The 72,089-nt window shown below is 45.7% G+C and overlaps 2 long non-coding RNA genes across 3 annotated transcripts; both read left to right on the forward strand.

Annotated features, from left to right (window-relative positions):
- Window positions 1-7,300: 7,300 nt before the first annotated feature.
- LOC125552297 lies at window positions 7,301-12,635 on the forward strand. 2 transcript variants are annotated; one of them, XR_007303503.1, is made up of 5 exons: window positions 7,301-7,859; window positions 8,723-9,193; window positions 9,500-9,603; window positions 10,362-11,943; window positions 12,009-12,635. It is a non-coding gene; the product is annotated as an uncharacterized LOC125552297 (long non-coding RNA). The 2 variants fall into 2 exon arrangements; XR_007303502.1 differs by having other exon boundaries at window positions 10,362-12,635.
- Window positions 12,636-21,597: 8,962 nt separating this feature from the next.
- On the forward strand, window positions 21,598-22,883 carry LOC125554001. The gene is made up of 3 exons (XR_007304291.1): window positions 21,598-21,635; window positions 21,726-21,805; window positions 22,845-22,883. It is a non-coding gene; the product is annotated as an uncharacterized LOC125554001 (long non-coding RNA).
- The last annotated feature ends 49,206 nt before the right edge of the window (window positions 22,884-72,089 follow it).

Here is a 72,089-nt window from a genome sequence, read left to right on the forward strand (position 1 = left end):
TCGTGTAAAATGTATTCCCATTTATCTCGTATCCTTTGTAAGTCAATACAGTCAAAGATGGTCCCCTGGACAACAAGTACAACTCATCACAAACAGTGTTGTCACCTCTGAGACGTGTTTCCAACCAACTGCTGAATGTCTTGATGTGTTCACATGTAATCCAGTCGTCGCACTGCTCCGGGTGTTTGGAGCGCAGACTGTTCTTGTGTTCATCGACATACGGGGTCACCAAGGTAGAGTTCTGTAGAACTGTGTAGTGTGCTTGAGACCAAGAATATTCGTCCCTGCATATTATTGAGTCTCTTCCGAGAGTGCCTTTTCCAGTCAGTCTCCCCTCATACCGCGATTTAGGGAGACCTATCTTCTTAAGGCCAGGAATGAAGTCAACACAAAACCCGATAACATCCTCTGTTTGATGGCCCATGGATATGCTTCCTTCTGGCCTAGCGCGGTTACGGACATATTTCTTTAGGACTCCCATGAACCTCTCAAAGGAGAACATATTGTGTAGAAATACGGGCGCCGGGATGACAATCTCGTCGACTAGATGAACTAGGACGTGCGTCATGATATTGAAGAAGGATGGTGGGAACACCAGCTTGAAACTGACAAGACATTGCGCCACATCACTCCTTTGCCTTGGTACAATTTCTGGATCGATCACCTTCTGAGAGATTGCATTGAGGAAAGCACATAGCTTCATAATGGCTAATCGGACGTTTTTCGGTAGAAGCCCCCTCAATGCAACCGGAAGCAGTTGCATCATAATCACGTGGCAGTCATGAGACTTTAGGTTCGGAAACTTTTTCTTTGGCATATTTATTATTCCCTTTATATTCGACGAGAAGCCAGTCGTGACCTTCATACTGAGCAGGCATTCAAAGAAGATTTCTTTCTCTTCTTTCGTAAGAGCGTAGCTGGCAGGACCTTTATACTGCTTCGGAGGCTTGCCGTCTTTTTCATGCAAACGTTGCAGGTCCTTCCATGCCTCAGGTGTATCTTTTGTCTTCCCATACACGCCCAAGAAGCCTAGCAGGTTCACGCAAAAGTTCTTCGTCATGTGCATCACGTGGATTGAGGAGTGGACCTCTAGGTCTTTCCAGTAGGGTAGGTCCCAAAATATAGATTTCTTCTTCCACATGGGTGCGTGTCCCTCAGCGTCATTTGGAAAAGCTAGTCCACCGGACCCTTTCCAAAGATTACGTAGTGTAAATCATTGACCATAGCAAGTACGTGATCACCGGTACGCATGGCGGGCTTCTTCCGGTGATCTGCCTCGCCTTTGAAATGCCGGGACCAATGGCCCACGTGGCCCGGCCGGCCCCCTGGGCTCACGAACCGGGACCAATGCCCACATTGGTCTCGGTTCTGGACTGAACCGGGACTAATGGGCTGACCCGACCTGGACCAAAGCCCTGTTTTCTACTAGTGACCGTACATAGAGATTGCAGATGGAGGATGTCGGCCGCCGCCGTAGAATAGGTTTAGGGTCGGGTTGCTTTTATTTTCCTGTCCTATAAAAGTTCGAAATGTAATGAAAATCGACCATGTTTGCATTAATATCGGCCGGTGTACATGAACTTTCACAATAATATATTATATTGTAGGAGTACTAGCAAGATGCCCGTGCGTTGCACGGAAGATCAGGATCTTGTGGGAGAAAAGGATGAATGAGGGAACGCCTTATCTACAAATGTGGAGAGGAGTGGGGGTAAATTGTCATAGTTTCCTTCATATCCATTAGATATAGATCGGACGACCTATATTGCAGGACGACAGGCACACCATCATCACCAACTCTGCTTTTTATTGAACTGAGACAAAGCTAACATGCGAAGTAAAATAAACACATAGGGTCTATACATACACAATTTATCTTAGGCACTCCAATAGTACGTCCACTACACATTCACGTATTTCACATCTTTCTACATGTACGGGAACCTAAGAAAGGGTTAACATAAATTGCCAACCCCTCCCTCCCCCCAATATAGAATCAACAGCTCACACGTTTCACATTACATTAATTACGTAACTGGGATTACATTGGTGCAGCATTACTCGTCCTAAAAAACCCAACTAAGCCAACCTCCCAGCATATCATGCGGGAAAAGACCCGGCCACACCGTTTTAGTCGGGATTACTGGATTACTGGTAGTAGTATCAATGGATCGCGCAAAGCAACAGGTTTTCTTTTAGGGGGGCAAGCACCTAGTTTAAAAGGAAAAAAGGGGGTACACTCACAGCACCCCTGTCATGGTCGCATTGCACCCCACACACGTTCGGTCCTGCACACGGCTCACGCAAAAGGAACGTGCTTCGTCTTGCCTCTTCACTGACACGTGGGACTGCACTTGGAGAAACCGACCATGCACCAAACTCCCCCCGCCCACCACGTGAAAATCCTCCCACCACCCAAAAATTCCCCCCAAATCATAGATTCAACCACCCTTCGGTCAACTAGCCAATAATATTCCCCAAACCCCCGGCCCCTATCCTCCTCCACTCCATTCGCTCCGCCAAAGCCGCCCTCCCCGCCACGCCGATACGTCGGCGCCATGTTACGTCGAGGGGGACGCACGGCGATCCTCTCACTCCCACAGTACGCTCTCGTAGACTGCCGTCTCTAGCTGCGCTGCCACCGCTGGCGACGTTCTTGTGGAGGCGCACGGCAGTCAGCGCCGCCACCGCTGGCGAAGTTTGTGTGGAGACGCACGGTGGTCAGCTTCTCCCACGGTACGCGCATTCTAGACTGAGGCCCCATGCATGCTGGTGTAGCGCTGAATGTTAGCTGATAGACGCTGTTAATCTCACTGTTTGCTGAAGTAGTTTAGAGTAAATATGCTCTACTTAAGAAGTTTCCTTGCCCTGTTCTGCACTCAATCTGCTTAGCTAAGATGGCATGCCAAGGCCGATTAGTTGCTAAAATATCCTAGCATATATTTATTGTGATGTAGATTGCCATGGTCTAGTAGCCAATCTGTTAGGTGAAATAGCTCTACACCGTTTTATACTAGATCTTTGTTGCTGCGATGGCCTTCGATAGTTCGATGGCTATGTGCTCGGCCTCATTGACTACTGCAACAGCCTGCCATAATTTAGCACTCAAATTTGTTTGTTGAATTAGCTTTACATATATTTCGTTACTTATATCTGCTCCTCCAAATATCTTGCCATAGCTTTAGACATCGACCTAGGTATTTTTTTCTAGACTTCATAAAAAAATATATATGTTTTTCCTATAATATCTATTAGAAGAACTATTTTGTATGTCTAGCAGATAGACAGGACTTGGATAACTTCTGCTCAAAGATTCTCTGTTGCATATGTCGAGGGGGTTGAAAACTTCATGATCTTTATCAGAGCTGAGTACAGTGGTCCGAAATCAGATGTGCTCTGCCCATGTAGCAGTTGTATGAATTCAGTTACAAGACCCCAGTCAACAGTGCAAAATCATCTACATTTGTATGGGATGTCAGTCACATATACTAGGTGGGTTCATAATGGTGAAGTTGTGAACGTCAATGTTATTGACTACGTGTGGAAGCAGCAGATCACCACCTTGATCTGCCTGATGCTCAGGTGGAAGAGGAGGAGGAGGAGGAGGAGGTGGTGGTGGAGCCAGTGAGTTTGACCAACCTTGAAACAATGCTACGAAATGCTCGTGCATTCCGTGAACTTTCATCTACAGAAGAAAAACGGTGGGCCCGCATGTTGGAACAATGCAACGTGGCTGTCACCCCAGGAAATAAGCTGTCAGTATTCTCAGCTATGGTCACCTTTCTTCAGGTGAAGACATCTGAGTGGATGACCAACAAATCATTCGACGCGATGTAGGATGCTTTCTGCAAAGCTTTCCCAAATGCGTCTGAGCTGCCACACACCTACAGTAAAATGAAGAATTTCCTTCGTGCAGTTGGAATTGGATATGATATGATCCATGTTTGTAAGAATAATTGTGTTCTGTTCCAGAAGGATTATGCCAACTTAAGTGAATGCCCGTAATGCAAATCATCAAGATGGAAAGATAGTCATGCTGTGAAGAGGATTCCTCATAATGTTCTGAGACATTTTCCAATTACACCAAGATTGCAGAGGTTGTTTCATGATGCTGAAACAATAGAGGATGTACTGTGGCATTCTAGGAACTAGGAGTATAGAGATAAGAATGTAATGAGCCATCCATCACATGGTAGTGAGTGGAAAAGCTTCAATCAGAAACACGGAAAGTTTGTTGCTGACCTGAGAAACATTAGACTTGGCTTAGCTTCAGATGGATTTAACCCATTTGGGCACCAGAGCGCCACATATAGCATGTGGCCAGTTCCTATTATCCCTTACAACATGCCTCCAAATGTCTGCACCAAAGAATCAAACTACATGATGGCCTTGCTCATCCCAGGTCCAAAAAGTCCTGGAAAGGATTTTTGATTTGTTCATGGAGCCTCTTGTGGAGGAACTTCAACAACTATGGAGGGTTGTTCTCACTCGAGACCTATATAGCAGCCCACTAGCTGATTTCTTTCTGCGTGCTATTATAATTTGGTGCATCCATGATTATATGGCTTTGGGCACTATGTCAAGGCGAATGACACATGGTTACAATGCATGTGTTCGCTGTGACAGGAATCCGCTATCATACGCAATACTTAGCAAGATCTGTTACCAAGGACAAGCCGCATCCTAGAAAATACCAAAGACATGTGTTCAATGCAAAGCATGACAACCGTGATCCGCCAAAGAGGCTCACCACCGATGAGTTGCAAGTGGAATTAGAGAAGGTCAAGCATATTACACTAGGAAACCATCCTAGTAATGGTAGCGGGAAAAGGAAGCGTGGCAGGGCAGAAGAGATATTATTGTTTACCCGCAGGTCCACTTTGTGGGACTTGGAGAATTGGAAATATTTGGATCTGCGACATAATCTTGATGTGATGCACATCGAGAAAAATATATATGACAGCATTATTGACACACTTCTTAATATTGAAGGCAAAATGAAAGGTACCTTAATATCTTGGATTGATTTGACACACCTGGGTATAAGACAAGATTTGTAGGTGCAAGATGAAGGTAAACCATAGGATATGGCACCGGCTGTGTACGTCTTGGACAAGGTAAAAAGAAAAGAATTCTGCGAGGTCCTGTCACGTGTGAGAGATTCCCACATGGATTTGCTTCCAACCCTGAAAGGAGAGTCAGTGCAGATGGAAACAAGGTACAAGGGTTGAAAACTCATGGCTGCCACTTCCCACTTCAAAGGGTTTTACCTGTTATCCTTAGAGGATTGGGCCGCCCTGACTTATACATAGCAGTTGCTGAGTTGGGACAATTCTGCAGGGAACTCTGCAGTAGAAATATCAGGATGGATGCTTTGGAGCATCTTAGATACAAGATACCAACTATCCTATGCGACCTTGAGAAGATATATCCTCCAGCCTTCCTTCATGTGATGGTGCATTTGGCTGTTCATCTACCTGATGAGGCACTACCTAGTGGTCCAGTACAGTATGGCTGGATGTACCCTATGGAAAGGCGGCTAAGCACTTTCAAGGGCTATGTTAGGAACAGAGCTAGACCTGAGGGATCCATTGCAGAGGCCTACATAGCTATAGGAGCGTTGACATTCTGCTCAAAATACATTGAAACAGCTCAGCTTAGCAAAGAGGTGGATGAAGACAATCCCGGGCTCAATGTTTTCGATTATTCTATTCGAGTTACAAGGAAGAGTCGACAAGAGGACAAACCTAAAGATTTGGACAAAATGGTTTGGTTTGTGTTGAATAACTATCCTGAGATACTACCTTATATCATGTAAGTGCTAAGTAGTGCAGCTTGTACATCGTAATCTACTGAACTTGCAGCACATTCTTATATATTTAGATGTTTGACACGATCACTATGTTGTGCAGCATCTACAAAAAGGAGTTATAGTCGCAAAATCCAAAAAACATTGTCAAACTGGTTATGGCAGGATTTGCGAAATGGTTCAAGAGCCATGTAAGCTTTTGAATTGCATTGTCCGTTTTTTTAATATATTGAGTACATAAGATGATCGTCTTGTCTATTTTCTAACCATAGGTTAAGAATATGCGGGGGGATGGGCAGGCAGTTGATGATGCCCTTTACTCACTAGCAATGGGTCCTGATACTCGTGTAAGACATTATGAATCTTGCATTGTTGGAGATGTGCGCTACAACACCCTTGCACAAGATGAAGGCAGGAAGACACAAAACAGTGCCATCATGAGCATGGATATATATGACAAAGAGACAACTGAAATGTATGCTAACATAACACACATTCTTCAGTTGTAGGATATCTCCAGTTTCGAGGATCATTGGTGTGTGGTTCTGTTGTGCTGTCGTTGGTATAACCTGTTTTCTAGGATCGCAAAACCCAAAGCTGATGATTATTTTAAATCCATCAATGTCAAGGTGGCGTACCGGACCAACGAGCCTTTTATTTTGGCAAATCAAGAAACATAGATATTTTTCTTGGAAGACACATTTGCTCGCAGCGATGACTAGATAGTATTGCAAATATTTGAGCAGAGGAATTCGTTTAATAAAGTTGCACAACAAGATGATGCTTACACTGCTCCTGATGTACAAGATAATACGGATGTTCCTAATATCTTTGAGAACCATCATGTCAATGACGCCGGCGAAAAGATTGCCTGTCGTGCTGTGGACATACAAGAGTTAACCAAGAAGAAGCCAACGTTCGAGGACGTTGAGGATAAAGAAGAAGATGAGACCATGGGAAATTATGATTCAGATTGATACACATGGCGAAGATGTTGACGCTGCTGCTGCGGATGATGATTACATTGCTTTTGTCATATTTTCCTATCAGAAGACGTTTTTTTATCTACTATGTAAAATTGTGTTTGCTATGACAACTGAAACCGGATGAACATGTTGTTTAGTATTTTCCTGTGAGAACATCACTTGTTATGTATACTGATTTGTGTTTGGTGATTGTATGACGACTAAAACATGATGACATTGTTGTTTAGTTGTTCACATATTTGGCTGTGAAACATCAATTTGATGACATAGTTGGTTGTTGGACAGCAATTTGCTCGACTTCTTCGAATGAGAACAAAGCTGACCCGACAGGGCCTTTGCTAATTTATTTATCTTTCCCTAATAATAAAGCACAGATTGAGTCTCCGGGTTCACCGTCGTGGTAGTTTTGCAATGAAGTCCCTATTGTTTTTTCTATTGAACCCGAAGTCTTTTTCTAATGTGAGAAAATGTTTCGTCCAGGTTTTGTAAACAAAAAACAGGAACATGCACGACCACGGGCTCTCCTCTCTCCCTCTCCTCCCGATCCCAGCCGCCAGGAGGCGCACGACCTGCGCGACGCTCGATCTGGTGCCGTGCCGGCCGATGGCCGACGCCGGTGATCAGAGCACACTACACCACCGGTCTTCCTCAGCTCCTCCTTTCCTTCGCGCGCCCTACCTCCTCGCTGCACGCCACGCGGGAGGGCTCGCGCCCGCCGCTCGACCAGAGCCACCGCTAGCTAGTCCGGTTCCGCGCCGGCTGCCGGCCGATGGCCGACGGAGGTGTTCGAAGCATCCTACACCACCAGTCTTCTTCGTCTCCTCCTTTCGTTTGCATTCCCGAGCTCCTCGCTGTACGCCGCCCGGGAGGGCTCGTGCTCGCCGCTCGACCAGAGCCACCGCCAGTTGGTCGTTGCTGCACTTGCCCGCGACCCCTCCGCCCCCTCTACACCGCCCTCCACCTCAAGTTCTGATGCACATGTGTTTGTGGATGTTCTCAGTTATTTTTTGCACACAAGGTGTTTGTGTGTTTGTCCCAGCCAGTTTCAGTCACAGATCCTTGAGGTATACTCCGACATATGAGACTAACTCTCCTTTCATATGATTCAAAAAATGGTATGATGGTGGGAGTTAATTGGGTTACTAGAATAATGGGTTGCTAATTAATTTACATCATGTGGAGTCTCAAGACACATGGGTACGCCGGCTCCTATTGTTTGACAAATGTATTATCAAATTTTATTTAATCGTATAAAGAAGTTGCAGTTAGGTGTTTCCCTTTTTTATGCCTAGACATAGCAGCTCCAATAAGATCTGGACGCTCATGGTGGATATATTAATTATTCTTATAATGGTCATCTGAATTTGCAGAGACAATTAGATTTTGGAAGCAGAATCCTTGCCTCATAAGATGGATGAGCTGTAGGATTTGGTTCTGTTCATCTTGAATTAGTTTTTCATCATCATTTTCTTTGTATTAGGAATTCAGGCCTTCCAACTCTATTTTTTTTGCATTGTTGGTGTATGCTGGGAGTCACATGGTTATGCATGCTAGCAAACAGTAGGATTGAAAGTCTTACCCTGTAGGTTATTAATATCTTTTCCACTATATTGATGTTCAGCAATTTAATTCGTATAAGGTCACACAAGCAGTTTGGTTTTCAGATTTGTCTTGACAAACATATTTGGTTCAGCAATTTAATTCGTATTAAAGTCACACAAGCAGTTTGGGTTTTAGATTTGTCTTGACAAACATATTTTGCAGACTATCCTTGCATAAACAATTGATTTCTGCAAGTTCCTTTCACTTATTAATTTCTTCCCTTGGTTATGATGTACTGCTATTCGATTTCATGATGATTCATGAGTTTTGTAGTTTTCACTCACAGAATCTTCTTTCTAAACAAGATTGGTTCCCATTGTTACAGTGAAGTAGCCACCGAGCAGTAAGGCCATCGAGTGACACAAGACCACGGGACAGCGTGAGAAGAAGCAGAGGGGTGTCTGGCGGGATGGGGAAGACCACGAGGATGTGTGGCGATGGAGTGCAATCCCAAAGAAGAAGAACATTGCAAAGAAAGACCCTAGCCAAGTGCCACCCAATTCTCTCTCACCGACCCATCTAATGGCCATCAATTCAATTGGTCCAAGTTGTTGCGTTGACCTTCCCATTGATCCACTACATCCACGCTCAGCTGCTTCTGCTATGCTTCTTCTCCATGGCATTGCCGACTGCCAGCGTGCCTGACAACGCGCCTTATGTGACCTGATATGATGCTCCTCTACGTGTTCTTATCACCCCGGTTTCCATGAGGAGAGATGTTCTGCAGTTCTGTGGCTCTACTCCATAGTAATGATGGAGTCTCCTCCAGATGGATAGCAATTATCTCGGGATCATGGTGAGGTTACTGACTCGACCCTTCATTTGGCTCTGTTCGTGTGGATATATTCATGTGCATCTGTAAACTTTATTTAGGTACAACTATTTGTTCTAGCGCTTGTGTTTATTATTTTTGTAACAAGAAGATTTCTTGATCTCATTAAATTGGGGTTTTATGTTGACATGAAATTCTAACTGAATTTGCTATTCAGCTGACAATTCCAACAATTTTTTGTATTGTATTTGCATGTACAGAGTTGTCTAAGCAACGGCTAGGGGGCATATGCTTATCCTATCACTAACATCTTCATCCTATTTGAGCCAGAATAGCTTTGGTGCCCTCTCTCACTCATGGTGAGGCCATGCGTGTTTGCCATGGTTGTGGCTACGAAATCTCAGACTGAGTCGCTTTGGTCGGGCACTATTCAGGTACAACTCACTTTGCTCCACCATTGTTGGTTGCTGTGCATCACATGGTTGACGAAATTCAGAGATTATGTTGATCTTGCTCTTGTAAGACCATTCTTGTTATAAATCATTATTGGGTTGTAGCTAGGGTCTTAGGAATTGATAATTTCCGGATTGTATCCCTAAAAATGTAGTTCTTACAAGATTCTCATTGTCAAATTGTTATTGCAGCATGAGTGAAAAGATGTTCCTTTTAAATGCTTAGATTCTATAGAAACCTCTGATCTATATCCTAAATTATTGTATTGTGTGCTTTTGTAAAATAAACTATATTGATTCAATTTATATATGTAGTACAATGGTTTTTCTCACATCACTAATATCTAACAACAAGGGTGGTACCGAGTTCACTTGCAACCAAAACATTTAAATTCCAGTTCAACATTTGCATATTCCTATCTAATAAACGGTCAGATGTTTCAGATTAACGTGGGAATTTCTAGCATATTCCTATTTTACGGTGACGCCATATTCGAATTTGAAGGTGTACTTGCATGGCAGAATTCTGATGTGATTCACATGGTCTTCAGTTGAGATGAAACAAAAGCTCTCCAAAGAGAGGAAACAAGCACAAATAAAGCCTGAAGAGATATGCAATTTGGAGTTATAGGAACTGCCACTTCATTATTATATTGGAGTTACACGCAATTTTTTATTATTATAGTGGAGTTACATTATTAAGTGAACTGTCACTTATAAGTTTACTGATTATTATATAGGAAATATGACAGCGAAGACGGCCTACATGCCTCTCGATCGAGTAAATCTCTCCTGGCCTTCAAGAGGCTGCTGGAAATCAACCACCGCGAGGTCCTCAAGGAGCTCTACCACAGGAAAATCAACAACGTTCGATACGTATTCTGTTCCAAAGCTATCTACTTCATGGTGTACGAGAAGTACCGCAGCTGGCTCCTAGGCACTATTCCCTCGCTTGGCGGCAGCCTGGTCAGGACTTGCTTGTCGGGTCGGCCGTGACGGCACATCCCCAATAGATACGTATCCCCTCAACTCGCCTTCTGTCATAGTTTGCTTGGTACCCTCACTAATACATGTTCGCTCCGATATATGTTATGACAATCTGAAGCGCGTCGGGCCGTGGACAATGTTCGATAAAGCGGCCATTACTAGCGACGTGATTGAGTACATCCGCTCCCCATGTATGACATATTGTAGGCATTGGCCACAATCCTTTAATTGACTAGAAACACAGGAGACCTGTAGTTTAAGATGGTGCTCGTCTATGCCTTTTTGGTCTAACTCTGAAATCCATCAGTACCTCTAGTTAGCCAAGGACGAGGTTGAATTTTCGTTGCCTCAGATTTGATGTAGCGTGTTGGCATTGCTAACTTACCCATAACACATGGTCAATCGAGTTTCATTTTAGTATTGTGAGTCTAGGAGCGCACATGCACTCTGTTTACTGGCCATCGAAGAGGGGCTGCCTTTGCACGTCATGGGGTTCAGATTGAAGGAAAATTGGGCTGGACTGTTCTGCTCATGTTAATTGATGGAGCTAAATGTATTGCCTGGCGGAAGATTAGTATAATAGAAAAATGGGGTAGGGTTGCTCGTCCGTTCCGTATAGGTAAGGTTTGTAATTTGGAATACCGAGCAAGTTCTCAAGTAGTGACACCCTGAAGTTTCATTCTAATTTCATCAGGTGTTTGGTGCATGAGGAGATTTTTCATAGTAATCATAACACTTCCTTTCCAGATAGCAAGATGAAACTAAATATTTTGTTCATAGTAATCATACCTATTCCTTTCAAGCTGAAACTAGACACATCCTCATCAGATAAATTGATTCATGTTCTTACTTCATGTCCAGACAGCAAGACGAAACTAAATACTTTTGCTAGCGTATTTGCTGGATCTTGATTTTCGTATATGTTTAGATTTGTCTTACACATGTTGAAGAACCAGATTCAGAGTATTGCCAAGGGATAGCCCAACGTCTTCTTGTGAAACTAGATTAATTGTACAAGATTGAATGTGACAAAACATTATACATGATAATCGTTTCTTTGAAGTTTGAAGGTGGCACATGACATCTTTTCAATTATATATTCATTTAATTCAGTTGGAGAGGAATAAATTATGTTAAAAATCAGTACCATGATATTTTAGTATGATTGGTCCTTTTGGAGTACATTTATAACACAAAAGAATTGTTTGGTGGCCTCATACATTTTTCTCGTGCCTACCTTTGCAGCACATCAGTGACAACATGCTTGGCCATATGTCTCAATTTCGGTGTCTGAAAGCACAAGATTAGATGACTTTTCAGATGATCGGAGACATGGTAAGGTCTCTATATTAAAGTTATTATGAGTCAACCTAATATTTTATTCTGTTTATTGCAAATAGAACCAGAAGCCAAGATACGAGTACGCAATTCAGAACCTTTATGTGGTGTGAACAAGATGAACAACAGGAGAGAATGGTGAGGGAATCGGAATTAAATGGAAAACAGGGTTAGCGGCTCAGATCAGCGACATGAACTCCTCAATTTTCCCTATTGTATTAGCCCAAGTACGGAGTATCTTTATCCTGCTCTCGCAGTGGGATACGAAACGCACTCTTCCATCCAGTTCCTCCTCCCGGTCAACCCAAGTACATTGCAAACGATGTTTGCTTGTAGGGAAGCATCATTGAATTAGATGTATTTACGAGTTATAAATGTTAAGTACGTGGATACTTTTTCCCCGTTGCAACGCACGGGCATTTTGTATCGGGTTGTCCTGGTGTTGCAACCTAGGAAGTATAAACAGGGTCCATCGTCACCATGGATGAAAACCTTGTCAAGCCTTACTTTTTGCAGGTTGCCTTATTTCTGTTTCTTTTAGAGAAAAGATAGCAATTTCGTTCATTACAATCCTGTTGCACGGACCCTGCTAGATCGCGGTGCGTCGAGATCATAATTGCTACACTCAAAGGTTACATTGACCATATTGCTGACATTTGGAAAAATTATATTAAAAATGTTGCATAATAGCATGTGGAGCGATTTATACATAATATTTCGCCTGGTGCAACGCACAGGCATTTTTTCTAGTTTATTACCAAAAGGGCCTCTACTATTTATTTATGAGCAAAATGGGATACCCCCTGTTTCCATTAATACAAATCATTAGATGTTCACAACACTACGCCCAGCATCAGCAACTTCCCAGAAATGCAAATCACATGAATCTTCCCTTTTCTGCACGAATAAAATTGGAGGATCATCAACCAAACTATTAAAAATTTCAACAACCGAAAGCAGCAGAACAACATTTAAATATATTATTACCCCATGATTCGGGCATTTGTAGAAGACTAGGCCATGGTTGAGGATTGTGGTTGAGACGCGACAGATGACTCTGTGTGATTTGCAGCAGTGACACCACACCAATGGCAGTGGGTTGCGATGAGCAACCGGCTGCGGTTTGCGTGCCGGCGGGGTTGTGATGAGACCCAGAGGGGATCACTACTGGAATCAGCTCATTTGCCATCTGCCAGCTCTTTGCCGTCAGCTAGCGGACGGCAAAGAAGCTCTTTGCCATCAGCTACCCAAAAGCAGACGGCAAAGAGAGGTGGCCCCCACCCCCACCCATTTGGAAAAAAACTTAACGGCCCACCTCTTTGCCGTCTGCCAGCAGACGGCAAAGAGGCAAAAGGGCGGACGGCAAAGAGAGGCGGACCGCAAAGAGGACACTACCTAACGGCATGTACCCCCCGCCCGTTACTCTGTTCTCTCCTCGCCCCGACGCGCCCCGCCACATCCCACCCCCGCCCCGCCGCCGCCCCCCGGCCCCACCGCCCCGTCGCCCCCCCCGCCCCGGCCCCACGCCGCCCGCCCGCCCCCCGCCGCCCCGGCGCCCCGCCCCCGCGCCGCCCGCCCCGGGCCCGGCCCCCCGCCCCGGCCCCACCCGCCCCGGCCCCGGCCAGCTCCTCCACCGGCCTCCTCCACCGCCCCGCCCCCCTCCTCCACCGGCCCTGCCCCAGGTGAGCCCCCTTCCTTTTTTTCTGTTTTTTTTCTGTTTTTTTCCTTTTTAGTTTTAGTTTAGATTTAGATTTAGTTTTAGGTTTAGTTTTAGTTTAGTTTTAGGTTTAGATTTAGTTTTTCCTTTTTTCTGTTTTATAGTTTAGGTTATGTTTAGGTTAGATTTTTTTAGTTTTTAGTTTTAGGTTTAGTTTTAGGTTTAGTTTAGTTTGAGGAAAGAAGAAGAAGAAGAAGAGAAAAAGAGGAGAGGAGGAGAAGAAGAAGAGGAAAAAGGAAAGGAAGAAGAAGAAGAGGAGGAGGAGAAGAAAAAAGAAGAAGAGGAAGAAGAAGAAGAAGAAAAAAGAGGAGAGGAGGAGAAGAAGAAGAGGAAAAAGGAAAGGAGGAAGAAGAAGAAGAAGAATAAGGAAGAAAAGGAAGAATAGGAAGAAGAAGAAAAGGAAAAAAGAGGAAAAAACCCCGACCCGACACGGCACCCCGACCCCGACCCGGCACCCCGACACGACACCCCGACCCCTAGACCCCGACCCCGACACCCCAACCCCGACCCCGACCCCGACCCCGACACCCTGACCCCGAGCCTGACCGCCGACCCCCGGCCAACACACCGACCCCGACACCTACACGCCGACCCCGACCACCAAGCACCCCGACACCGACCCACGACCCGAGACCCCGACCCCGACACTGACACGACACCCCGACACGACACCCTCACCACACCCACCCTTACCCCGACACCGAATGGCACCCCGACCCGCACCCCGACCAGACACCCCGACCCCGAGACCCACCCCGAGCCTGACCCGACACCCCGACCCCGACCCGGCACCACCCGACACCCGCCCGGACCCCGACCCCGCCGACCCGACACCCGACCCCGACACCGACCGGCACCCCGACCCACCCACCCCGACCCCGACACCCACCCCGACACCCCGACCCCGACACCCGACCCCCCGGAGCCTGACCCGACACCCCGACCCCGAGCCTGACCCGACACCCTGACCCCGACACCACACCCCGACCTCGAAAGAACACCCCGACACCGACACGGCACTACCCTGACATCGACACGACACCCCGACCCCCCGACCCCGAAACAGAACCCCGACCCCGACACGGCACCCCGACACCGACAGGACACCCCGACCACCGACACCTCCCGAAAAGGTGTTCTTTGGCCTTCCAGAGGCCGACGGGGTCATATATTTGTAAATTATTAGTTAGGTCATATATTTTTCGATTTTGTTATGAAAAACATCATATATAATTGTGTTGATCGTGTAGTTTTAAATGTGCAGTTGTTTCATCGCTGCGAGGTTTGGTGTTCGATGACCTCGCCGTGCGTTTGACGAGCTCTGCCCCTTCGTTCGTGGGTGAGCACAAATGACAAGTCCTCCCCAATTAATTATTTGATCTATTCCGATGAAACTGGATAGCTAGCTATATATGTGTCTTGAATCATCAGTATGCGTAACCAATATGTGTCTCCCATTCGAAAGCGTCATAGTTATAAATATGCATGCATTTGCATATTTATAACCTTGATTCTTTCGAATTGTCCAACGCTATCCATGGACAGCCCGAGTATGTGTAGATTGGGTTCGTTTTCCCATATGCTTTGCTCCGGATCCGACGCATATATTTCGTCAGTGCCTCCCCTGTTGTTCTCCGGGTACACATCCTCTCTGTTTATTGCAGAGATGTGTATCAGGAGAACAGCGGGGAGGTGCTGCCGAAATTTTGCGTCAGATCCGGAGCATAGCATGGGAAAATGAACCCAATCTACACATACACGGGTGGGATTAGGACCTATCATTACCTATTAGAGTGTAGGTTGCATGGACGTAATAAAATTGACAAAGTAGATCAACTGATGAATATATACATGGTGAATTACATATATATTTGTTGTGTGTCCAGTAGCTCTGAAAGTCAAGATGAGTGATCGTGCTTGGATGTATACCGGTCACACTGGTCAGAACAAATGGAGCGCTGAATGGTTCACAAAAACTAAGGGGTTTGTGCAAGCCGCATTTGCAAATGGCCAAAAGAAAACCTGGTGCCCCTGTTTCCGGTGCGGCAATTGGGAAAAGAAGACAGAGGCTGAAATGGGCAAACACCTGCAGAAGAGTGGTTTTACGCTCGATTATACGGTGTGGACATTTCATGGTGAGTCTGCCCAACGTGACCGAGCTGAGGTGGATCGTCGTCGCACCGACGAGCATGGTACCGGGATGGAAAACATGGTGCAAGGCTATGATGATGCTCGGGATTCGGACGAGGAGATGGAGGAATCTGCAAAGGCCTTCAATGAAATGTTGGAGTCTTCGAAACATCCGCTCCACGAGCACACTGAGCTTTGTCAGTTGGATGCCATCTCACAAGTAATGGCTCTGAAGGCTCAGTTCAACTTGGGCAGAGAATGCTATGACGCAATTATGACAGTATTTGGACGCTTTCTACCCAAAGGCCATGTAATGCCTGCAAACCTGTACCAGTCGGACAAAATCCTCCGTGCACTGAAGATGCCCTATGAGAAGATACATGCCTGTGAGAAAGGATGTGCCTTATTTAGGCTTGACTATGCGGACTTGAACTATTGTCCCATTTGCAAGTCTTCCAGGTATATTGTGGTAGACAACGGTATCGGTGAGAAGACACAGACCAAAATCCCCGTTAGTGTTCTTCGGTATATGCCAATCGTAACAAGACTTCAACGTCTTTTCATGGTCGAAGAGACGGCCAGACAGATGACATGGCACAAAACAGGCAAAAGAACCGAACTAGATGCAGATGGGAATCTGATGATGGTACACACATCGGATGGTGTTGCGTGCAAAAAGTTTGATGAATTACATGCTGACAAAGCGGCAGATCCGAGGCATCCTTGAGTCGGCATCAGCACGGATGGGTTCAGTGTGTTTGGTATGACGGCAGCCCAATACAGTTGTTGGCCCGTATTTGTCTTTCCACTCAATCTCCCCCCCCGGACAGATTATGCAAAGAAAGAACATTTTCCTGACGTTGATAATTCCAGGACCCAACTATCCGGGCAAAAATATGAATGTGTACATGCAGCCGCTTAAGGACGAATTGCAAGAAGCCTGGGATAATGGGTTCAAGACATACGACGCCTTTAGCAAACGGAACTTCATAATGCGTGTCTGGTACATGTACTCGACGCATGACTTGCCGGCGTATGCGCTATTCGTTGGCTGGTGTGTGCATGGAAGGTTCCCATGCCCCACATGCAAGGGAGCTCTTGAGTTTCGTTGGCTTCAGGCCGGTCGCAAGTTTTCTTGCTTCGACATGCATAGACAGTTCCTAGATCCTCGCCATAAGTTCAGGAAAGACAAGAAGAACTTCATCAGGGGTAGAGTTGTCAAAAACTCTGCACCACCTGCATTGACAGGCCAACAGACCCTGGATCAGTTAAACGCTCTCGAGCCAGATCCACAACGTCCAGGGTACTTCAAGGGGTATAATACTAAGCACGCGTGGACTCACAAAACATGCTTATGGGATCTGCCTTACTTCAAAGACCTCCTTTGCACACACAACATCGACGTGATGCACACTGAGAAGAATATCGCCAAGGCACTTTTTGGTACATTGTTCGGCATAGATGGGAAGTCAAAGGATAATACTAAGGCTAGAGTCGATCTGGAGGCGCTATGTGATAGGCCGTTACAAAACATGTAAGAACCGAAAGGAAAGCAGAACTGGACTAAGCCAAAGGCATGGTTCAATCTTGGAAGGCCAGCTATGAGGGAAATTCTCTTGTGGGTGCAACAGCAGTTGATGTTACCCGATGGGTATGCAGCGAATCTAAAGAGGGGAGAGAATCTTGATAAACTGAAGATATTTGGTCTCAAGAGTCATGATTGGCACATATGGATTGAGCGGGTAATGCCGGTGATGTTGCGTGGCTTCATCCCTGAGGATGAATGGCTAGTACTGGCAGAACTCAGCTATTTCTTCCGTGTTCTTTGTGCGAAAGAACTATTGCCTGGCGTGCTAGAAGAAATGGAAGAGTTGGTGCCGGAGTTGATCTGCAAGTTAGAGAAGATCTTTCCACCGGGCTTCTTTAATCCAATGCAGCATTTGATTTTGCATCTCCCGACCGAGGCAAGATTGGGGGGGCCCCTGCAAAATCGTTGGTGCTACCCAACTGAGAGGATGCAGAAGACGCTTCGAGAAAAATGAAAAATAAACGTAGAATTGAAGCATCGATGGCTGAGACATTCATCACAGAGGAGGCGGCAAACTTCGTAACAGCGCACTACGAAGCCAAAAATCGTCATTTGCATAATCCGAAGCCTCGGTACAATGCTGACGAGCCTAAAAAGGGTGGATCCAACCTCAGCCTATTCAAAGGGAATCTCGCACCAGCTAGTGTTTCACATCCAGTATCTTTGGATAACGAAGAATGGCGGACCATTTCGTTGTATATCTTCAACAACCTGATAGAAATGCGGCCGTACATCGAGTAAGTTCTCGGTACATTGTTTCGCAACTTCTATTTCCTTTGAACTACTCTTATTCCTGGATATGTCATACAGTCGATACGTCGCCATATTCTCGTATGGAGCGGAGATCCAAAAGGATTCCGTCGAAGAGTATGAGCTTCTCGCAAAGCAAGGAGGTGGCTATCCCGGTTTCATCTGTTGGTTCAAACAAACGGTAATTTCTATTAGACAATTTCATTTCATTCGCTAATTTGTGCATAATGCAACAATCCTTTCATATTAAACTTGTAGGCTAATTCAGAGTCTATGGACGCCGAATTGAGACAAGTCGCTAATGGTTTTGACTATAAGGTCCGTTCATTTGACAAGTACGACATCAACGGGTATCGCTTTCGTACCTATGGCAAAGAGCTATCTATGGCCGACCGTAAGTCTACAAATTGTTGTGTATCTGCTATCGGCGAAGGAGGTACCGAGTATTATGGGAGAGTTGAAGCAATTTATGAACTTCTGTTCTATGGTGAAAACCCACCGAATGTCGTAGTCTTCAAATGTTATTGGTTTCAGCCGAAGGAGACTAGAAGGACTCATGAACATATAGGGCTAGTTGAAATCAACCAAAGCACTCATTTAGATGTTCCTGATGTCTATATTATGGCTCAACAGGCGACCCAAGTATTCTATCTACCGTGGGCCTGCCAAACTAATCCAAATCTGAAAGGTTGGGATGTCGTTTATGAAGTGCCGCCACGTGCTAGACTTTCTCCCCCAAAGGAAGAGGATTATGATCCTCACATTAACCCAGACACATATGAAGGAGAATTCTTCCAAGAGACACGTCTTTCCGAAAAGCGTTTCAAGAACCGCTATACTTCACCCCAAAACATTGAAGTAGACAGCGACAATGAATTCGACATCACCCCAGAGGAGGAACAAGAAGAGCCGGAACAAGAAGAGGTTACTGCTGCGGATGACCTGTCAATGCTTGACCGATTACGTCAAGGTGGCCTTGCACATGTTGATGCCAATGAACCCTATGAGCCCATCATTGATTATAGTGATGATGATGATTATGCATTTATTGATGATACTGATCGAGATTATTAGTAGTGTCAGGTATTCAATTTTTTTATGTTGTACTTGATGATGATACACTTAAGTGATATACATATTATTATTCATGTAGGTACTTTTTTTATGTTGTACTAAATTTCGTTTATTCTTTGTCATGGCAGGTGTTGAAAGATGGTGGGCGCTGGTCGGGAGCGCGCCGAGGCCCCTTCTTCGTCGGCGCGTGGTGCGAGGTCTTCCATTCCACACGCACCTCTCCGCCGAGCGTTGCTGGACAGTATGGCGACACCGCCGGGCCCTTCTTCGTCGACCGCGGTGCCCAGCAGGGGACGAGGTAAGAAGAAGAGAGGAGGTGGAGCACGTGGTCGCGGGAGAGGAGGTAGGGTGACTCTTACGGCGCCTTCCTCGCCACCGCCCCCAGCTGTTTCACCCGAGCACGTGACTGCTAGGGTGGACTCGTCTGAGGAGGAGGCTGCACGGACTCCGGTCCACGAGCCTCCGGTCCACGAGTCTTCGGCCCACGAGCCTCGGGTCGACGGGCCTTCGGCCCACGAGACTTGGGCCCACGAGACCCCGGAGGAGCACACGTCTGGATGGGGTACCTGGTCGGGTCAGCCTGAGCATGGCGGGGAGCCGAGTGGCCATGCTGATGATGGCGGGGAGCCGACTGATGAGGAGGGGGAGGAGGGGGGCAACGTCTACCAGCGTGGTGCTACACGGCTCCCGTCCGTGCCGGTGACCCGCGAGCAGAGGTACGTAAGTGCATTTAATATTTTTGTACCTTCTGCATTCACGTTTCTTCAAATAACTAATGCGTTGGCCTTGTCATGCTGCAGGGGTTGGGACCACCATCATAGTGTCCGCCGGCCCAACTCCGTCCTTGGAGTTCTTTGCCGGCAAAACTTCCCGGGGTTTGTCACGTTGCCTGGTGAGGGTCGGCTTCCAGAGCTTGGATTGAGCTGGGAGCACTACGTGGCTGCCCCGGCCCCGCCGGATGAGATTATCGACGGTGTCGTGTGCGACACGAGGGCAGACATGGTGATCAGAAAGTTCTGGGTAATTTCTCCTTTACACATTTAAAAATCTTCAACTAGCTAGTTATTAATTGTACTAATCAATATTGTCTCATTTGATTGCAGACATTCTACAGGTGTGAGGAGGGATACGAGGAGGACGCGGCACATGTTATCGAGAACGTCTGCAAGCGCCTACTCCAGAACTTACGGCACGAGGCTCGGGTGCAGGCTGTTCGAGACTACTACGCCTTGCGTGGTATCAAGAAGACCAAGCCGGCGTGCCGCGATAAGTTCCTGAGTAAGGAGCAGTACATGAAGGTAATTCTTAAGGCCTTCTCTACTTAAGTTCCTTCATTTAGTAATTCTTAGCCGTAGCGCTCAAGTTTCTATTTGCTAACTTAGGCGCCTCCGAGATGGTGTGCGGATCGGATGGATTGTTGGGAGGTGTTGGTCGATGAGTGGTGCTCACAATGGCTAGCCCTCCACAACGAGGCCAAGGACAAACGTGCCCAAATGGAAGGTGTGCCACACCATCAAGGCAGCTCCAACTTATATCAGTTCGGGCGCAACTGGGTATGTGGTTTGCTTCATGATTCATGCAATTCATTCATCATGCTAGCTTGAGCCCTTTAATTACTAATTTTCATTGTTTCTCTCTTTCAGGCACGCTACAATAAGGCGGATAAGGTGCCAGAGGTGTACGACCTGTATGCCATGGCCCACACTGCCTCTTTCAAGAAAGTCAAGGCTTTCTCTCAGTCTGACCTCGATGATGCAAACAACTTCACCAACATCTCCTCCCACAACAAGCTCGTGAGATATAGAGATGAGGGGAAAAGGCGAGGAAAGGGGAGGACTTTAACCCGAGCCAGGGTCCCATTGATCCAGAGCTGGTGATGATATCTGGTGGCGGGAGGTCCCATGGCTCCATAGCCATTGGAGATGGACTTATCTGTTGTCCTAGCACTCTCCCGGAGATCAAGGCGCGCCAGTCGAGCTCCGCTCCTGAGATAAGGCCTCGTGAACGGCCAGTGCAACTCGCCATCAAGGTTAGTGATACGTACTCAGTTATCTTTCTCCATTAATTACATTGTGTGCGCTTCCATCAATGATTACAAATGGTCATGTGAGTGGTGTTGCAGGCTGCTATACAGAGTGAGAGATATAGAACGGAGAAACTTCTGGCGGAGGCGGCGGAGAGGTAGCGGGAGTTGGAGGAGAGGACAACAAAGATGATGGAGGAGGAGAGGGCACGGAATGACATGCAGGCAAGGGCCATGTACGAGCTCCTTGTGGTAAGTTTCTTCTGCAGATTAGCCAAAACATTCATGTAGTGTTTGTCTCATTACTAACTAGTATGACTGAGTCGTCAAAACCAAATGTGCAGTCTGTGTGCGAGAAGACAGGTCAAACCGCTCCGCCGATGCCAGTGATTGCTCCTGGGACCACGGTGAGTTTTATTTGAATGGACATTACTTGCTAGTCTTAACATTTGAGTGTCATCATGCTAACAAGACATTGGAAATGATCTTTGGTGCAGCGTAACTCCAGACAAGCATCGCATGATCCTTCTCCATCTACCGACATGAGCCACCCCGCTCCTACACCTCCTGGATCTTGGTAAGTTTATCTAGTGTTTTGCTTAACACATGCATAAAGACCTAGACTTAGCTTTATTTCCTCCAATGCTTACCATAATGACCTAGACTTAGCTTCTTCTCCTCCAAAATGACTTAATAAGCTTACTAACCTCCAAAACCATCCATTTTACCTAAGTTAGCTCCAAAACGATCTGTACTTAGCTTACTTATGTCAAAAATTGCATAATTAGCTTAGTTATCTCATAGACGATCCATTTTACCTAAGTTAGCTCTAAAATGACCCATTTTACCTAGGTTAGCTTATAAATGATCCAGTTCATCCAAGTTAGCTCAAAAATGACCCATTTTACCTGGATTAGCTCCTAAATGATCCATTTTACCTATGTTAGCTCTAAAATGACCCATTTCACCTAGGTTAACTCCAAAATGACCCATCTTACCTAGGTTATCTCATAAACGATGCATTTCAACTAATTTAGCTCATAAATGATCCATTTCACCAAGTTAGCTAAAAATGATCCATTTCACCTAAATTAGCTCTTAAATGATCCATTTCACCTAAGTTAGCTCAAAAAGATCCATTTCAACTAAATTAGCTCATAAATGATCCATTTCACCTAAGTTAGCTAAAAAACGACCCATTTCAACTAAGTTAGCTCATAAATGATCCATTTCACCTAAGTTAGCTAAAAAACGATCCATTTCACCTTAGTTACCTCAAAAACGATCCATTTGACCTTAGTTAGCTCATAAACGACCCATTTCAACTAAGTTAGCTCATAAAAGATCCATTTCACCTTAGCTAGCTCATAAACGACCCATTTCAACTTAGTCAGCTCATAAATGATCCATTTCACCTTAGCTAGCTCATAAACGACCCATTTCAACTTAGTTAGCTCATATATGATCCATTTCACGTAAGTTAGCTCATAAATGACATACTCTTCTTGTTCTAGTCTTCTTCTTGTTCTACTCTTCTTGTTCTAGTCTTCTTCTTGTTCTACTCTTCTTCTTGTTCTACTCTTCTTGTTCTAACTTTCTTATTTTTCATTTTGCAGATTTCATTCACTTGATGAAAGCTTGCATAGATGGAGTGCTCCTTATTATCCCTTTCTCTGTTTCTTTTGTATCGTTGAACTATGCATGTATCGTTGGATGAAACTATTGTAATATATATGGTTGGATGCCTCTATGTTGAACTTGTTATGTATGATGGAACTATGCATGTAATATATATGGTTGGATGATGAAGTTATGTGTTGGATATCTTATATGTTTGCTCTGTAATGGCCTTTTGAAATATATCTATATATGTCATATATATTTGTGATGAAAATTGTTGGATTTAATAAAAAACAGATAAAAGAGCCAATAAGCAGGCTCTTTGCCGGCTGCCACCGACGGCAACGGGATCTTTGCCGTCCGCCGCGGACGGCAAATAAGACACGTGGCATCCAGCTGTGCTTCCTGGGAGCTGACCCATTTGGTCAGTTTGCCTACAGTGGCAGACGGCAAAGACTTTGCCATCAGTGGCAGACGGCAAAGAACCTGCCATGTAGTGACGTGTAGATGACATCATACGGCGGATGGCAAAGACACTAGAAATTTTGCTGTCAGCGGCGGACGGCAAAGGCCTGCTGTTAGCCACTTAACGGACTGACAGCGCAATTATTGCCGTCCGCTCTCTTTGCGGTCCGCCGCAGACGGCAAAGGGACTTTGCCGTCAGCCGCCAGAAAGCAGACGTCAAAGTAGCTGTTTACCGTAGCCTACTTTGCCGGAGCCTTTTGCCGTCCGCGGCTGATGGCAAAGGCCTTTGCCGTCCGCCGTTCATGCCTTTGCCGTCCGCCGTGGCAGACGGCAAAATAGCTGATTCCTGTAGTGTACGGGTGGCAACTTGGCACATATATGGTTGCTGCGGCCAGAGCTTCTGATGCTAGGCAGAGTAAGTAGAGAAGGGGAGAAGTGAATGTTGGATATGTCACTTTCATTACTTGCAGAGTAGCATAGCACAATATATAGTCATAGTCTAGGATTGGATCCCAAGCAGCTACAGGAGCACGTCTCTCTTTTTTCTAAAACTCAGCAACGTCTCTTTACTGGTACACTAGCTTGTTCTGCACGCCTTCTCAAGTCTTTGATTCCTCCACCTGACATCTGGAACCCACCGGAAGGGCCTCTGTATTTCGCGAAAAAAATGTGCCCCCGCTGATAGGTCGGACCCACCACCTATCTTCGCACGCAAGGAAGTGCCTCCTTATTATGCACAAAAAAAATGAATACTCCCCTTGCCAGCTGGAACCCAGCATAGTGGGAGGCTGACTTGTGGGCCTACCAAGTTGATGGGGGCGCAGGGCTTTGTCAACTTAGTCAATATGAACGATTCCAGTTACCATACGATGTTCATCCAACGGCCATAGTGCTTCTTCAACCTCTAGTATTCTTGCTCCAGCCGCCCAAACCAGTGCCGGTCGTGCCGCCAGCTCCTGCCTCCCATGGCCGGCTGTGATGCTGCGGAGGCCTCACCGCCCCCTACTACTCCCACAGCTGGCTAGGGCATCCCTCTACTCACCCACACACATTGTTATTCTGCGGCGACGGCAGCCTCACACCGCAGCCGAACCAGTGAACCCTCGTACTCCTCTCCGCGTGGGCATCCATTCCCGCGTCTTCCCCGGCTCCGCGTCGTCCCCTTCCTAGGCCACGCCGTCGTCCACTGCCTTGGTGCTCTCACCGTGGCATGGTCAATGTGGTCAACGACCGACTTCCACCGAAAGAGTATTGTACGTGGAGAGGCTGACAGTTGGGTCCATGGCCATAGCCCAGTTTTTTGTGATTTGCCAAGTAAGTCGCTTTGTCAGGCCTGTTGGGCTGCAAATCTTTCAAGACGAGGAGAGCTTCATTCGGCTGGCCGAGAAAATGGCCTATCAGTAATGAGAAATGGGCTGTACATTTTTAAAACACATCAAACCGGCAATTACTTTCAAATTTATTTTTTTTCATTTCGAGATTTTAAATTGCATTGATTTTTATGCATGGACAATTTGTTGGATTTTATATTGATATACATTTATTTTTAAAATGAGTTTGAATGTGACTCGTAATTTTGGGATTAAAAACAGTTCGGACCGTACCGAAATATGCAAAATTTCATACAATTTTTTAACCGTGGCCACAATATGGGCTGTATGCAAAAAAAAGAATATGGGCTCCAAAAAAACCTTAAGAATTAGCAAATGGGTTGTAAATTATCAGAAATAATGGCAGATGGGTTGTATGCTGTTTTCCACAGATTTAAGGCTTTCCTAAAAATAGGTTGACGCACAAGCAGTGACTGTTGGATGTCCATTCAACGGCCGTTGTGCTTCTTCAATCTCTGCTCTTCCTGCTCCAGCCGCTCAAACAAGCGCCGGCGGGACTGCCTGCTCCCTCCTCCCCGCGGCCAACTGTGTTGCCGCGTAGGCCTCACCGCCCCACCGTACTCCCATCGCTGGCCTAGCCATCCCTCTACTCACCCATACCTGTTGTTATTCTCCGGCAACGGCAGACGAACCAGTAAACACTTGTACAGTTGTACTCCCCTCCGCGTGGGAAACAACTGCCGAGTCTTCCCTACCTCTATGTCGTTCCCTTCCTAGGCCTCGCCGTCGTCCACTGCCCTGGTGCTCTCCGCACGGCCTGGTCAACGTGGTCAACGACCAACATGCATATGAAGTGGACTGTACGTGGAGAGGCTGACAGCTGGGTCCATGGCCGCATCCAAGGAAATGCCTCCTTATTATGCGCAAAATAATGATTCCTCCACCTGACATCTGGGACCCACCGAAAGGGCCTCTGTATTTCGTGAAAACAATGTTACCACCGCTGACAGCTCGGACCCACCAGCTATATCTTCGCACGCATGGAAGTGCCACCTTATTATGCACAAAAAATGAATACTCCCCCTGCTAGCTGGGACCCACAATAGTGGGAGGCTAACTTGTGGGCCAACTAAGTTGACGGAGTCAGAGGGCTTTGTCAACTTAGTCAATATGAATGATTCTAGCTCTAGTGACTGTACGACGTCCATCCAACGGCCATAGTCCTTCTTCAACCTCTCGTTTTCTTGCTCCAGCCGCCCAATCCAGCGCCGGTCGTGCCTCATGCTCCTGCCTCCCGAGGCCGACTGCGATGCCGCGGCGGCCTCACCGCCCCTACTACTCCCACTGCTGGCCAGGCCATCCCTCTACTCACCCACACCCCATGTTATTCTGCGGCGACGGCAGCCTCACACCGCAGCGAACCAGTAAACCCTCATACTCCTTTATGCGTGGGCATCCACTGCCGCATCTTCCCCGGCTCTGCGCCATCCCCTTTCTAGGCCTTGCCATCGTCCATCGCCCTGGTGCTCTCGGCGTGGCGTGGTCAACGTGGTCAAGGAATGGCTTCCATCGGACGTGGACTGTACGTGGAGAGGCTGACAGCTGGGTCCACGGCCGCAACAAGGAAGTGTCTCCTTATTACGTGCAAAATAACTATTCCTCCACCTGACAGCGAGGACCCACCGGACAGGCCACCATATTTCATGAAAAAAACGTTGCCCCCTGACTACTGGGACCCACCAGCTACATCTTCACGCGCAAGGAAGTGCGTCTAGGCAAAAAAAAATGATTCGCCTCCCTGACTGCTGAGACCCACCAGCTACATCTTTGCACGCAAGGAAGTGCCTGACAGTCGGGACCCACCTGGTCGAAGCGTACGTAGCATTGTCATTCTGGTCGCGAACGTGTACGTACATACTGGTCGATGTAGAGCTGCGCACTTGTCGTAGTAGAGGCGCGCACGCAGCATGTACACGTACGTACAGCGGCCATTGTGCAAGATAGAAAATACGGCCACGTATGTACATACAGGCGGGGTCTCGAACGACTACTCGCGCATACGTACGGCCAGGGCTCGTGTACATGGCTGGGTCGGAACAGAGAAACTGCATTGTCTCGTGTTCATGGGGAGCCAACTGGCTGGGTCGGAACGGAATGCGTCGTCGTGTTCATCGGGAGGGCTTGGACGGAACAGATATGGACATTAATGGCGCACAATGTATGTGGTGCACCACTACTATATAGCAGTGGCGCACCAGATACTGGTACGCCATTAATGTTCTCATTACTAATGGTGCACCAGGTGGGCGGTGGGCCATTACTAGTTTTGAAAAAAAAGGTAACAAAAATTTGTTACTAGTTTTAACTAATAATGGCGCATTGTCCACTGGTGCGCCACTACTAACATGTTTTTTTTCAAAACTAGTAATGGCGCACAACTCACCAGGTGCGCCATTAGTAACCAGGGTTACTAATGGCGCACTCTTAGGTGATGCGCCATTGGTAACCTAGTGTAACGCCCTCGATGCGGCTATAGCTCCCACGTGTCGACGCACGACTTAGAGACATAACCGCATTGAAAGCAATGTCGCAAGTCAGGCAATCATTACAACAACCCATGTAATATATAATAAAAGGGGGAAGAACATAGTTGGCTTACAATCGCCACGTCACATCAAAGTACATAAATAACATCCATCAGACAAACACTCAAGGCCCGACTACGGCGCCAAAATGGAAAAGAACCCAACATGCGACAAGGCCCTGAATCAAACCCCAACTAGGCACCGCTACTGATCATCGGGAAAGGAAACATAATAACGCTGAGAGTCCTCGTCGAACTCCCACTTGAGCTCGTACTCGTCACCTGGAGCGAAATCACCTGGACCTGCATCTGGAATTATAGTATCTGTGAGCCATAGGGACTCAGCAATCTCGCACCCTCGCGATCAAGACTATTTAAGCTTATAGGAATGGATAAGGCAAATATATGTGGAGCTGCAGCAAGCGACTAGCATATATGGTGGCTAACTTATTCGCAAAGGAGAGCGAGAAGAGGAGGCAAAGCGCGAGCGAGAAGCTAGAAGGAACAACCTGCGCAAACATAACTCCAACACCGTGTCCACTTCCCGGACTCCGCCGAGAAGAGACCATCACGGCAACACACACGGTTGATTCATTTTAATTAATTAAGGTTCAAGTTTTCTACAACCGGACATTAACAAATTCCCATCTGCCCATAACCGTGGGCACGGCTTTCGAAAGTTCAATCCCTGCAGGGGGGTCCCAACTTAGCCCATGACAAGCTCTCACGGTCAACGAAGGAATAGACCTCCTCCCAAGACGTTCCGATCAGACTCAGTATCTCGGTAACTCAAGACACTTCGACAGGTTAAAACACGACTAGCAACACCGCCCGAATGTGCCGACAAATCCCGATAGGAGCTGCACATATCTCTTTCTCAGGGCACACTCAGATTGTCTAAACTTCCGGTAGGCCATCCCAGAGTTGCCCCTGGTAGCCACCGGCGGCTGACGGTTTGGACCAACACTCAGAGGAGCACTGGCCCGGGGGGGGGGGTTAAAATAAGATGACCCTTGAGCCTGCAGAACCCAAGGGAAAGAAAAGGCTAGGTGGCAAATGGTAAAACCAAGGTTGGGCATTGCTGGAAAAGCTTTAATCAAGGCGAACTATCAAGGGGTTCCCATTATAACCCAACCGCGTGAGGAACGCAAAATCCGGGAACATAACACCGATATGACGGAAACTAGGGTGGCAAGAGCGGAACAAAACACTAGGCGAGAGGCCGAGCCTTCCACCCTTTACCAAGTATATAGATGCATTAAGATAACATAGCAATATAATGATATCCCAACAAGTAAATAAATGATGTTCCAACAAGGAACGGCCTCCAAACTTCACCTGCAACTAGCAACGCTATAAGAGGGGCTGAGCAAAGCGGTAACATAGCCAATCAACGGTTTGCTAGGACATGGTGGGTTAGAGGTTGACATGGCAATTGGGAGGCTGACAAGCAAATGGTAGGCATCGTAGCATTGGCATAGCAAGAGCGAGCAAACTAGCATAGCAAAGATAGTAGTGATTTCGAGGGTATGATCATCTTGCCTGCACAGTTGTCAGAGTTGACTGGATCCTCACAAGCAAACTCAACGGGCTCCTCAGTAGCGAACTCGTCTCCCGGCTCTACCCAACAAGACAAACAAGCAACAAGGATACAATCAACCACGTGCAAGACCAAGCAATATGATGAAATGATGATATGCTATGCGGGATGCGATGCGGGATGCAAAATGCAAGATATGACAGGAAATGCATGAACCTGGCCTCAACTTGGAATTCCAAGGGTGCCACTGGATAGAGGGAGTGAAATCGCTTGAAAACGATATAAAGATCATTGGAATCGGAGTTACGGTTTGGAAATGGCAAGCGTTTTAAGATATGACACCGGTGTGCGATTTACAGCAAGTAGGCATCTAAATGCAACGAAATGAACATGCTACAGCCATCAAACATGACAACAAAATACATGGCAGGGATGCACAAAAGATGCTTAACAAAAGACTAGCACTGAGCCATGGTCAATTCATCCATTAAGAGGTTCAAACAAGCATGGCAAAAACGCAAATGCAAAACAGATTCCAGACTTAGTGAAATTAACACTAGTCTGAAATTTCAGATCACGAAGCCCTCTTCGGAGCAGCAAAACAACATGATAAATGACCTGAAAATGAGAAGTAAGAACATGGAATGGAGCTACTCAACAATCTTAACAAAAGTCCCAAAGTGACCTGGGGCCATAAGGGATGACAAAATATATTAACGGGCACACGAACATAGCTAAAACACAATCAGTTTTCAGACTTAGTGAAAACTGAGACATGCTGAAATATAACTCACGAAGGCATGTAAACGAGCTCGATGCACTCACCACGGTGCAAGTAATGTCAAGGCCAGCATACAGCAATTAAGAAGGCACAAAATACAAGCTAGACATGGCAAGAACAATGGCATAGCATGCACGGATCAACTACAACCACGCCGGCAAAATCGCAAACGAGTTGACGATCTGCCCAGATTCACCACGAAGCAAAAGTAGAGCTCGTTTGACTCAAGCTATGTTGCTCTATAATTGCAAACAAAGACATGGATGGATAGAGCATAACATGAATAACAAAAGTCCCTTACTGATCATCCTCAAAAGAGGCACGGATCACTAGGAAACAAGCTGAACATATGGCATCATGAACTAAAATATCCCAGACTTAGTGAAAACAACTAAGTCCCTGAAAACAGATTTCCAGGGTGCCTCACTTGCAAGCTTGCACAAGTCACCACACACATCCTAAAAATGCATGGGTTGCACCTCTGGAAAGAAGACAAAATGCTTAACAAAACATATGAAGGACTCACAGGCATAGCATGCACACAATAATCATGGCAAAAATGACAAAAGTCTAAGATGAACTAGCAGATCTGACAATTAACTCACGAAGCCTCCTTCTAACAGCATTTTGGGCAACAAGATGAGCTCAAATGAAAATTATTCAATGGAATGAAATGATGTAATCGTCACGATGAAAATTTTTATATATTATATGCCCAAATCAGAGCTACGGATGCAAAGTTACGGGGCCTCGAACAGGAGCATATGAGCTAAAATTCTAGGGACTTAGTGAAAAAAAACTACCACAGATCTAGGGTTTGATCGGTGGGCACGCGAACCGAGGTGAGATCCGAGCTCGCCGGAGCCTTGCCGGACTTGACACGGCGCGCCGGCCGGAGGAGGAGGAGATGGCCGGGGAGGTGAGGGGCGCGGCCGGCCGGCAGGGCGGGCGGCGCGGCCGGAGGAGGAGGCGGCACCGGCGAGTGCGGCGGTGGCCGGGGCGGGCTCGCCCTCCGGAGTCGGAGCGGGGCGGCGGTGATGCGCGTCGGCGGCGGGCGGCGATGGAGGCATCGGGCGCCGGAGTTGGGCGAGGCGGCGGCGGTAGGAGGCGCGGGCGGCGGCGCAACCGGGCGGCGGCGCGGGCCTCGGGGGCCGGCCTTGGGCTCCCGGGCCGGCGGGGATGTGGGGCGGCGGCGCGGCCAACGGGAGGCGGACACGTGGCGGCGGCGGGGTAAGTCGGACGTTGTCCGGTGCGGCCGGACACGTCCGTCGGCGGCAGATCTGGCGGGGATGATTTTTTTTAGGGTTTCGGGGAGAGGGAGAGATCCGAAAATGGAGGGGTGTATATATAGGCATAAGTGGAGCTAGGAGAGTCCAAATGAGGTGCGGTTTTCGGCCACGCGATCGTGATCGAACGCTCTAGGACATGGAGCAGAGTTTGGTGGGTTTTGGGCCAAATTTGAGGGGTGTTGGGCTGCAACACACACGAGGCCTTTTCGGTCCCTCGGTTAACCGTTGGAGTATCAAACGAAGTCCAAATGGTACGAAACTTGACAGGCAGTCTACCGGTGGTAAACCAAGGCCGCATGGCAAGTCTCGGTCCAATCCGGAAATGTTTAATCCCCACACACGAAAGAAAGCTAGAAATGACCACCGGAGGAGAACGAAGCGCCGGAATGCAAAACGGACAACGGGGAAAAAGCTCGAATGCATGAGACGAACACGTATGCAAATGCAATGCACATGATGACATGATATGAGATGCAAGAAAACAAAAACAACACACGGAGACAAAGACCCGAACCCGATAAATAAATATAACTTAACGCCGGAAACGGCAAGAGTTGGAGTACAAATTGGGAAAGTCGTATCTGGGGCGTTACACCTAGGAGCAGCTAGATATTTTGGACAGCCACCTACCACACTCACTTTCCCCACTTCATTCTCTCCACCTCTACCAAGCTTGGCCTTGGCTGCCTCCTCCTCCTCACCTCATTTGCACCATAGATTCACCCAAATTAAGTGGTAAAATTTCCTTTTTTTAATAGGTAAGTAAGGGGAAAGCTTTTTTATGTTCAACATCTAATTTTTTCTCTGTCCAACAACGTACACACTTTTTATGGCCTAGATCTACGTATGTTTGTGGTGTTGCATATGTTTGTGGTGTTGCATATGTTTGTGTTTGCAGGTACCGGTATTTGAAATGCGATAGTTGCCAATATTTTGCCGGAATGTTGATTCATTTCCGTTTCGGCGAGAATTTGGCACTATGCATTCTTTTTGGTCCTATTTTTAGGCAAAGTCATGCCAATTTTTTTTGGTTCTAAAATATCGTTTTGCTCTATCCCGCAAGCGACCATGGTCCGCATGATGACCGAAGGCATCGTGAATAGGTTTTTGAGCTCCGCAAAGGCCGAGATGCTTCAAAAGAACAAGACGGAGATAAGATGTCCGTGTCGAAGATGCAAGCTAAAGAGATTTATGGACAGGGATTCCGTACAGCTGCGGGACCACCTGCTCTTGCGTGGTTTCATGGATGGCTATCGGTGGCAAGGTGATGAAGATAATTATGAAGTCGTCCATGGGGGCCGGGCCAGAAATGAGGAAGGGTAGCAAGATAACCACGGCGAGGGCGGGCGAGAAGATGAAGAATCTCCAGGACATGATCTCGAAGTAGATGCAGTACACAGTCATCATGTAGAAGATGTCGGACATGATGACGAGGAAGGTCAAGACGAAGGGCATGATCATGAAGATGAAGATGCCGGAGCAGACGATGGTGGACCATTGATGGGCTGGGTGCAGGACCCTCATATTCAAGAGCTGCTTCTCAAGCAGACGGATAACGCAAGAGCTGTCGCCCGAGAGAAAGCCAAGCTGGATCAATTGGAGATAGACACAGTTACTCCATTGTAGGAAGGATGCAGGCCCGAGGATACCCGCCTGAAAGTAACGCTCATGGCTCTGGAGATGAAGGTAAAACACAAATTGACTGACGCATGCTTCGATGAGAACATGCCATTCTGGCACGAAGGTCTTGCCAAGGGGAACAAGTGCCCGACCACTTTCGAGGAGGCGAAGAAAATCGTGAGCCCTCTGGATTTACTGCACGTGAAATACCATGTGTGCATGAACAATTGCATCATTTATCGGAACGAGCATGCACAGTCTACCATATGTCCGGTGTGCGGCGTCACTCGATACAAGAAGAGGAAGAAAGCTCCTCGAAAAGTGGTGTGGTACTTTCCGATCACTCCTCGTCTGCAGCGGTATTTCACGGACCCTAGGCTAGCAAAGCTCATGCGTTGGCACGCGGATAGGGAGGAGAATAAGCGAGAAGATGAAGGAAATGATCTGGAGATAAATAAAAAAGAAAAAAATGCTGTGTCACCCTAAGGATGCGAGCCAGTGGCAAGCGTTGAACTTCTAACACCCAGAATTTGGGGACGATCCAAGGAACATCATGTTGGGCGCGAGCACCGATGGAGTCAATCCATTTGGCAGCCAAAGGAGCACACATAGCACCTAGCCTGTGTTTGTGCGGATGTAAAACCTTCCCCTGGTTGTGCATGAAGAGGAAGTACATTCACATGAGTATGCTAATTGAAGGGCCGAAACAACCAGGGAACGACATCAATCTAAATCTGGGGCTGTTGAAAGAGGAGCTAGACACACTGTGGAAAACGCCAGCCAATACGTGGGACGCCGTAGAGAAAGAATATTTCCATATGAGAGCCACACTGCTCACGACGGGGCATGACTATCTCCGTTACGGATATGTCACGGGGCATGTGGTCTACGGATTTTTTGGATGCGTCAGGTGCATGGATGACAAAACGTATCGCCAGCTAGATAGAGATCCCTGTTCTTCAAAAACTGTGTTCATCGGACATCGAAGGTGGCTTTGCGATGATGACTCATGGAGAAAACGCAAGGATCTGTTCGATTGTGAAACCGAACCCCTAAGACGCCCGCGTACGAGGAGCGGCGAGGAAATAGACGAGCTGTTGAAAAATTGGAAAGATTGCCCACTCCCGGGAAAGAAGCAAAAGGTGGCAGAGCCTGGAAAGAAGTGAAAGGAGCTAGAGCCTCTGCTGAAGGTATGGAAAACGAGGTCTGTTTTCTGGGGCTTGTTGTACTGGAAGATCCTCTGTGTGCCTCACAGCCTTGATTTCATGCATATCACAAAGAACGTGTGCGAGAGTCTCCTTGGTACCTTGCTCAACATGCCAGAGAGGACCAAAGACGGGCCGAAAGCAAGGGAAGACTTGAAATCAATGGGCATCAGGGAGGAGCTTCACGCTAATGATGATGATGATGGTGATGATGAGGCGAAGGGCATGGAATGTTGTCGCAAAGGCAAAAATGCCAAGAAGATCAGAAATGACTACCCTCCCGCGTGCCTCAATCTAAGTCAGGAGGAGATCGAGCACTTTTTCACCTGTCTCGTAGGAGTAAAATTTCTTAAGGTAACGCGGGGAAGATAAGCAGATACCTAGACTCAGCGAAGCCGAAGTTCAGCGGGATGAAGTCTCACGACTGTCATGTGCTGATGACGCAGATACTTCTAGTTGCAATCAGTGGGATCATGGACGCGCACGTCTGTAAAACGCTATTTGGCCTATGCAAATTTTTCGACGTCATCTCTCGGAAGTTGGTTGGCGAGAGGCAACTCAGAAGGCTACAGGAAGAGATCGTGGTGATACTATGCGAGCTTGAGATGTACTTCCCACCCGCATTCTTCGACGTTATGGTGCATCTGCTGGTCCGTATCATGGAGGATATCATCCAAGTCAGGGCGACGTTCCTACACAGCAAGATGCCATTCGAAAGGATTAATCGTGTCATCAAAGTATACGTTCGCAACATGTCACGTCCAGAGGGAAGCATAGCCAGGGGCTTTCTGACCGAAGAGTGCATCTCCTACTGCATGAATTATCTAGGCATCGAGAACCTCGTTGGTCTGCCCGTCAACAGGCACCTCGGCAGGCTCGCTGGATGGGGTCACCGCGAAATGCATGTCGACTTTGAGGGTCAACTCGCCGACATTGAAAGAGCAAACCTAGTCGTGCTACAACACATAGACGTGGTCGATCCTTAGGTGGTAGAGGACAAAACCTTTATTGAGAAGACGTACAATGACCGAGGCCAACAGAGGACGTACGGAGATATAATCAAAGAGCACAACTCATGTTTCACGCGTTGGTTCAAGGAGAAGCTTCTGTCGTACCCTTTACATGAGGATTCTTACGTGGAAGAAAAACTCATATTCGCCTTGTCATAGGGCGCCGAGCACAACCTGATGACCTATGAGGCGTACGATATCAACGGCTACACATTCTACACCGAGGACAAGGACATGAAGAGCGATGGTTATCAGAACTCTGGGGTAACGATGGAATCCTACACCAGTACCAACAAGGACAGATTCTACGGAAGGATCAAGGAGATCTGGAAGCGGAGCTACGCTGGAGAGAAGGTCCCGATGTTCCGTGTCAGATGGGCCAAGAGTGTCCTAAAAGAAGACCGGTATTTCACCACCATGGTTATACCCGAAGCCAAATCCAAGACCGCGGGCCCAAATGTCACCGCGAAAAATGAGCCATGGGTACTGGCTTCCCAAGTGAACCAATGCTTCTTCATTACCGACCCGTTAAAGCCCAGTCGTGTTGTCATGAGGAGAGGCAAAAGGAAGCTCATCGGAATGGATGGAGCCGCCAATGAGCAAGACTTCGACAAGTACGGCGACCCGGAGATGGAACATGACGACGACGATGAAGTACCATACACCACAAGAAGAAGCAGGACCACCCTACCTAAAGGACATCCGTTCAAGAGAAGAACTCCATTTGTGAAAAAGAAGGGCAAGAAGATTGTGAAAAGATAGCTAGCTAAGATCGATTGTATTTCGACATATGGAAATGACATTTCTTCTCTTCTAGTCCTCATGAATATTTATTTATGTTTATTCTGGTATTTATGTTTATTCTGGTATACCAATTTTTATTTAGGTTTATTCTAGTATTGAATTTCTAACTCACAAAAAGTATTTAATTTGTTAATATTTTTTGAACTCATGAATATTTTTAAATTTCAAGGGCACTTTTTGAATTCATGAGTATTTTTTCAAATTTGATGATATTTTCATATTCATAAATGTTTTCTAAAACATTATTAGATGCGACTAAAAATCCAAAAAAATATTTTCAAATAACAAATTTGATGATATTTTTTCATATTCATAAATATTTTTAAATAAAAAATTTGACGATATTTTTTAACATTCATAAATGTTTTCAAATTTAATCGTCATTTTCTAAAAAGTTATTAGATGCAACTAAAAATCCAAAAAAAAGTTACTAATGGCGCCCCAGGTATGAAGGTACTTGTGGCGCACCCCTAGGAGGTGCGCCATTGGTATACCAATTCTTATTTAGGTTTATTCTGGTATTGAATTTCTAACTCACAAAAAGTATTGAATTTGTTAATATTTTTTGAACTCATGAATATTTTTAAATTTCATGGGCACTTTTTGAAATCATGAGTATTTTTTCAAATTTGATGATATTTTTTCATATTCATAAATGTTTTCTAAAAAATTATTAGGTGCAACTAAAAATCCAAAAAATATATATTTTCAAATAAGAAATTTGATGATATTTTTTCATATTCATAAATATTTTCAAATAATAAATTTGATGATATTCTTTCACATTCATAAATGTTTTCAAATTTGATCATCATTTTCTAAAAAATAATTAGATGCAACTAAAAATCCAAAAAAAGTTACTAATGGCGCACCAGGAGAAGGTGCGCCATTGGTATACATATGTTTATGGCACATGCTACCTCTTGAGCACTGCGTTGGTTTTCCATTGAAGAGGAAAGGTTGATGCAGCAGAATAGCGTAAGTATTTCCCTCAGTTTTTGAGAACCAAGGTATCAATCCATTAGGAGGCCACGCGCGAGCCCCTCGCACCTACACAAACAAATAAAATCCTCCCAACCAATGCAATAAAGGGGTTGTCAATCCCTTCACGGTCACATACGAAAGTGAGATCTGATAGACATGATAAGATAATATTTTTGGTATTTTTATGATAAAGATGCAAAGTAAAGAAAGCAAAATAAACGGAAAAGGAAATAGCTTGTTGACGGAAGATTAATATGACGGAAAATAGACCTGGGGGCCATAGGTTTCACTAGTGGCTTCTCTCGAGAGCATAAGTATTGCGGTGGGTAAACAAATAACTATTGAGCAATTGACAGAATTGAGCATACTTATGTGAATATCTAGGTATGATCATGTATATAGGCATCACGTCCGAGACAAGTAGACCGACTCCTTCCTGCATCTACTACTATTACTCCACACATCGACCGCTATCCAACATGCATCTAGAGTATTAAGTTCAAAAGAATAGAGTAACGCTTTAAGCAAGATGACATGATGTAGAGGGATAAACTCATGCAATATGATATAAACCCCAGCTTTTTATCCTCGATGGCAACAATACAATACGTGCCTTGCTGCCCCTACTGTCACTGGGAAAGGACACCGCAAGATTGAACCCAAAGCTAAGGACTTCTCCCATTGCAAGAAAGATCAATCTAGTAGACCAAACCAAACTGATAATTTGAAGAGACTTACAAAGATAACAAATCATACATAAAAGAATTCAGAGAAAAATCAAATATTGTTCATACATAAACTTGATCATAAACCCACAATTCATCGGTCTTAACAAACACACCACAAAAGAAGATTACATTGAATAGATCTCCACAAGAGAGGGGGAGAACTTTGTATTGAGATCCAAAAAGAGAGAAGAAGCCATCTAGCTAATAACTATGGACCCGAAGGTCTGAAGTAAACTACTCACACTTCATTGGAGAGGCTATGGTGTTGATGTACAAGCCCTCTGTGATCGATGCCCCCTCCGGCAGAGCTCGGAAAAGGCCCCAAGATGGGATCTCACGGGTACAGAAAGTTATGGCGGTGGAATTAGGGTTTTGGCTCCGTATCTGGTAGTTTGGGGGTACGTAGGTTTATATAGGAGGAAGAAGTACGTCGGTGGAGCAACGTGGGCCCCATGAGGGTGGAGGTTGCGCCTGGGTGGGTAGGCGCGCACTAGTAGAAAAGGGGGCAAAGGTCCAGGCCAGGTCAACCCATTAGTCCCGGTTCAGTCCAAAACTGGGACCAATGGGGGCATTGGACCCGGTTCGTGAGCCCAGGGGGCCGGCCGGGCCACGTGGGCCATTAGTCCCGGTTCGTCTGGACCTTTTGGTCCCGGTTGGTGGGACGAACCAGGACCAATGGGCCTCGCTCCTGGCCCACCACCATTGGTCCCGGTTGGTGGCTTGAACCGGGACCAAAGGCTCCCCTTTAGTCTCGGTTCATGCCACCAACCGGGACCAATGAGGTGCCTATATATACCCCCTCGCGTAAGAGCAGAGCACATTGCTCAGTTTTTTCTGCCGAGGGGGAGAGGGCTTGGTGGTGCTCTAGCTCACCTCCTATGCACACAAGGTGTTCGAAGGAATGCACGAGCCACACTACTTAAGCTTTCTCCTCTCCAAGCTCGACCTCCCAGCTCATCACCGGCACCACCGTGGTGAGCTTCTTGTTCTTATCTTCTTTCTGAAAGGAAAAAATATTCTTACTTGTATGTTTACATAGATACTTGTATTATTTTCTTATTTTTATTATTGCATCTTATATAGTGCGATGGTTTTGGTATCCGCCCCCTTAAGCCCTCATCCTGTCTATGATTCGGATGTGGTATATATATTATCTTTATAACTATTGGTTAATTTATTGTTTATGAAAATTATGCCGACCAACGTGACATAGATTTTATTTATGTAGGATGTATGTGAATCAGAAATTCCAACCGACCCTATTGTCAAGAGGTTAAATTTAGTTGAAGAAGAAAACAATTTGTTGAAGGAAAAAATAAAAAAAATTGAGGAGGAGAAGATGATATTGGAGTTGCATGTTGCGGATGTCGTCGATGATCACAAGATCAAGATGGATGCAATGCGCTTGAAGATTACAAAGATTAGAAAATATGCCATTCATACCGAGGCTTGGTATCATTATGCCGTTGGATCAATTGTTACCTTGGTTGCGATTATGATCGCATTTGTTTTCGCATTGAAATGTTTTACATAGTTTCAATGTATGGTTTAATTAATTAGATGCTCTGGAGAGCTATATGTTGTTAGATGAGAACTATGTACGTACTTTGGTTTTAATGTGATGATGAACTTCTATTAATTTGGACACTTAATTATATATAATGCACGCAGATGAACCGGCAATGGATGTACGGTGACAGACACACCTCTGAGTACATTAAGGGCGTGCATGAGTTTCTCGATGCGGCTGAGGCAAACAAGCAGAATGGTTTTATGTGTTGTTCATGCACTGAATGTGGGAATACGAGGTCTTACTCTAACCGGAAAATCCTTCACTCCCACCTGCTTTACAAGGGTTTCATGCCACACTATAATGTTTGGACGAGGCATGGAGAAATAGGGGTTATGATGGAAGACGACGAAGAAGAAGAGTACGATGACAACTATGTGCCCGCTGAATACGGTGATGCTGCAACGGGGGGAGCTGGTGAAGATCAAGAGGAACCAGACGATGTGCCCAATGATGCTGCCACGAGTGAAGCTGCTGAAGATCAAGAAGAACCAGATGATGTGCCCGATGATGATGATCTCCGCCGGGTCATTGTCGATGCAAGGACGCAATGCGAAAGTCAAAAGGAGAAGCTGAAGTTCGATCGCATGTTAGAGGATCACAAAAAAGGGTTGTACCCCAATTGCTAATATGGTAACACAAAGCTCGGTACCGTACTGGAATTGCTGCAGTGGAAGGCAGAGAATGCTGTGACTGACAAAGGATTTGAGAAGCTACTGAAAATATTGAAGATGAAGCTTTCAAAGGATAACGAATTGCCCGACAGTACATACGCAGCAAAGAAGGTCGTATGCCCTCTAGGATTGGAGGTGGAGAAGATACATGCATGCCCTAATGACTGCATCCTCTACCGCGGTGCATACAAGGATCTGAACGCATGCCCGGTATGCGGTGCATTGCGGTATAAGATCAGACGAGATGACCCTGGTGATGTTGATGGCGAGCCCCCTAGGAAGAGGGTTCCTGCAAAGGTGATGTGGTATGCTCCTATAATACCACGGTTGAAACGTCTGTTCAGAAACAAAGAGCATGCCAAGTTGATGCGATGGCATAGTGAGGACCGTAAGAAAGACCGGAAGTTGAGAGCACCCGCTGATGGGTCGCAGTGGAGGAAAATCGAGAGAAAGTACTGGCGTGAGTTTGCAAAGGACCCAAGGAATGTATGGTTTGCTTTAAGCGTGGATGGCATTAATCCTTTCGGGGAGCAGAGTAGCAATCACAACACCTGGCTCGTGACTCTATGTATGTATAACCTTCCTCCTTGGATGTGCATGAAGCAGAAGTTCATTATGATGCCAGTTCTCATCCAAGGCCCTAAGCAACCCGGCAACGACATTGATGTGTACCTAAGGCCATTAGTTGAAGAACTTTTAAAGTTGTGGAATGGAAACGGTGTACGTACATGGGATGAGCACAGACAGGAGGAATTTAACCTAAAGGCATTGCTGTTCATGACCATCAATGATTGGCTCGCTCTCAGTAACCTTTCAGGACAGACAAACAAAGGATACCATGCATGCACGCACTGTTTAGATGACACTGAAAGTATATACCTGGAAAAATGCAGGAAGAATGTGTACCGGGGCCATCGTCGATTTGTTCCGACCAACCATCAATGTCGAAAGAAAGGCAAGCATTTCAAAGGCGAGGCAGATCATCGGAAGAAGCCCGCCTTACGTACCGGTGATCACGTACTTGCTATGGTCAATGATTTACACGTAATCTTTGGAAAGGGTCCCGGCGGACTAGCTGTTCCGAATGACGCTGAGGGACACGCACCCATCTGGAAGAAGAAATCTATATTTTGGGACTTACCCTACTGGAAAGACCTAGAGGTGTGCTCTTCAATCGACGGGATGCACGTGACGAAGAACCTTTGCGTGAACCTGCTAGGCTTTTTCGGCGTGTATGGGAAGACAAAAGATAGACCTGAGGCACGGAAGGACCTACAACGTTTGCACGAAAAAGACGGCATGCCTCCGAAGCAGTATAAAGGTCCTGCCAGCTATGCTCTTACAAAAGAAGAGAAAGAAATCTTCTTTGAATGCCTGCTCAGTATGAAGGTCACGACTGGCTTCTCGTCGACTATAAAGGGAATAATAAATATGCCATAGAAAAAGTTTCATAACCTAAAGTCTCATGACTGCCACGTGATTATGACGCAACTGCTTCCGGTTGCATTGAGGGGGCTTCTACCGGAAAACGTTCGATTAGCCATTGTGACGCTATGTGCATTCCTAAATGCAATCTCTCAAAAGGTGATCGATCCAGAAATCGTACCAAGGATAAGGAGTGATGTGGTGCAATTTCTTGTCAGTTTCGAGCTGGTGTTCCCACCATCCTTCTTCAATATCATGACGCACGTCCTAGTTCATCTAGTCGACGAGATTGTCATTTTGGGGCCCGTATTTCTACACAATATGTTCCCCTTTGAGAGGTTCATGGGAGTCCTAAAGAAATATGTCCATAACCGTGCTAGGCCAGAAGGAAGCATCTCCATGGGCCATCAAATAGAGGATGTTATCGGGTTTTGTGTTGACTTCATTCCTGGCCTTAAGAAGATAGGTCTCCCTAAATCGCGGTATGAGGGGAGACTGACTGGAAAAGGCACTCTCGGAACTGACGCAATAATATGCAGGGACGGATATTCTTGGTCTCAAGCACACTACACAGTTCTACAGAACTCTACCTTGGTGACCCCGTATGTCGATGAACACAAGAACAATCTGTGCTCCAAACACCCGGAGCAGTGCGATGACTAGATTACATGTGAACACATTAGGACTTTCATCAGTTGGTTGGAAACACGTCTCAGAGGTGACAACACTGTTTGTGATGAGCTGTACTTGTTGTCCAGGGGACCATCTTTGACTGTATTGACTTACAAAGGATACGAGATAAATGGGAATACATTTTACACGATCGCCCAAGATCAAAAGAGCACCAATCAAAACAGCGGTGTCCGCTTTGATGGAGCAACCGAGAGTGGAAAGGACACATATTATGGTTACATACTGGACATATGGGAACTTGACTACGGACATGATTTTAAGGTCCCTTTGTTTAAGTGCAAATGGGTCAATCTGTCAGGAGGCGGGGTACAAGTAGACCCACAGTACGGAATGACAACGGTGGATCTGAAAAATCTTGGGTACACTGACAAACCGTTCGTCCTAGCCAATGATGTGGCACAGGTTATCTATGTGAAGGACATGTCTACCAAGCCGAGAAAAAGAAAAGATAAGGAAGCGAATACATCATACGATGAGCCAAAGCACCACATAGTTCTTTTAGGGAAAAGGGACGTCCTGGGAGTGGAGTGCAAGACAGACATGTCTGAAGATTATGAAAATTCTCATGAAATTCCTCCCTTCAATGTCAAGGCTGACCCAAGCATCCTGATAAACAATGAAGATTATCCATGGTTACGGCGCAATAAGAAAATGACACAAGCGAAGAAAAAGTGAAGACTTTCTCCCGCAACTATTATGATGATACCATGCCAACTTCGTAACACACGAGTATGCTATGCCAACTTTTTCAGAGTTCATTTGAAAACTATGAATTTAGGTCTAATTTTCTCTATAGGTGCATCTATGTTCATTTTTTTAGTAAAGTTAATCACAAACTTGTGATTCACAAAAATTTCAAAGAATTCAAATTTGAAAACTAATGGCACTAACAGAAAGTTTATAATTTTTCTAAAACGAATGGCACTAACAGAAAGTTTATAATTTTGCTCACCTAAAAGCAAAAGGAAATAAAAAATAAAGCAAAAAACAAAAGAAAATAAATAATACAAAAAACAAAACAAAAAATCTGGAAAAAAAAATAAAAATAGCAACAATAAGTATTTTTTTGTAAATAGAAACAAAATAAAATAAATAAAGCAACAAAGAAAACAAAAAAACTAAAAAAAGTGTTTTCAAATTTGAAAACTAATGGCACTAACAGGAAGTTTATAATTTTTCTAAAACTAAAAGCAAAAAGAATTAAAAAATAAAGCAAAAAACAAAAGAAAATAAATAATGCAGAAAGCAAAACAAAAAAACTGGAAAAAATAGCAACAATATGTATTTTGTTGTAAGTAGAAACAAAATAAAATAAATAAAGCAACAAAGAAAAAACAAAAAAGTGTTTTCAAATTTGAAAACTAATGGCACTAACAGAAAGTTCATAATTTTTCTAAAACTAAAAGCAAAAAAGAATTAAAAAATAAAGCAAAAAACAAAAGAAAATAAATAATGCAGAAAACAAAACAAAAAAACTGGAAAAAATAGCAACAATAAGTATTTTGTTGTAAGTAGAAACAAAATAAAATAAATAAAGCAACAAAGAAAAAAAGTGCCACCTACTGGGCCCCCACAGCCTCAATACGACTAGAAACCCTACCATGGGCCAGGATTCAGGCCCGTAGGCCCACAGGCACAGCGTAGGATTAGGCCCGAAAGCCTGCATTTGAGAGGAGCTCGAGAGGGAAGGCGCAACAGCGCTTATAAACCACTCTCAAGCTCTCTCAACTAGCGAGGTGGGACTAAAGTTTTGGCGCGGGGTAGCACAAGGCCTTTGGTCCCGGTTGGTGCCAGCAACCGGGACTAAAGGGGGCATTGGTCCCGGTTCGTGGTACAAACCGGGACCAATGCCCCCCTTTAGTCCCGGTTGGTGCCACCAACCGAGACCAAAGGCCGCCGCTTCCCGCCCTTTGGGCTGGTGAAAAGAGGCCTTTGGTCCCGGTTGGTGGCACCAACCGGGACTGAAGGGGGCATTGGTCCCGGTTTGAGCCACGAACCGGGACCAAAGCCTTTGCTATATAAGCCAGCACTTAGCAAATTTTCACATTTCCCTTGTAGTTGCCCCCAACAACGCCGAGCACATCGACGCCACCAGGCTGCCCCGACGCCGCCCGCCGCCCGCGCCGTCGTCCGCGCCCGTTGTCGCCGTCTCCCACGCCCTCGCCCCCGCCCTCGCCGTCCCCCGCGCCTGCCCCCGCCGTCACCGTCGCCCGCGCCCTTCATCGCCGTCGCCCATGCCCCCGCTGTCGCCGTCGCCTGCGCCCTCGCTGGCCGTCGCCCGCACCCTCGCCGGCCGTCGCCCGCGCCCTTTGTGAGCACCGCGCGTCTGCCGCCCCCGCCGACGCCGTGCAATTTTTGTAATTATACATGCTGTTTTTACATGTTTTTAGATTTTCATATATATATATATATGTATGTATGTATTTTTTAGATATATGTATTTTTTGATGTATGTTCATATATGTATGTATGTATTTTTTACATGTTTTTTGTATGTATGTATGTATTTTTTCAATTGTAATGATGTTTTAAAAATACATATATGCAAAAGTTGGATTTTTAATTAGAAAATTTTTATCTATATATGTTCTCTGATTTAGTACATTTTAGGTTAGTTTCATTTTAAAAAAAGTTTTATATATTTAAGAAGAAGGAATAGAAGGAAGAAGAAGGAAGAAAAGGTTTTATATATGAGGGTCGAGAGGGGGTCGACGGTCGCCGAGGGGTCGAGGGTCGTCGAACATGAGAGGAAGAAGAGGATAAAAAAAGAAGAGGAAGAAGAAAAAAAAAGAGGAGAAGAAAGAATACAGGAGTTCTCCTCTATTTTTTATCAGGAACGAGGGTCGTCGAGGGTCTTCTCCTCTACAGCTCGGCGACCCTCAACGACCCTCGTTGCCGATAAAAAAAGAGGAAGAAGAAGAAGAAAAAAAGAGGAGAAGAAAGAATAGAGGAAAAAAAAGAGGAAGAAGAAGAAGAAAAAAGAGGAGAAGAAAGAATAGAGGAGAACGCCCATGTCACTTGTGGGACGTGGATGTAGTGTCCGACACCGACGGCCACATGTATCTCACACCAACGATACTTGCTATTTAGGGTTTCCTCTACCGCTCGGCGACCCTCGACGACCCTCGTTCCCGATAAAAAAAGGAGGAAGAAGGATAAAAAAGAGAAGAAGATGAAAAAAAGAGGAAAAGAAAGAATAGAGGAGAAGAACTCCTCTATTCTTTCTTCTCCTCTTTTTTTCTTCTTCCTCTTCTTTTTTTATCCTTGAAGCGTTGTCGAGGCCACCCCAAACCCTAGAGAATCAGCGTCGAGGCCACTAATTAATATTAGTTCTACGTTTGCCACTAATATATCCATCTGTCATGTTTGAATAATAATTGCCATGTTGTAAATATTTGTACAAACTATGGACACCGCCCGAGACGAAGTACCAGAAGAGTTGTTGGGGGACATAATCGCACGAGGAAGTGATGCCGTCTGCTCCTTGTTTCTCAACGACACCGATGGTCTGGAAGCAGCTGGATATGATTATGATGGCTTCGGTGACCCAATGCCGGTGCAAGAAGGAAACCGTGAGGACGGCTCCGGTGACCCAATGCCGGTGCAAGAAGGAGATCGTGATGACGTCTCCGGTGACCGAACCGAGACCGGCCAGGTATATATATTAGTTAAGCCTGTGCTGACTAGCTAATTGATGCATTCATTGTTTTGGTATTTACACATATTAATTAAGTCTTTGTTCTTTTTTCTAGCCCTCCGGATCGAGCACAACTCGAAGAAAAAGTTGAGCTCGGATGTAAGGTTTGAGATCATAGCAATCGTGGCCGACGGCCAACCGATTGAACCCATCCGGACAAAGAGCGCATTTGTTGCTCAGTGCGGGGTTCTGGTTAGGGACAAGATCCCGATCAGCATCCAGCAATGGTTAAAGCCGGCTAAAGAAGACCCTGAGGTGTCTTATGTCAATGATATGCAGAAAAATGATCTTTGGACTGAGCTGAAGTCAAATTTCACCCTACCGCCAGAGGATGATCCGGAGAAGCCAGTTAAAGAGCAATTAATCAAGTCTTTTGCTCTTAAGAGGATGGCAGAACTATTTAGGATGTGGAAGAAAGAACTGAGTAAGTTTGTTGATAAAAAAGAGACACCGGAATTCAAGGGCAAATATGAGAAGATCAGAGATCACTGGCCCACATTTGTGGACCACAGGACATCGGAAAAGAGTAAGAAGATGTCGGCGACAAACAAGCAAAATGCTGCGAAGAAGAAGCATCACCATCGCACGGGGTCAGGTTCGTAGCCCGGCCTAAGTGGGCCAAGACTGAGAATGATCTGGTTGATAAAGGGATCGAACCAGAGACAATTAACTGGCCAGACCGTTGCTGGACTTGGTTCTTCGGGGCTAGCGGAACCTTGGACCCTGTATCTGGGAAGTGCATTTGGACGGACAAGCAAATGGAAATACCAGTCAAGAGGCTTAAGCACTATATTGAAGCAGCGCAACAAGGGACGTTCGTTCCAGACAGAGAGAACGACAAGCTCACAATGGCCCTCGGGAATCCTGAGCACCCTGGACGGACACGAGGCACGCCAGGCTCCATCCCGTGGAAGGCTAGGTTTCTGAACGCAGGCGGTTACAAATGCCACGAGAGGAGGAAAAAAGTGCAGCAGATCCAAATGCAGGCGCTGCACGCTAGGGTACACGCGATAGAGGAACGAGAAGCAAATCGCAGCAAACGAACTGCTAAAGCTTCCCCCGAAGCTACCCCCCCATTTCAGCGGAGAAGCAGCATGGCTTCCATCGAGCTGCTTCAGCCGGAGCATGTCTTGACGGCTCCTGCCAGCTATCCCGTGGATGCTATCACGGAGTCTCAAAATTGTCACCTTATGACGTAATGGATTAATATGAAGGTCAAGGCGGTTGTTGGCTCTGTTTTTCCTACTAAACCCGACGCAACTTACACTGCCGGCCGATTCCAGAAGGATATGCTAGGGTGATGGTCGATGAAATAACGGAGGGATTTGACCTCCAGCTTGACCACCCTACCGGTGAAGGGGAGACTCAGCTGGGTTATGCCCTGAAGACTCCATGCCTATGGCGGAAGGAGCTCATCAACCTTCTGAACTGGACGCCTCCGCCGCCTCCTCCTCCTCCGGCGAGTCAGGGCACTCCGCCTCCTCCACCGCCTCCTCCTCCGGCGAGTGACGATCAGGGCACTCGGCCGGCTCCTCCGACGCATGGCGGCACTCCGCCTCCTTCTCCGCCTGCGCCGGCGCACCCGAGCAGCCAGCCTCCTCCTTCTCCACCTCGTCAGCAAGGGCGGAAGAGACCCGCCACCCCGGCTGCTCCGGCGCGTCGTAGTCCTTCTCCTCCGCCTCGTAAGCAAGTAAAGAAGACAGCCGCTCTGTCTGCTCTGCCGGCGTCTAGCAGTACAACCAAAGGCGGGAAGACATACAGATTCGGTCCTTCTCTGATGACTCCAGAGAAGTTACCATACGAAAGGACCCAGGAGGAGAACGCTGAGATCGCGCGAGAAGAAGTGAGGAACTTCTTTGAAGGGGTGAAAGCAAAGAAACATCCACCTCCGGAGCAGAAGGTAGATCCGGTGAAAGCGAAGCGCACTCTAGCTGCCCTGACAAAACCACCCAAGTCTCCGCCGAAAGGCAACTATGAGCGCATTATTGGGAAGGCATTTGCTGAAGTGGAGCAGTCGGGAAGTACTGTCAGTGATCAAAGGCTGAAAGAACGACGAGCTAGGAAACAAATTCCCCAGCTCGGCGAACAAGCGAAGCAATCGTGCCCCCCGCTCAAGGTGTCTAGTGACATCGTCGCTAATGATCCGAGGATGGTGCCCGGTTATAGCAATCTTGGAGATTACCTGCCCGACGATGTACATTATGATTTCATGGAGGTGCAGATACAAAGATATGAGTACGAGAAGCCTCTCGTAAAAGATGAAAGATCTCTATCAACGATGATGCGAAGATTGCATGATTGGTACTTGAAAATTTACAGAGAGTCTAGGGGGAGGAGTACTTTGTATGTGAGAGTTAAAAAGGAGCATGAACTCATTGGAATTGAACTGTTGCCTGTTCCATTTGAGGAGTTCTTTCAGTTTTTCAATGAATTAGCCCTTGATAAAGCAACGGTCACCTGCTACTGTCTGTAAGTAGTACTACTTCTGTCATTAAGTCTCTCTATATAGCTCAGCTCTTTCATTGCCTGTATTTATAATTATCCTCACAATACTATGCAGATTGAAGATCGTCGAATTGAAGAAAAGACAAATCGGTGATATTGGGTTCATTAACACAAATTTCATAGATGCAACTCAGGTTAAATTTCATGCCGCAGATACCGAGGCCAACTAGCTACGATCGTTGGTAATAAATGAAAACAAAGATATAATACTCTTTCCTTACAACTTCAAGTGAGTGTTACTGTCTTGTGGATATTTGGTTTCCCTTATATATTAGTCAAGGTTATAGTAATGTAATTGATGAGTTATGCATGCGTGTGAAGTTTCCACTATATTCTCCTAGAGATTAAGCTTGAGTAGGGACTAGTAACCGTATTAGACTCGAGACGAAAAGATCCCCAGGACAATGCGAACATGACTCAAATGCTCGAGAAGTAAGTTAAATCGATCATTATCCACCATATCAGCAACCTTGTTCATTTCTTGATATATCAAGAAATTGTTTTCTTTCTCTGGCAGGGTTTGGAGAAAATTCACCAAAAAAGCTCCGGGACTGCCGAAGAAGCTGCAATTTAGAAACCTGAAAGTAAGTACTATAGTAGCATGTTCTGCGCATCTCCTAGTGATTGAAGCGCTAGTTTCATCAATACCATTTGGCATTCTTGCTTATCAGTTTGATTGACCTCTATTTCTTGTAAAGTGGTTGTGGCAGGAACAAGGGAATGATTTCTGTGGATACTATGTTTGCGTGTCCATCCGCCACACGACTTGTGAGCGGGGCTACTCTGACAAACAATATGAAGTGCGTAAATAACAACATTCACAATTTTATTTTATTACCATCATTTGTGTTGAGTTTCATTCATTCATATATATATATATGTATGTATGTATGTATGTATGTATGTATTGACTCCCTTCTTCAAATTAGATGTTTCAGAAGCGGGATGAACTCCTAGCACCAGCTCGCATGCGAGCAATTCAAGAGGAATTGGCGGCATTCTTTCTTGGCCACGTGATCGCTGAAGACGGAGAATACTATGTGGACCATGCGTCCGTATGTTAGGAAATTATATTCGTAAGAGATAATTATTGTATATATGTAGCTGGTAGTGTCGGATAGATATACGAGAACTTGTTGTTCGACCAATCTCTCAGAGAAGGAGAGGTGGTCGATATCACTTCTCTCTGTATGCATATATGTTCATGACGATCTTCTGTTTCCTTCGTTTGCTTACTAGCTAGCTAGCGTGTCTAGTCCTCTCTATACGTATGTATAGTACATAGCGTTGACCAAACACAGACATAAGAGAGGACACTTCTCTCTATTAATTATAGCTAGCTAACACAATATATGAAACACCTAAATTAACCCCCCAAAACCCCCAACCCCCCCTTCAAAAAAACAAAAACCCCAGCCACAGAAATGCTGACGCATTGATGCATATTGGTCCCGGTTGGTGCCACCAACCGGGACCAAAGGCCCTCCTGCCTGGGCTCCGCGCACAGGCCATGTGGAGGCCCATCTGTCCCGGTTCTGGACTGAACCGGGACTAAAGGGACAGGGCATTAGTACCGACCCTATAGTCTCGGTTCAGGAACCAGGACAAAAGGCCCTTACGAACCGGGACAATAGGCCCGTTTTCTACTAGTGGCGCCCCCTACCTCGTGCCCTCCTGGTTGCCTTCTTGACGTAGGGTCCAAGTCCTATGGATTATGTTCGTTCCGAAAATCACGTTCCCGAAGGTTTCATTCCGTTTGGACTCTGTTTGATATTCTTTTTCTACGAAACTCTGAAATAGGCAGAAAAAACAACAATTCTGGGCTGGGCCTCCGGTTAATAGGTTAGTCCCAAAAATAATATAAAAGTTTATAATAAATCCCAATAATGTCCAAAACAGGATATAATATAGCATGGAACAATAAAAAATTATAGATACTTTGGAGACGTAACAAGCCTCCCCAAGCTTAATTCCTGCTTGTCCTCGAGTAGGTAAATGTTAAAAACATAATTTTTGATGTGGAATGCTACTTGGCATAGTTTCAATGTAATTCTCTTAATTGTGGTATGAATATTCAGATCTGAAAGATTCTAGACAAAAGTTCAATATTGACATAGAAATAATAATACTTCAAGCATACTAACTAAGCAATTATGTCTCTTCAAAATAACATGGCCAAAGAAAGTTATCCCTACAAAATCATATAGTCTGGCTATGCTCCATCTTCACCACACAAAGTACTTACATCATGCACAACCCCGATGACAAGCCAAGCAATTGTTTCATACTTTTGGTGTTCTCAAACTTTTTCAATCTTCACGCAATACATGAGCATGAGCCATGGACATGGCACTATATGTGGAATAGAATGGTGGTTGTGGAGAAGACAAAAAGGAAGAAGATAGTCTCACATCAAGTAGGCGTATCAACGGGCAATGGAGATTAATAGATATCAATGTGAGTGACTAGGGATTGCCATGCAACTGATGCACTAGAGCTATAAGTATATGAAAGCTCAACAAAAAAAAGAGTGGGTGTGCATCCAACTAGCTTGCTCACGAAGACCTAGGGAAATTTGAGGAAGCCCATCATTGGAATATACAAGGCAAGTTCTACAATGAAAAATTCCCACTCGTATATGAAAGTTATAACATATGAGACTCTCTATCATGAAGATCATGGTGCTACTTTGAAGCACAAGTGTGGAAAAAGGATAGTAGTATTATCCCTTTTTATTATATTTTTTGGGCCTTTCTTTTTTTTGGGACAGTACTCTATGAATGGTGATCATCACACTTCTATTTATTTACAACTCAATCATTACAACTCGATACCAGAACATAGTATGCCTCTATATGAATGCCTCCGATGGTATACCGGGATAGCAATGATACATGAGTGACTTTACGAAAGAATTATGAATGGTGGCTTTGCCACAACTAAAATGTCAACTACATGATCATGCAAAGCAATATGACAATGATGGAGCATGTCATAGTAAACGGAACGATGGAAAGATGCATGGCAATATATCTCGGAAAGGCTATGGAAATGCCATGATAGGTAGGTATGGTGGTTGTCTTGAGGAAGGTATATGGTGGGTGTATGATACCGGCAAAAGGTGCACGGTATTAGAGAGGCTATCAATGGTGGAAAGGTAAGAGTGTGTATAATCCATGGACTCAACATTAGCCATAAAGAACTCACATAATTATTGCAAAAATATATTAGTTATCAAAGAAAAGTACTACGAGCATGCTCCTAGGGGGGGGGAGATTGGTAGGAAAATACCATCGCTCGTCCCCGACCGCCACTCATAAGGAAGACAATCAATAAATAATTCATGCTCCAACTTCTTCACATAACGGTTCACCATACGTGCATGCTAAGGGAATCAAAAACTTCAACACACGCATTTATCAAATTCACAACTACTCAACTAGCAGGACACTAATATCACCATCTCCATATCTCAAAACAATTATCAAGTATCAAACTTGTCATAGTATTCAACACACTCATAAGAAAAAAATTATTAATCTTGGATGCCTAACATAATTAAAGAAAATTACCACGATGTTTTGTAGGACTCTCAAAATAATCTAAGTGAAGCATGAGAGACCAATAGTTTATATAAAACAAATCCACCACCATGCCCTAAAAGATATAAGTGAAGCACTAGAGCAAAAACTATATAACTCAAAAGATTTAAGTGAAGCACATAGAGTAATCTAAAAATTTCTGAGTCATGTTGTCTCTCTCAAAAGGTGTGTATAGCAAGGATGATTGTGTAAAACTAACAAATAAAGACTCAAATAGTACAAGTCTCTCCAAGAAAATCACATATCATGTGGTAAATAAAAATATAGCTCCAAGTAAAGTTACCGACGGAAGTAGACGAAAGAGGGGATGCCTTCCGAGGCATACCGAAGCTTGGGCTCTTGCTACTCCTTGTTCCATAATCCATCAAATCTATTACCCAAAACTTGAAAACTTCACAACACAAAACTTAAAGTAGAAAACCTCGTGAGCTCCGTTAGCGAAAGAAAACAAAATACCACTTCAAGCTAATGTAATGAACTCATTATTTATTTATATTTGTGTTAAAATTCCTGTATTCCAACTTCTCTATGGTTTGTAAACTAATTTACTAGCCATAGTTTCTTCAACATAAGCAAACAACACACGAAAAACAGAATCTGTCAAAAAAAGAACAGTTTGTAGTAATCTGTAGCTAACACAAGTTATGGAACCCCAAAAATTCTAAAATAAATTGCTGGACGTGTGAAATTTATCTATTAATCATCAGAAAAAATAATTAACTAAATATCATGTTCCAAATAAAAATGGCAGCAATTCTCGTGAGCACTAAAGTTTCTATTTTTTTACAGCAAGATTAAAAAGTCTTTCCCCAAGTCTTCCCAACGGTTCTACTTGGCATAAACACTAATTAAACACAAAAGACACAACAAAACAGAGGCTAGATAAATTATTTATTACTAAACAGGAGCAAAAAGCAAGGAATAAAATTGGGTTGGCTCCGAACAAGCGCTAGCGTTTAACGCCCCTAGCTAGGCATAAAAGCAAGGATAGATCTAGGTAATATCATCTTGGGTGTTTAATTTTTTTCGCGGAGTTATGCTCGAATCCGGGAGGTTCCTTACGTTTCCCCTCATATTCAGAAATTTTGAGATCTAAAGAATCCAAACGCTTATTGCAAAGGGTAATCAACATATTCATGCGGTGGAGATTCCTGCTAACACTCTTGCGTTTCATCTTGGCTATGATGATGCCCCTTTTGTTGGGGTAGTGTTCCCACTATACCCTCTATAATTTCATGCACAATACTGGGATCAATTTCAACAAAATTGCCTTTGGCAACGCAATCCAAGAGTTGTCTATGAGACAAATTCAATCCAACATAAAGGTTGCGAAGCAGAATTCTGAAATTCACCTCTAGGGTGCAATTATGATAAAACCCCATCATTCTAAACCAAGCATCTTTTAAGTTTTATCCTTGTCTTTGTTTGAATTGAAGAACCTCAAACTCGGGAGACAAAGGGGAAGATAGGGGACAAGCCATAACGACAAGCAAGAAATCCTACACACAAGCAAACAAGAGACGGGCAAAAAGAGGCAAATAGAGAAAGAGACGGAGGACGGAGAGAGAGGGCGAATAAAACGGCAAGGATGAAGTGGGGGAGAGGAAAATGGGAGGCAAATAGCAAATAATGTAATGCGGGAGATAAGGGTTTGTGATGGGTACTTGGTATGTTGACTTTTGCGTAGACTCCCCGGCAACGGCGTTAGAAATCCTTCTTGCTACCTCTTAAGCATTGCATTGGTTTTCCCTTCAAGAGGAAAGGGTGATGCAGCAAAGTAGCGAATGTATTTCCCTTAGTTTTTGAGAACCAAGGTATCAATCCAGTAGGAGGCCATGCGCGAGTCCCTTGCACCTACACAAACAAATAAAATCCTCACAAGCAACGCAATAAAGGGGTTGTCAATCCCTTCACGGTCACTTACGAAAGTGAGATCTGATAGATATGATACGATAATATTTTTGGCATTTTTATGATAAAGATGCAAAGTAAAGAAAGAAAATAAACGGAAAAGGAAATAGCTTGTTGACGGAAGATTAATATGACGGAAAATAGACCAGGGGGCCATAGGTTTCACTAGTGGCTTCTCTCGAGAGCATAAGTATCGCGGTGGGTAAACAAATTGCTGTTGAGAAATTGACAGAATTGAGCATACTTATGAGAATATCTAGGTATGATCATGTATATAGGCATCACGTCTGAGACAAGTAGACCGACTCCTGCCTTCATCTACTACTATTACTCCACACATCGACCGCTATCCAGCATGCATCTAGAGTATTAAGTTCAAAAGAATAGAGTAACGCTTTAAGCAAGATGACATGATGTAGAGGGATAAACTCATGCAATATGATATAAACCCCATCTTGTTATCCTCGATGGCAACAATACAATACGTGCCTTGCTGCCCCTACTGTCACTGGGAAAGGACACCGCAAGATTGAACCCAAAGCTAAGCACTTCTCCCATTGCAAGAAAGATCAATCTATTAGGCCAAACCAAACTGATAATTCGAAGAGACTTACAAAGATAACTAATCATACATAAAGTAATTCAGAGAAGATTCAAATATTGTTCATAGATAAACTTGATCATAAACCCACAATTCATCGGTCTCAACAAACACACCGCAAAAGAAGATTACATCGAATAGATCTCCACAAGAGAGGGGGAGAACTTTGTATTGAGATCCAAAAAGAGAGAAGAAGCCATCTATCTAATAACTATGGTCCCGAAGGTCTGAAGTAAACTACTCACACTTCATCGGAGAGGCTATGGTGTTGATGTACAAGCCCTCCGTGATCGATGCCCCCTCCGGCAGAGCTCCGGAAAAGGCCCCAAGATGGGATCTCATGGGTACAGAAAGTTACGGTGGTGGAATTAGGGTTTTGGCTCCGTATCTGGTAGTTTGGGGGTATGTAGGTATATATAGGAGGAAGAAGTACATCGGTGGAGCAACATGGGCCCCACGAGGGTGGAGGGCGCGCCTCCTACCTCGTGCCCTCCTGGTTGCTTTCTTGACGTAGGGTCCAAGTCCTCTGGATCATGTTCGTTCCGAAAATCACGTTCCCGAAGATTTCATTCCATTACGACTCCGTTTGATATTCTTTTTCTGCGAAACTCTGAAATAGGCAAAAAAACAGCAATTCTAGGCTGGGCCTCCGGTTAATAGGTTAGTCCCAAAAATAATATATAAGTGTATAATAAAGCCCAATAATGTCCAAAACAAGATATAATATAGCATGGAATAATCCAAAATTATAGATACATTGGAGACATATCAGCGCACGCCTAGAAGGTGCGCCATTGCTAACCCCCCCACTCGAATTGCTCCCCTCTCCCTCTGTCCTCTCTCCCTCCCTCGCCAGATCCATCTCGCCAGATCCAGTCTCCACACCGCCGTCCGCCCGTGCTCGCTCCACCGCCGCCCTGCCTCCTCGCCCCCCTCCCCAGGTGCCCCCTCGCGCTTCCCCTCGCCCTCTCCGCCCTCTCCTCTCCCCCAGAGCCCAGAAAGCCTCGCCGCCATCGCCCCGTCTCCTCCCAACTACCGGTAGACCGCCGCCGCTGCCGCAACCATCCCCAAGGTAAGCTATCTTGGCTAGGGTTCACCTCAAGCAAAGAAAGAGAGGAAGAAATCCCCCCGTCCCCACTGCCCCTTTGCTGAATGCCGATGGAATCAAATTTTTTCCGCCCCGTAGGTGAAGGGGGACGGTGCTTTCCTGCCATGGCTACGGAGCAAGGCCGAGTCCACCATCTCGTCTTCTTCCTCGGGTCGCCTCCATCTTCCTCAACTCCGTCCACCTCAACTCCGGTCTCCGCTCCACCTCCGCTTGCTGTTGCGCCTCCCCGGTGAGCTCCCCATTTCAGTACACTAATCCTATTGTCTTTGACTACTTGATTTAACTTGTTGTACTTCCCACTGCAAGTTGATTTACTGAATATGCTACTCTAGTTCCTGGAGCTGGGTTTCTATTTGTGTGTTTGGTATACAGTTTCTAGTTTGTGCATCACTATAAGAGTAGTGCATTTTTTAGGTTCTCTCACAATCTCCATATGTTAGTTTGTTATCTTTTATACTTAAAGTACAACAGGTTAACATTTTGAAAGGCAGACAGTGAGGCGTTCTAGTGTATGGTCCTAACACAGAACAATTTTTTTAGTTGAGGTTCAAACTGGACAAACTTGTGCCAGCTAAGAAAAAAATAGAGTTCTACATTAACCTGTCTGCCAGCTGGAGCAAGAAGCCTGAACTAGTTTTCCTTAGCTATCGCCTTCATTTAGAAAATATTGGACAAGATCCCAAGAGACTTGGATATATGTGCAAGATCAGTAAGATAATAGCTTGTTGTTTAAGCATCGTTGCAGTCAAACTCTGGAATATTTACAACAAAAATGACCAAAGGTATGGCCATTGCCATCAAGAAATCACAAGTGAACCAATGCATCATAGTGGAACACTAAACTGACAATTCCATCATATGTATCACCAATCTTCTTGAAAACTTGCAAAGAAAATTCTCTCCTCGGAGAAGACAAGCTTCTTCCCTCAATTACTTGAACTATCTAGAGAAATTAGCTCATTTGGTTGGTGTTCCGAGGCAATCTTTTAAGTCAGAGTCCAAATTGTCAGTGTAACTTGTAGCTAAGTTTCTGTTCTGTTCATTTGGTTGGTACAACAAATTACCTAGAAAAATTCTGCCTACTAACATATGGAGTGGTACTATGAAAGCTGTTAGCTTCTAGCTACTGTGGAATATTGTGCTGATGCATGATCTTAAGACTGTGTCACTACTTATCTATCTATTATCTTTAACATGGTGCTCTCTTCTTCTTTGTTGCGAGAATGTCATGGCACGGCATAGACTTTGTTGTCACTATAGCAAGTAACCAGCTCTTAAACGTTAGGTTATTTCCTGTTCAAGTTTTCATCGTTTGATCAAGCTGTGAAACCAAAATGCATTGGCAGAAATCATCCAAACTTTTTTACTCTGTTAAGTGCTGCGCTGCATCATTGCTAGTCTGAAATTATTCAGGTGGTCACTACTACTACTATGAAGTTGTGAGCTGCATTGGTTTTCTAGCTACTGTGTACTCATGTGAATGTATTTACTGATGCTGTTGCTACTTGTGATTTTGTCAAGTGATGCTGCTGCTACTTGCGATCTTCTGAAATGACCCCTTTCTACTGAAATGTTGATTAATTTCTGTTTCGGTTGAGAATGGGGTACTCCTAGGTAAAGAAAATTAGCAAAGGTCATGCCCAATTTTCTTGACCTAGAAGGTGCCTGATTCTCAACCGAAACAAAAATTAATCAGCATGTATCTTGACATCAACCAACTTTCTAGACACATCCCTCGACAACTAAGTTATCTTGAGAACTTAGAGGAGTTGTGGCTTTGGAAAGAGGCCTTGGATTAGTTTAGTATTAAAACAAGGTGGATGCATGGCATGGCAACTCTAGCTAGATCAATTGCTTACTTACTAATTAATCAAATGATACGGCCGAGGTATCTTTAGGGGCACCCAGTGAGTAGTATACTCCACATGACTGGCCAGTATTAAAACAAGTTAATTATACCACCATACGACCAACTAGCCGATTAATTAAGCCACTAATCCCAGTGTTACAAGCTAGAAAATTATCCTGCAAAGATGAGGTCCTTGAGAACGTGGACTTGGACCTTAGCAAGAACACACTAACAGGTTCCATCCCAACACTACTAGGAAAATGCCTACTAGTGGCGCACCTGTTTTGCCTACTAATGGCGCACCACAGGTGCGCCACTAGCATCACACCATTAGAATTTTTTACTAATGGCGCACCACGAGTGCGCCATTAGTATGCCTCCCAGGGGCCATATTTACCCATGTGCTCTGGCTTACTAATGGCGCACTAGTTGACGATGCGCCACTAGTGTGCTCTGGCTTACAAATGGCGCACTAGTTGGTGGTGCGCCACTAGTATGAATATTAGGGCTTTTTTTCTGATATTTGCACAGGTTACAAAATATATTATTGGACAGAATATAGACAGCACCACACAGCAACAGCAGATTCATCGAATACAATAAAAGATTAGTCTCCGAATACAATTCATCATATTAGTCTCCGAATTCAAAAGACCAAACAAAGATAGAACATTACAAGTCTCGAGACCGCGAGTAGCGAGTTTGTCGGAAGTAATACTAATCCTTACAAGTCCTACTAATCATCATCATACAACTTCTACTCGTTATTAATAACAAGTCATACGATCATCATCTTGATAGTCATCGAAACAAACCTACTTAATTTTTCTTAGCACATGATCATCAGTATTAGGCGGGATCTAAATACCCTATTTAAGGTAAAATAGCATAAAACAATATAGACCCTGACTCTCCATTATGGAGAATGGAGATCATCCTGTCTCCAATTCTTGCGCTTCACTTCCTTTTGCTTCCAAGAACCTCCTTACGATTGTCCATACATTTTTTCCATCTTTGATTTGCATGTCTCCACTTCTTTTATAAATCTGGTAAGGACAGTTGAGATTCGTAGGATGACCTGGCTGTATGTTCAAAACATTAAGGCTACCTTTCTGATACATCAAATGAGGCAGACAATTCTCTAGGATTATCTATTGAGAAACATAGTAATAACTTCATAGTTAGCCATGATGTACTAGTTTTAGAAGTATGCAAAAGATGCACGGATGTCGTAATAGTAAAAAATCTTACCAGGGTATCTCCATGGTAGTTACCTTAGTTGAAAACATGCACTAGTGGAATGTATTGACCATAATGTTGAGGAGTTTGATTGTAGCTATTGTAATTCTCAATGTCAGTACAAAATCCGTCCAGATGATTTTTCTCCTTGTAAGTTAATTCGGAGCCATCGGTGTAGTGGGTTTTGTCTACCATGTCCCGCACATTCTTTGAAGAATGAAAATAAGCTGTCAATGGAAATAAGTTGTCAACTATTTTGAAATAAACAATATAAATTAGCTAATAACTATGTTTGAGAAACTCACATAGCGGTAGAATTGGAGGCGTATCAACAAGGACCCAAATGTCCATATTGTCTTGCTTGATTTCAGGATCACTGAGATCTATGGTGACAAGCATACCCTCATCAAAACCATACATCTGGCAAAGTGCTTCCCATTTTTTGCAACCAAAATGGGTTACGCTCTCAGAATTGTGCAACTTTACTTCAAAATCCACATCATGATGAGTCCTTAGGTGAATTTTCTTTGTTTCGGAACTTTCATGGTCTTCAAAACCCATCCTCTCCAAGACAAAGCGCCTTGCATGGCATGGGATAAGCTACTCGAATTGTAAAATATGAAAATTACATGTTGAAATAGTTGTAGTCATGCTTAATTACGAAAAAACACTTGTCGTTGTTGCGTACCGTTTCAACATCGAAGGTCTCCTCGAGCTTAATGTTGAAGCGTCGATCATCGTCCAGGTGAGGCATGTCGCACAGACCTCGATCGTCGTGGCACCAGCTGCACTCCCTCAGGAGACTTTCATCGTCTGATGACGACATTTCCTACGTTCATAATTCAAAACTACATCATCTCTGTTGGGTCCAATAAGATAATCCACAGTGTGGTGAAAACACGCCCTTTGAACTGGTTTGAGAAATTGGTGAATGGATATGGTCTAAGATTTTCAGTAGTAAGAAGTGAAGTGGTAATTTTGAGAGCATATGGTTAGGATGAGTGGTTCCTCTTTCCTGTTTAGCTTTACAATAGAATATTGTTAGTCATGCACACTTGTGCATTTTCAGCCAGGCCCAGTGGAGTTGGCCTAAAACATTTCTTTCTTTAAGCCTGCTACATCCATCTCAAGTATTTATGGTCAAGGGTTAGTAGGGCCATACAAATAGAATATGTGGTATGGGCTTTTTTAGTAGGTCATCCTACCAGATTAGGGTTTATCGATGACGAGCAACTGACATTAGTAATAACTATGAGTTGATATCACACTTCTATATGTATAACACAAGAGGTAGTTGATCCTACTTAATTAAGTACTAAGATACCCCGACCCATGCATTTGTCGCAAGTACCCCATATGTCTTATTTTTAGCAAAGTCATGCTAAAATTCACGGAAAATTTCAGCATGACCTTTGCTAAAAATAGGACATATGGAGTACCCAAATTTGCCGGAACGGAAGTTAATCGACATTCCGACAAACTCAAGGGCCTCTTGAGGTACCTGAAAAATCATCATGACACGATGGTCGGAGACAAAACCCAGCAAACTCCTTCCCTTCACTCGGGGTACAGCAATATATCTTCTAGGGGTGAAACTGTACCCTGATTCTCCTTTCTTCCTCTTGCCGAAGAGAAGTTGGCTGCAGAGGATGGTCCAACTCATATCAGTCTGCAGAAGTTCATTGTAGAATTCTATTCAGTTCCAAGCATATACGAATACTCTTCATAGTGGGCACAAATATGGAAGCAAACTAATAGCACAAAGTAAATAGCAAATCGGCTACTGAAACTATACTGAAACCATGCTGAAACTTTACTGAAATTGTCTTGGAAGGAGTATTGTGTGCACAAATCTACTCCAGCTAGTTTATTCCACTTAGAGATTGTTAAGTAGCCGATAGCACAAACAGCATGAGTCATTCTTCAGACCGCGGCAAATAGAAACAATGGCAACCAAGGTTAAAAACCAACAATCCTATATATTATGTTGAAACTTCATATATTGAAATCACTTAGCAGAAATTCTTCCTTCCATTCTATTCAGAAATTTTGGAGATAATATTGTGGACTTTGGTAGTTTTATTAAATCATTTCATTTATATTTTAAATAATAGTAGGAATTATTTCATAAAAGAATTTACCCCAAAAACAAATTCCTTTAATGCCATTTTCAAACTCTGAGTTGCCTCTGTTGCACTAAAACTAATTCAAATAATTTTTCTAAAATTGCCACAAATTTTTTGGGAGACCCTATAATTCCTATAAATCATTTTTGAACAAAGGGCCAGCCTACTCTTTTGAAATTTTTGAGAGAAACACCCACTTTTCCATTCTAATCCATTTTTAGTTTACAACTACAACACTATTTCCCCTAGCTCCTAAAAATCTACAAAATTATCCCAACACAAGAACAGTACCTACACTCCTTTTTCCCAAACATCTCCTGATCACAAGTTCTAAAATTTCAACATTTCCGGCTTGTGAATAAACTTCATTTCCTATAATTCCAAAAATTCTGAAACTTTGCTAGCACCTAGGATAGCAGCTACAGCAGCAAGATAATTGCATGAAGAGAGAGCAACATACTTTGAGACAGCGTCTTGTCTCCGCTCGATCTGCTGCTTTGGGGTGACAACGGCAGTGGCTTGCGGTCCAGTGGAGGGTGGTGGATGGTTGGGAGGAGGGGGGCGGTGCCGATGGATGGTTGGTTGGGAGCGGCGGCGGTGGTGGTGGATGCTTGGGAGCGGCGGCGGCGGTGGATGCTCGGGGGTGGCGGCGGCTTGCGGTGGTGAGGGGTGGAATAGCTGTGGTGGTGATGGGTCGAGGAGCACTGGAGGTGCGGGCGGGGCGTGCTGGAAAGGGGTCGTCGGTGGCGAGGGGGAAAGGGCGGCGGTGGTGGTTGCTCGGGGGCTAGGGATTTGATCGACGCAGGGGGCGAGGGGGAAAGGGATGGAGGCAGGGGGAAGGGATAGCAATGGCGCACCTCACGGGGGTGCGCCATAAGTACATCCATAGCAATGGCGCACCATCGCGGGGTGCGCCATAAGTAACTTTTTTTGATTGATAACGATGGCGCACCCCCTCCCGGTGCGCCATTAGTAACTTTTTTTAATTATTTTTTATTGATAAAAATTATTACACTATATAGAGGAGAGCAGTAGAGGAGGGAGGGAGGGAGCATTTACATTCGTTGACGAGGCAGTGGTTGGCATCGCATCGGAGATGCAGACCGCAGAAAGGACGAGGACGCTGGTCATGGTCATGGTCGTGGGCCGGCCTCGTCGCGTCTCGTCAGCGTTCGTTGTCAGTCGTTGATGGACTGTGAGCAGCCCCGCCAAAGTCTCCACCTCCGGGCTCCGGCTTCCTCATCACGGCGACGAAACAAGGTGCAGCTGCTGGTGGGGTGGGGTGGGCCGGGCGGCTGCGGCGAATGGGGTTGGGGGCGTGACGTGACCTAGCCTAACCTAGGTTTGAGCGGGGGAGGGTGCAGGGGGTCGTCGGCGGCAGTGGAGCGGGGGAGGGTGCGGGAGGTCGATGGCGGCGAGGGGGATCGAGATCGAGGGGGATCTGGCATGGGGGGCCGCGAGGGGAAAAGGGATAGTGGGGGGAAGAATAGTAATGGCGCACAGTACCAAGGTGCGCCATTACTAGTTTTGGAAAAAAAATTGTTAGTAATGGCGGACGGGGTGAGTGGTGCGCCATTAGTATTTTTGGAAAAAAAAATATGTTAGTAGTGGCGCACCATTGGTGCGGTGCGCCATTAGTGTGACAGACACTAATGGCGCACCAGCACATGGTGTGCCACTGCTATATAGTAGTGGTGCACCACATGTCTGGTTCGCCATTAGTGTCCATATTATCTATAGCCCTTTTCCTAGTAGCGCAAAACACCTAGGAAATATCACAAACATCTCTCAATTGTTCCTTGACAATAACCATCTTTTTGGCGACATTCCTCGAGAATTTGGTTATTTGGTCCTTGACACTAACCAACTATTTGACCAAACTTTTTTCCTATTTAGAGCGAAACATGGCCCACAACGATGATGCCGGTGGTTCGGGCAAGGCATTCTAGGAGCTATCCCAGGAGATGGAGGAAAAACCTCACTGCTATGAGGACGCCGCAGGAGGCACCGATCCCGACTACACAACCCCTAGTGGCGTCGGGGATGACATCACTGATGGTGTTGCCGAGGATGCCACCACTGATGATGGCAGCGCATGCACAGATGGCAGCCAACCGAAGAGGCAACGGAAGGACTGGCGCCCGAACGTGCTCGGCACCGTCAAGGAGGAATTAACTGAAGTGTCCTCTAGTGGGCAGCCAACGGCGCCCAAAAAATTAATCAAGGGGTACGCGGGACAGCTCAGGTGCATTCTCTGGAGCACCGTCTCGATCAACACCGAGAACCTAAGGCATCGTGACTGAGGGAATTTGCGCAACCTCCTCTTCACGAAGCTGCACGAACGATACAAGTTCCCCGGTGACTTCGCAAACACACGCCTCTCAGGGAATAAAGTGAACAGTGTCGCCCTCACGAAGATGAGCACGGCCCTGGCTACTTGGAGAGCCGCAGTGAAGAGAAGGATTGGAAAAGGTGATAGTTATGAGAAGATCAAGGAGACAAATCCTTCGATCAGTGAAGCTGACTACCTAGAGTTCAAGATCAAGTGTGAGAGGAACGCAACCGCGGAATCAAGTCAGTGGGGGAAAGATATGCGGGACTTCAACTTAGGGGTCCACAAACTTGGTCCCCGCGATTATAGAGTGGCAGAACCTATATGGCACAAGGAGGACGCAGAGCGTGCCGAGCAAGGCCTACCGCCCCTCTTCGATAACCGTGACAAGCAGACTAGGAACTATGTCAAGGCCTGGTACAAGATCGACCCGGTAACAAAGGAGATTACCACAGATCCGAAGACCAAGGCGCTTGAGCCTGTTCTGGTAAGGAATACACCCCCGTGTAATTAGCTCCATATGGTTGCATTCTAATTAATGAAGCCAAATTTCTAAATGGTTCATGTTCCTTCTGCAGGAAACTGAAAGCAGTAGCACGGGGTCGTCTCAGAGCTCCCCTTGGGACACCACTTTAAATAGGGCGTTGAACGTAATGAAACACAAGGATAAGCTCAGTAAGCCGACGTCAGCTGGTCGTGTGGCTGGAAAAGGCTTGTCCACAAAATGGTCGGAATACTATACCGCTGGGTGAAAGGAGAGAAGGACCAGCTCAAAAAGCCAGGAGCGCGAGGTTCAATAACTCAAGGAACAAGTGGCGCAGATTCTGGAGATAGTCGAAGAGCAAGTGCGAGACCAACTGGGAGCGACGATCACCGCCATTATGCCTACCTTGGTTGAGGGGCTGCAGGCGTGGATTGCGGGTGGCCAACAGGGGCCGCCCCCAATTCCTAGCTTCACGTGTAGCAACTGACACAACGCGCCGGCGGCGCCATTGGTGTCTCCGGCGGAAGCGGCATTTGTGTCTCCGGCGTCGGCGCTGGCATTGGAGCTTAATGCACCCGGGTGTGGGAAGAATACACCGGCCGATAGCTCGGCAGCAAGCGGCCCTCCGTCACTTGCACGCCCGCCGTTGGCGGTGCCTCTACATTAGCCGAGCTCGACGCCATCCCGGTAAGTAAGCCTCTCAGCCGATGACTTCATCTCCTTGCCTTTGACTGGGTATCCCTGACGCCCTACATGCTTTCGCAGGGCGCCACCGATGTTCCATGCACTCTCCTGCACTTCGTGGACGGCGAGTTGATCGATGTCGCCAAGGCCAGAATCGTTCAACCGGGCAACCGCCTGTTCCACGGTAATCCGATGCCACCCAACGTGTATAGGGTTGAACTGGTTCGGGTGCTGTGGGTCTGCGACGACTTGTTACCTCCGTATCGACCCCCTGGGGCCGACGAAGATGATGTGATGACCCTCAGCGCCTGCATAAGCTGGTCCATGCTTTGGCCGAAGAGCCAGATTCGTTTGGGGGCGGGGGACACCACCCCACAGACAACACCACCAGTCGTGCCGGCGCCAAGCCATGGCAAGACCGCCGCAACGCTACCGTCGTTAGCTGATCCGGACATGCATGTGGCACAAGATCCGGACGACGAGGACGGTACATTTAACAGGGTCGATAAGTACTTCAACGAACATGGGTACGGTGACAAATTCTTGGGGCCTCCATCTCAAGAACCCTACCCTGCAAAAGACGATCGCGATCTAGCTGGTACCATGGAGAAACCCAATTGCAACAAGTGTTGTCTGGCGTTCAGTTCTCAAGATACGCCTCTAGCTGCCGCCTTCACCGAGCCTCAAATAGCCGAGGTGCGAAATATTATCAGCCCCAACACACTCAAGAAGGTGGTCTCTGAGTAGAACTCGATCCCATTACAGCAGATGAAGCAAAAGGGACGGAAACTAAAAAATAACAAGGGTGCGAGCCAGCCGGCACCGAGTACGATCCGTGCTCAGGACGGGCCACCTTCTCCTAAGGATATCTTGAGGAGGCTGCATGTGGCGGGTAGGCCGATGCTACCGACTAATCTGCTCAATGCTGCAACCGTTGCTATGCGGAGTCTGTATGATAGTGTTCTTTCTTTGGAGAAGCGGTGTCTCTCCGAGAATGATGTGGCATACCCGGTTTTCGTGACCAAGGTGCCAGAGAGAAAGGGCTTTTTCGATAGCACCATCGGGGGTATGATCATCCTATGGTTTCATGACATCTTTGCTATGTTTAACCTTCATCCGCTGCACTACACCTTCATTCGGCTATTTTTGCTAAGTATGGACATGCGGATCATTAGAGACAAGACCCCGGACATCTTGATAGTCGACCCATTCTACAAACGTGGCAAGATCTTGGGCAGTGCTGGGGACCGGCAAGTCGCGAGTTCATACCTGGAAGGCGTCATTCTGGCGAACCTAGATAAGGATAACTTCCTCATGCCTTACTTTCCCGAGTAAGTTATCCCCTCACCGCCCTGTAACATATGATTTCTTAGATTTCGATCGTTCTTTGTTTCTAACATTCCATGTTTTGTGCAGTGACACACGTTGCACACTCATCCTCTTAAGCCCAAACTATTCCATGGCCACGTATTTCGACCCGGACCGTTAGTCAAATAAAGACTACACAAATATCAAGAAAGTTCTTGCTGATGTTCTCCCCGGCTATGCCAAATCTGGAGGCACCTTCAGGAGGCCAATTTTTAGGTACGGCAAGCACGTGTTCACCCATGTAACGACCTTCCGCTGCGTCAAGCAGCCGCCTGGCGGTCAGAATGATGCCTACTACTCCCTCCATCACATGCGCGCGATCGTACGGGACCATAATCACCTTCTGCTACCAAATAGTCTCAATGATTGGGCCGCACGCTTGTCGGCAATCCAGGATGCGGAACTTAGACAAGAATTCTTTCGCATCCAGTCGGAGTTTGCGGAAATCATCCATCAAGATGTCCTTCGTACCTCGGGGCAGTTCTAACTCAAATATCAACCGTCCAACAGTGAAATAGAAACAACGCTACAAATGCAGGCTGACAATGATCGTGATTTCATGACCATCATGAAAGACGGCGGCTTCATCCACGCTCCGGTCCCTCAGTTAAGTCGAAAGTAGTGATGCTATGTAGTTTTGAAATATTGCTTAGCTCATGTTGTAATTAAACTTTAATGAACTTGTATGTCTCTTTGGTTTGGACAGTCGTTCAACTTATATGTAATCGATGCTATTTATTAGTAGGACCATGAATCGTGCTATTAATGTGTTGCTTTTCTCTTCCGATCCTTTTGTTGCATACTTATATATTGCTTATGTACTGTCTGTGAATTGCTACTAACGTTTTGTTTTTCTAGTGCATAGAGATGCCGTCATATGTCGTGTACAAGGGTAAGGTTCCCGGAGTCTACGACGACTGGGAGGAGTGTCGGAGAGAGGTTCGCCATTTCAGCATTAACAGTTACAAAGGGTACTCCACTAGGGCGGAGGCGGAAGCTAGATACGTGCGCTATCTAGCGAGAGAGAGGAGGGAGCGGAGGAGGAACCGGATGAAGACCAGTTTCATCGTGATGATGCTCATCGTGACCGCAACTCTCTTGTATGTGATGGTAGTTTAGATGATCGGTATCGACTTTGTACTGTGACGACAAACTCGGCTAATATATATGATGAAATTTGCTAATATCTCGAGACCTAAACTTAGCTAATGTTTGAACTTTGATTGCTATTTCGAATTTGGAGACTAATATGATGAATTCTATTATGTGATGTTTATATTATGTGATGTGTAATGTGTATTTTGTAACTTGTGCAAATACCAGATATTTTGTAAACTGTGCAAATATCAGAAAAGCAAAAAAATCCTAATATTCATAGTAGTGGCGCACAAGGGCTAAATACCAGTGGCGCATTATGGGGCATAGTAATGGCGCTCTAGGGGGCATACGTGAAGGTAAATATGGCCCCCTAGGAGGCATAGTAATGGCACACCATTGGACATAGTAATGGCGCACTGCCTGGTGCGCCACTATTGTCTGGTATACTAATGGCGCACCAGGGGTGCGCCATTAGTACTTGTTACTAGTGGCGTGATGATAGTGGCACACCTATGGTGTTCCATTAATGGTCAAAATAGGTGCGCCAGTAACAGGCCTTTTCCTAGTAGTGAAACGAGGCCTGGCGTACCGCAGAACAGAGGAAACGGCCTTGTGTTCGACTGGCCACGTTCGAAACAGGATCCTGTTCATCGGGAGGGGTCTGGCGTACCGCAAAACGATGGAAACAGACCTCCTACGATCGAAACAGGGTCCTGTTGAACAGGAGGGGTGTGGCGTACCGCAAAACGAAGGAAACAGACTTGTGTTGGAGCGCTACAGTCGGAACGGTGATCATGTTCATCATGAGGGGTGTGGCGTACCGCAAAACAGGATACTGTTCATTTCCACCATCGACCCCTCCACCCTCCACGTTCTACTGTTCATCCACCGTTGACCTCCTCTAGCCTCCACCTGCGACTGTTCATCCACGGGCTCCTGTTCATCCAGCCTCCACCGCGCGCTACTCCACCGGCTACTATTGAACCAGCCCTCTCCACGGGCTCCTGTTCAACCACCCCTCCACGGGCTACTATTAATTCATCCCTCCACCGTCTACTGTTCATATAGCCCTCCATGGTGTGGTCCTGTTCATCCAGCCCTCCACGGGGTCCTGTTCATCCAGCCCCAACCGGCTCGATCGATCGGGGTCCTATTCATCCAGAGGCAACACGACGGGGTCATGTTCATCCACCCCACCGGGAACTGTTCATCCAAACCCTCCCAGCAACGCTCACTGTTCATCCAGAGGCAGCATCGATTGGCTTCAGTTAGCAGCAATAGTGAAGGAATTGCTCGATCGGGTTCAGTTAACAGCCATCGATCGATCACTCGGGTTCAGTAACGCGTAGCCTGCAGCGCAATCGCTCGGGTTCAGTAGGCGAACACCTCGCTCGGGTTTAGTTATAGCCCAACGCCTCGCACACACGCGCGTGTGTGTACGAGAGAAACGCACATCGCTCAGCCCCGACCACCCACCATAACCGGGAACACCTCGATATTTTCCTAGCCCTCACTTCTACCATAGTTTTTTCCGTCATGGATGGCCCAAAGAATGTCATGCAGCTGCGTCTCCGGTCCGCCCAGGACGAAAATCCCATTTTTTGTCATGATTTTTTGTCATAGAAGTAGGAGCCCACCACATCTATGATGATACCGGGTTTTGTCACAATTATCATCATAGAAGTGTCATAAGTTTGACAGAAAAAAAATCGTTCGGCCCAAAATGTCACGGATGTGTCTTTTTCTGTAGTGATCACCTAGTTGGAGTATGTACCGTATTCTTTGGGGAGTTCGACTTCTGTCCATTCGGCGACAAAGTCGACCAGCACCTGGGATTTAATAGCCCGGCATGGTTTGTATGTTATTTCAACTGGTAGGAGATAGATGGCCCATTTTGCAATGCGGCCACTGGCGTCTCGAGTATTTATGATATCATTGAGTGGTACCTTGGAGGCCACCGTGATCGAGCACTCTTGAAAGTAGTGTCTTAGCTTCCGATATGCCATGAAAACCGCATATGTCGTCTTTTGATAGTGCGGGTACCTGGATTTGCATGGTGTGAGAACCGCCGATACGTAGTATATCGGTTTTTGGAGTGAGAATTTATGTCCCTCTTCCTCTCGATCAACGATGAGTACTGCGCTCACCACCTCGTGAGTTGCAGATATGTACAGTAGCATGGGTGTGCCGATGTTAGGCCTGGCAAGGATTGGGTTGTTTGCTAGAAGAGCTTTTATTTCTTCCAACACGGCTGTTGCCGCGTCTGTCCCCTCAAAGTGGTCGATATGTCGAAGCAGACGATTTAGCGACAGTGCCTTCTCTCCCAATCCGGAGATAAAATAGCTCAAGGCTGCCATGCACCCAGCTAGCCTTTGGACATGCTTTAGGTCTGTTGGAATTGCCAACTGGGACAAGGCTCGGATTTTGGCCGGCTTTGCTTCGATTCCTCTATTGGAAACAATGAAACCGAGTAGCTTTTCGGACAGAATGCAGAAAACGCATTTTTCCAGATTTAGCTATATGTCATATGTTTGAAGGTTGTCGAATGTAAGACGTAAGTTTTCCACCGAAAACGCTCCATCGTTGTCGAATGTATGCCTCCAACGTCTTGCCAATTTGTTTTTCCAGGCATGTTTGCATCATGCATTGGTAGGTGGCACCGGCGTTTTTGAGTCCGAAAGGCATAGCGTTGAAGCGGAAAGGCCCGTACGGGGTAATGAATGCCATTGCGGCTTGATCGGATCCCTTCATCTTAATTTGATGGTATCCAGAGTATGCATTGAGGAAACATAATGAATCATGTTCGGCGGTTGCATCGATGATCTGGTCAATGCGGGGCAGTGGGAAGGGGTCCTTAGGGCAGGCTTTATTAAGGTCTTTGAAATCGACACAAAGGCGCCAGGATTTGTCCTTCTTTGGCACCATGACCAGGTTTGCTAGCCTATCCAGATGTTTTATCTCTCGAATAAACCTGGCTTCAAGTAATTTGGCTAGCTTCTCCCCCATAGCTTGCCGCTTGGGTTCGGAAAATCGCCATAGCGTCCGCTTGACTGGCTTGAACCCCTTTATTATGTTGAGGCTGTGTTCGGCCAGTCTGCGTGGGATTCCTGGCATATCCGAAGGGTGCCAAGTAAAGATGTCCCAATTCTCGCGCACGAATGCTCTTAGAGCAGCATCGACCATCGGATCTAGTTCTGCTCGAATGGCTGCTGTTCTACCAGGATCCGTCGGGTGCACTTGGAATTTGACTATTCCATCTGCTGGCTTAAAAGAAGTGGATTTAGGCCTTTTATCGAGAATTTTGTCGTATCTATCCACTGTGGAGCGCAGAGCAATGAGCTCCTTGGCCGCATCGGATAGTGCCTCGAGGGCCAGGGATGCGGTTTTGTTTTCGGCGCGGAGTGCTTGTCCGGATCACTAGTGATAGTGATGACTCCATTGGGCCCGGGCATTTTGAGCTTCATGTACCCGTAATGAGGTATAGCTTGAGAGCGTGTGAATGCATCTCGCCCCAACAGGGCATGATGTCCACTTTTGAAAGGTGCCACCTGGAAGATTAAGTCTTCGGACCTGTAGTTCTTAGGCATGCCGAATACCACATCAAGTTTAATTCTTCCCGAACATCGTGCTTCTCGACTGGGAATAATGCCTCAAAAGGTTGTACTACTCTGCTCGATGCGGCTCTTGTCCATTTGCATTTTGTCGAGTGTGTCCTCATAGATGTGGCTTAATCCGCTGCCACCGTCCATGAGCAGCTTAGTCAGCCGAAAGCGGTCCACAATTGGGTTTTGAACTAGAGCGGCTGGTGCTCGGACTGATCGGGCCCGTGGTTCGCCAGTAGCATTGAAGGTTATCTCCATGTCATTCCAAGGATTGATGGCGGCTACTTGCTTGACTTCGATGAGGTCCCGGAGCGCCCTTTAGCGTCGATTGTTTGAAGAAAAGTTCTCGAAGACCGTAAGTACATTGAGATCGTTATCCTCGAAGGAATACTTCTCTAGGGTAGTGTTGGTAAGGTTGGCTTCACCATTCTTAGCCATCTGCCGGAGTTTCCAACATGCCCGAAGGTTGTGTGTTGGTTCAGATGTTGGCGTCGTGTGTATCGGACAAGGATTGTCAAGCCATTCATCAAGGACAGTTCTATGTCCTCTTAAGAGCTTGATTTTCTTCCCCGTGGAGTGATGATCAGGTGCCCCGTGGGGGTGCATCCTTTTTGCCCGACCGGTGGGTGGCTTAAAGGCCGGTTGAGGGAGTCCTGGACTAAGGGGTCCTCGGGCGGCCGGCCTGTTGGACATGGGCCGGACTATAGGGCCATGAAGATACAAGATAGAAGACTCTGTCCCGTGTCTGTATAGGACTCTCCTTTGCGTAGATGGCAAGCTAGGTGGCCAGATATACTATTTTCTTTCTAGGTAATCGACTTTGTACAACCCTAGTTCCCTCCGGTCTCTATACACCGCAGAGTTTCGTCCATAGGGACAATCATAATCAGATAGGCTAGACTTCTAGGGTCTTAGCCATTATGATCTCGTGGTAGATCAACTCTTGTAACCCCGATACTCATCAATATTAATGTAGCAGGACGTAGGGTTTTACCTCCATCGAGAGGGCCCAAACCTGGGTAAACATTGTGTTCCCTGTCTCCTGTTACCATCAACCTCAGATGCACAGTTCGGGACCCCTACCTGAGATCCGCCGATTTTCACACAGACATTGGTGCTTTCATTGAGAGTTCCACTGTGACGTCGAAGTCAGGGTTGATAGCTCGCCTCGTGATCAAGAACAACATCACCGCCGATGGAGCTCTGGCCTTAGGCCAAACCCTCCGATTGGGTGGCTTTCTCATGACCGCTCGTTCGGCCGGTGAGCCGACGATGACTTCTCGGGTCATTCAAAATCGCCTCCGAATTGACTCCGAATACTCCAAACAGATGGATCCAACGGAATTATCGTCCTTTAACGAACTCCTAGATCGCATTGCCGTCTCGGGGGTCGCTAAAAACTACGGACTATTGAATAGATCGATCAGAAAGGATAACTTTGAGGTGGTTTCGTACCCTTACATAATCTCTTCGTTTGTTTTATGCTATTAGTGACTTTGGAGTGACTCTTCGTTGCATGTTGAGGGATAGTTATGTGATCCAATTATGTTATTATTGTTGTGAGAACTTGCCCTAGTGAAAGTATGAACCCTAGGCCTTGTTTCAGCGCATTGCAATACCATTTGTGCTCACTTTTATCATTAGTTACCTTGCTGTTTTTATATTTTCAGATTACAAAAACCTATATCTACTATCCATATACCACTTGTATCACCATCTCTTCACCGAACTAGTGCACCTATAAAATTTACCATTGTATTGGGTGTGTTGGGGATACAAGAGACTCTTTGATATTTGGTTGCAGGGTTGTTTGAGAGAGACCATCTTCATCCTATGCCTCCCACGGATTGATAAACCTTAGGTCATCCACTTGAGGGAAATTTTCTACTATCCTACAAACCTCTGCACTTGGAGGCACAACAACGTTTACAAGAAGAAGGTTGTGTAGTAGAGATCAAGCTCTTTTCTAGCGCCGTTGTCGGGGAGGTTAGCGCTTGAAGGTATATCTTTAGATCTTGCAACCGAATCTTTTTATTTCTTGTTTTAGCACTAGTTTAGTTTATAAAAGAAAACTACAAAAAATGGAATTGAGTTTGCCTAATACGCTTCATCTTTTTAATATCTTTCGTGAGTATGATGGAAAGGAAAATTGTGCCAAAGTGTTAGAAGAAGAATGCATTAGAATGTTTGGCACTAAATATTTGAATGATGAGCATGATTTTAATGTTGTTAGTATGAATTCCTTGAATATCCATAATGCTAATGATATGCAAAGCCACAAGCTTGGGGAAGCTATGATTGATGAAGATGATATTTTTTTTGTCCCCCAAG

Source organism: Triticum urartu, chromosome 4, assembly GCF_003073215.2.
Source record: "Triticum urartu cultivar G1812 chromosome 4, Tu2.1, whole genome shotgun sequence".
In the NCBI taxonomy this organism is placed as follows: Eukaryota; Viridiplantae; Streptophyta; class Magnoliopsida; order Poales; family Poaceae; genus Triticum; species Triticum urartu.